A 72,089-nucleotide genomic window follows, 5' to 3' on the forward strand; every position below is an offset into this window, starting at 1 on the left:
ATCTCTGAGCCTCACAATCCCCATCTCTATTATGTTTTAATAGCAGTCCCTACTTCACAAGTAGTCAAAATGAGATTGCACACGTAAACCACAGGTTTGGCACATAGTGGAGAATGTAATAAGCAGTGTTCTGGTGGCAGTGTTGCTCATCACTCATGAGCATGATATCTATAAGGGACTGTAGCAATTTTATAACTAACTCTCCTATCCATTCACAAAATCATTATAAACTACAAAAATTACATTAAATGCGCAGTGTGAGACTTAGCCCAACTTCCTTCCTTCTTTTGGTGGTCAGGTGTACCACATTTCATTTATAAAAACAAAATATAAAAATAAGAAACATAATTTTCCATCATAACTTATCTCTTTCATCTAACAATGCTCTATTGAAATACCCACAACTTTAAAATTTTCACATGGAATTTTTAAAATGACAAATAAAGGATTAGATGATTTAGTTTCGAGTTTGGGGGAAGTAGCACATTATTAATAACTCAAGGATGGACGTGTGATTACACAGCAATGGAAATCTATGCAAATCATCTCGTCCTTCAGATGTGAAGATGTTTCTGTGGGTATCATTATCAATACAACTGGTGCAGCTTAAATAAACAGAATTACTAACAACTTTGCAGACTGAATAGATTTCAGTAGACCAAATTAAATTCAAACTATTTTCAACGCTACCCACAAATATACCAAATCCATAGAATGTCTTGGAGGAAGAAAAAAAGATGCTAAGCATTAAGTGCTCCTTTTTAATCCTTACAAAATTTCGAGCGTTCTCTATTTGTATTTTACTGCATTACTGTTTTGGTAAAGTGGTGAATGCTATTGAAAAATTAACTAATGTACAAAAGAAGATAAAATCATCCAAAAACCTGCCACTCAGAAATAATCTCTGTTAATACTTTGGAAAATATCATGTTAGACCTCTCTCCAAACCTATATACACATATGAATTATGTACATATGGTGTTACATTAATTATATCATGCCAAATGGCATTCCTTAATGTGTTTTTCTCTCGACAATATGCTGTGGTCATCCTTTTTATCTCTGTAAATGTGGATCCATATCATCATTTTCATTGCCATACTGTACTCACTAATACACATCAGCAAATTTTACCTTGTCCATCAATGTGAATGAACACTTACAACATTCTTATGTAATCATTTTGTGGAACATGGTTATCTTCTCCCTTTGGCAATCCTTCTAGCCAACTAAAACACATTTTTAAAGAGATAAAAAAAAATTCTAAAAAATGAGCCATTCATAAGCAATTTAAACATTTAACATATTATATATTAATATGTATCCAAAATGTTTTTATTCCCAAAAACATATAGATAAGGAAATATGTAGGTCCTGTAATGAGAAAACTATAAAACCCAGAATTCCTGAGTGGCTCAGTCAGTTAAGCATCTGACTCTTGATTTTGGCTCAGGTCATGATCTCACGGTTCATGAAATCGAGTGCCTAGTCAAGCTCTGTCCTAGAAGCACAGAGCCTGCTTGGGATTGTCTCTCTCCCTCCCTCTCTCTGCCTCTCTCTCCTGCTCATGCTCACTCATGCTCTCTAACTAAATAAATAAAAACTTAAAAAAAAAGAAAACTATAAAACTACACTAAAGGACAGACAAGACTTGAATAAATAGAAAGATAAACCTTGTCTTGGGTATAAAGATTTAATGTTGTAATAAAGGCAGTTCTCCCTAAATGAGTTCATATATTTAGTGCAATCCCATTTAAGATCCTAGAGGATTTTTTAATGTTTCCAAATGTTTCCTAATTAATAAATATGCAAGGATATTCGGGAGAATTCTAGAAAGAAGGAGGAGGATGCTGGGAGGAGGAGAAGAACAAGAACCAGGAGGAGGAAGATGGTGCATTAAAAGATATTGGAATGTATTATCTAGTTATCGTGATTAGAACAATGTGAACTGGCACAGGAACATGTGATGAGGTCAATGAAACAGAACGCACATTCCAGGAAGTGATGTATCACATGACAAAGGTATCATTTTAAATCAAATCTGAACTATTCATAAATAGCATTAGGGCAAGTTGTCATTGTTTGTAAAAAAAAAAAAAAATTAAAGCTCGATGGTGACCTCAGTCCTTACACTATAACAAATTCCAGATGAATCAAATGTCTGAATTTCTAAAAGAAATCTATTAAACTTAGAGGAAAAAAAAAACTGTGATGAGCTGTAATACAATTTTAAAATAGGAGACATCTTTTAAACATGTCACAACAAATAGAAATCATAAAGGCAATGAAAGTATCTGTTTGACGATGTAAAATTTACATTTTCTGTATGATTTTTTTAAGAAACAACATGCGTAATGTTGAAAGTCAAACCGTAAACTGGTATCATTTTTTACAACATTTTTTTCACTTGAAAGAAGGCTGTTAACTTAATATCATTGCCTAAAACGTGAATAGTGCCTCAGATACTTCCATACAGGACTGATCCTTGACCCCATAACAACCGTATACCTGATATTTTCAAAAGCTGCTGTTTTCTCGGTTCTTCCAAATAAGCATCCACCTGTAGCCTACTGCTAATGATTTTGTTCTAACAATTATATAGCAATGTATACCTATTCAATTACAAGATCTCCACGTATAGTCTTATTTTATCATGCCAGTAAACCTCACATATATAACTATCATCTTAAAAAGGTACTTCCTCAGTCTCTAAAGAAGTGTTGGAAGAGGATTTCTTTTCTCCGACCTGAGATGGGGAACAGGGGTCCGTGTGGCAGTTACCACTAGCCGATGTAAAATTTCAACACAAAGCATTTCTCAAATTGCCTCTACTACAATGGAGGATACACAACAGAATCATCATATTTTAGCCTAAAAAAATTTCTTCGTACATTTGTCCCCCTCTTGATTCCAGAAAGACAATATGGTAATGACCTAGACAGATGAATATCTATTCTTCATCTTTTGAGGATTAAATGGATTATTTAAAACAGTCTTAGCACACTATTTGAGTGTTCAATAAATGTGAGTTTTATCATTATTGTAATATTGTTATTATGATTATTATTTAGTCCAAATAAGACACGAAGACCTAAGAGGCAGAAGACTATTGCCTATGTGTCCTATTAAATAAGCAGTACACATGTATCTATCTGATATTGGAACTGAAGTGAGGAAGCAGATAATGGCTTTGAGCTAGAGGTTCCAGGAGATGATTAATGGTGTCTCACTAGAAATGCCATGGCGCTGTGCAGGGGCATCAGAGGTGGGAGCAGAGAGGGAGTGGTTCACTGGTCTCCTTACCAGAGTATATTTAAATTGTTTCTCTTCCACCAAGCGCACTGCTAGTTGTGAAAGAGGGAGAACACAGCAAAGAGAACAAAGACACTCAAGTTGCAGAGACAGTATAGCAGCATCACTGAGATAGCCCAGGAACTGGTCAGACAGCTAGGACTTTTAGAGCAACTTTTTAAAAGTGTAATTTAAAGTGAACTTCCTGCAAGTGAAACAGGAATTGGTGACCTCGGGCAGATGGCGTGAGGCAAGAGGCACGTTGGGCTCTCTGAAGGGACTCTAGGCTGGACCAGAACGGAGACTGATTCCCTTGCCATGCCAGCTCAGGGTTAAGGGCCATATCTGTTCCTTATAGTAAAAGGACTAGAAATTGATATCAGAACCCACTGTGTTTCCTTTAGTATGTGTTGTATATTCAATAAAACACATGTGGTATTCTTCAGAATATGGTTTCAGCCAGTCTCAACAAATCCTATGATCTTTTTCAAAATTTCCTGAATTAAAAAGACAAATACAGATCCAACTTCTGGTAACCTAAGTGGAAAACAAAATCAAGAATAAGGACATATTTCCAAATGATACATTAACAAACCTACTGCAACCTGAGTATACACATCAGATGAGAATTTCTTAAGAGTGTAAGACACCTAAAAATTGCTGGTGACAACATGGGTTGTTTATTTGGGGTCATATATTTGCTTCAAACTTCCTCTATACCACAGAAAGAGGAAGTTTCCAGCTACACTATTTAATTAGTACCTCATTAAGAGCATAAACACGATAAGCAATGCAGGTTCTGGCCCCAGTGTTTGTACCTGGATATGGGTAAACAGTTTTTAGTGAGTCTTGGCTCTCTGACAGCTCTCAGCTGTCATTGGCACTACAGAGCCCAGGGAAGGTGCTGACATTCCTTGCCAAGTGCACACTAGTAAACATTCAAAGCAGTTGAGAAATCCAATCACACCGACTAAACTACTAAAAAAAAAAATATATATATATATATATATGTGTATATATATATATATATATATATATATATATATATATATATATGGGAGTCTGGATATGGCAACATACATGCATGCATATGCATCATGTCAAGCCTGAATTATTATTCCAGTTGTTTGAAAGGGTACCTCGACTCCTTCCACATTTACCTGAGGTTCTAGCTATTCCAAGGGTATCTTCAGGAATATCATTTACTCAGGGAGAGTCAGTACAACTGCCAAGAGCCAAATATGCATTTGATGCAAGTAAAATCCTTGATGAACAGCAATTACCAGATTGACTTGCCCCTGGGGAGCATCCTGCCTTATGCCAAGCCACTAAGGGAATAATATCACTATATATCCAGAAATACCTGGGATTACTCATCTTTTTTGCCAGTAAGCAACTGTTTTGAAAAGGAAAACTGGGTGACTGGGCTTCTTGTACTTTGATACTCACTAACCAATTTTAGGACCTTAGACTCGCCATTTAACCCTTCTGGTCCTCCTTTTCTTCACCTATAAAATGAGGGGATTAGCCCAAGTGTTTTCTATGAGCTCTTCAGTTCTAAAATGATATGATTTGGTGCTGCGTATTTATATAGCATATTCCTTCTGCAGATTTCAAAATCTCTCAAGAGACTCTCATTAGTATTCTCAATATTGCTGTGAGGCAGGCAGGTGGCAAGGTTTATTATCCCCATTTTTTTAAAAAGGAGACAATGAGACACTTTGCTGACACAGCACTCTTGACCAAGTAAAGATGAGAAGTTAGGTGTCCTAATACTAATCAAGAACTCTGTTAAACCACTTTGCTACTAAACTAAATGGAAGGTCTCTGATGAATAAAATATTCTGTGCTCATGGGGGGAAAAATGTACTTTGATCACTTTGCAGAGATGTAATGGTTTAAAACAATGATTTCCAAATTGTAGCCCATATAATATTCCAGGTGGTTTTTCTCAGTTCTTAACATATGTCTATACGTAGTTTCTCTTTTCTGATAGGAATATCAAAGTATGAATCGGCTAAAGTAAGAGAATATTAAGGAATGTGTATAGAAAAAGTAAGAAGCTAGTCTGAGGTAGAAATAATTAAATTTGCAATGGAAAATTTGCAGAGAATAAACTATATAATCTATTTTAATCTAGAGAAGTTATAGCTAAAATTTAACTATACATTATCAGTGAAATGAGATTATCACCCTAGTAATAATCTAAATAGCTTTCAATAATAGTATGTACTTCTCAAGAACTGTAAAAGGCCTAAGATTTTATCCTATTTGCAAGCTAACAAGTTAGCCTGCCATAATGTCATGAGTGCTGGCAGAAGACACAATACTCCCAGCTCAGAGAAAAAGGATGTTATTACTCTCAGCCATAGCAGTAGCCAGATTATACTTATTTTTGCTTTGGTTTCCCCAGCCCTAGTTCCCACAGGGTGATGCACAGAGGGCCAGGTGACACGTGTGCACACAGTAGGTTGCAGAGAAGAGAAGAACCCTGATCTTGGGAATCCTGAATGGTTAGTTGTAAGGGACAGCAAGCGTGTCTGCTCTTTGCTCCAGGGAGAGGCAGTATATCTAGCTTCCAAGGCTGTTCACTACATATGCATGCCTGGAAAGATAGTTTAGAGCAAAAACAGTACCTCTGAGTACCCCTGCCTGAAAAAAGTGCAAAAATACAGGAGACCCAGAGAAAATCTCCCAACCATATGTTCTGACTTCAACTATCTGTGTATCTGGTGTTCTGAGTATTCTCAAGTGCTCAAAGCAAACAACGTAACAATAGTGATTAAGAATAGGGCATTTTCCCCAGCCTGAACTCTTAGTAGATGTCTCTTAGTTTCTGTCTCTATCCTTGTAGTTTGGTAAATACAAAGCAGAAAAATATTTGGTTCACATTTCCCTGCCTTACCTTCATTCCCTTCCACTTCTTAAAGTGGGTTAATGTCCTCCAGCAAGAAGATGCAGGTAAAAGCACTCTGAAATGTATAAAACCTTACATGAACATATAGCTGGGATTCCAAATTCCTTGTCTTATTTCCAGGTACCCTGCAAAATCCATAATTCTCGTTTCTTATTTCATACTCACTTAAAACTCCCTTTGTTTCTCTTTAGCTCTGAGCCTCAGTCCTAGTTAAAAATCTATTATGGGGCACCTGTGTGGCTCAGTCAGTTAAGCATCTGGCTCTTGTGATTTCAGCTCAGGTCATGATCTCACAGTGGCAGGATTGAGCCCTGCCTTGGGCTCCACACTGAGCATGGAGTGGAGGGATTGGGATTCTCTCTTTTCCTCTCCCTCTCTCCCAAAGTATATAAATAAACATTTTTAAAAATGATTATGGCCACATATTTGGAAAGCAGAGAAAATCACTGGAAGCCCCCAGTCATAGAGCTAGAATCACCATCAAACAGAAAACTGTCAGTGTTCCCACAAAGCTTTTGGCAGCAACCAAGAAGTCACACATGTGAGGGTGAGGATGTATATGCTGGTAGCCATCAAATCCCGAAAGTGCTGCTCCCTAGTTATGGGACCTTGCTTTGGTTATGCAAGCTCTTTGTGTCTCAGTTTTTCAACTGTAAGATGAGGGCGATAACACCTACCTCTTAAGGTTTGGGGAGGACTAAATTAATTCATAATATAAAATATCTAAAATACTGCCTGCTACATAGGTGTTTGATAAAGGTTTGCGGATGAATGAACTTTCCTAGCTAATGTGGGGACCATCATACTGAATTGCCAACGTTAACTGCATTATTGCTAAAATACTGACATTAGGGGTGCCTGGGTGGCTCAGTCAGTTAAGCGGCCGACTTCGGCTCAGGTCATGATCTTGAGGTTCGTGAGTTCAAGCCCCGCGTCGGGCTCTGTGCTGACAGCTCAGAGCCTGGAGCCTGTTTCGGATTCTGTGTCTCCCTCTCTCTGACCCTCCCCTGTTCATGCTCTGTCTCTCACTGTCTCAAAAATAAATAAAACGTTAAAAAATTTAAAAAAATTAAATAAAATACTGACATTAAGGGAAATATGTAGATAACGAATACACATTTTTTTTCAGAACCTACATATTATTTCTAGTTTGTTTTTATAAACTAGGTAGCAGGAGGACAAAGAGATGTTAATCTATTCACACATTAAAAAAGAAAAGTATTGCAGGGGCTCCTGGCTGGCTAAGTCAGAAGAGCATGCGACTCTTGAACTTGGGGTTTTGAGTTCGAGCCCCATGTTTGGGGTAGAGGCTACTTAAAAATAAAATCTTAAAAAAAACCATTTCAGAATAGTTTGATGTATTAGATATATCTCCTTGATTATTAAATGAGCATTCTCTGCTGTGCTCGAGATTTAACATCAAACTGCTAATTTTGCTTCTTAATAACTATGGAATTATGACTGGTGAGCTATGACCTTCCCCTCTGCACACAGAAAATTTGGTTTCATGTAAACACGAGTTGCTATTTTAAGTGAAAATGTGAAGGTCTTAAAAGTGGCACAATTAAGAATTTTCATTCCATACAAACGAATATAGAACAAAAAGAGGTAAATAAATGGCAATGACATTTTTAACATGACATTTTAGAATATTTAAAGGGACCACAAGAACAATCAGTGCATCTTGTGTGCAACTGTCTTTGAAGTTCTAATCTCGGTTCATGCCACTAAATCATCAAGGAAGGTTATTTTTAACTTGTTATGTAAAGGCTTTAGAAAAAAAAAAATCAAGGAGATCTCTCTGAGTACGAAACGTCAAACAGAAAGAGGTTTTTGTACATTCTTAGTGTACTAAGGTGATATATGTATGGATCAGAGAGAATTAATTTATCCCAAAATTTTCCAAAATAGCATGCAAAGATTTACAGAATGGGAATGATGTGCTTTCCTAAACAGCTTCTTTGAGATACTTTGTAAGTGGAATGTTTGCATGTGGCTAAACCACAGTGTGGATTCAACCAATTAACAAACTATGATCCCTGGAAACTAGATGTGAATATGATTACAAAGCCCCACTGGGAAGAAGCCCAGTATCCCTGTAGTTCCAGAGAAGAGCTGTGCCACCGAGGAAGGAATCTTCCATCCCAGGGAAAGCCCAGTCCACTTTCTCCTTATGAAAAACGTCTTGTTCCTCCTTCCCCTCCTTCATCTCCTTACTTTTCTCTTTTTCTTCCTGTCCCCCCTCTTAGGCACACATGCAGATCCCAGTGATCTCACCTTTCTTAATTAATTCAGTCCATATTTTTATCAAAAATTAAAATTTGATGGCGTCTTCTCTCTACCTTAAAAAATAAATGATAATATGTAATATTTCCTCACGTATTGACTCTTGTCAAATCATTGGGCAATATTTTGACCATAAACACCCCCTCACTTTAGGTCAGCATGAGAACCCTGCCTCCGTCTTCCATCTTCCAAGAGAGTGAATTTGCTCTTTTAGTACACTGTCCACCTTCCTTTAATCAGGTCTTGAAATTTTTATTTTGAAAATGGGAAATATAAATGGTGTCATCTCTGCAGTTGGGGCGAAAACGGAAAGGTCCAAATTTCTCTCATACTTTAATGTGGGTGAGCCATGATCTACTTGTTAAAATTCTTGGATTGCTAATAAAAGTCATAATATACCAAATGGTGGTAATTTGGATGAAACAAGCATATCAATCATTGAAGAATGGGCTCATGGCTCTTTATCTGGGCAGAATCATTAAGTAGAATTTATGATATATAATGTATACTATTAAGCAGCTTCCATTAAACTTGCCTGCCAAACTCATTCTATACAGAGGGATGTTTCTGAAAGCAAGATGTGTGCAAGAGCGCCACCTGTAGGAAAACGTCCACATTTACTTTACAATGCTGAAAATTCAGAAAATTACTAGGTTTTGTAGCAGAAAACTTAAAGAAAAGAAAATATGGAGGAAATGAGATGTTTTCATTTACAAGTCCAAACCACCTTAAAAAATAAATTGTGTAACACTTATTCTAATAAAAATACATAAGTATTTCAAGACATAACTTTTTCTCTTGAAAGAAAAAGTACTCTGATTTTGCAGATATTTTAAACCACACAAATAACTTTTCTTCTAATTTAAATAATAATTCAAACAAAACCGCTATACTTTTTGCTATTCTTTATACATTCTTCTACTTTGCTTTTTTACTAACCATACGTTTGGCAATCTGCTTTTTCAAAACCTGAAAACAATAGCCGTTCAAAGTACAAACAAATAAGCTTCTTTGTGATGTTTCATTTTGCAGAAAACAGTGTCCCAAAACCTACCTTCAGCATAGATATAAGATAAATGCAGAATGCTAAGGAAATAGGGACTTGTTCTACCGCCATGAAATGTCCTTTAGGAGTTGATATCCACAGAAATTTAGTCTTAAATACTTGCTACTTTGACCTAAAAGCTAATTATGAGGGAGTCGAGCCAAAAAGTGAGATGAATAAAAAGAAATTTCATTGGTATTACAGAGATAGTTGCCAGAAACAGCTTACAAATCATGAATCTATGCAGAGATGAAAAGTTGAGTCTAAATTATTATTCGACTGGGTCCTTAAATCAATGAAGAGCAAAAAAATGATTACAGTGGACCTTTAATTTTCAACTATAAAAAGTCAACATGGTAGCTTGTTCAACAGCGTTTTACTGCAGGCTGGAAAGAGAGCCTTTTGCTTTTTCATTTCTAAAAAGAGTATGCGGGGGGCGTATTTTGGGTTTGGTTTGGTTTTGTTTTGTTCTTAACATAAGTTACAATCAGTCATTGCTACAGATCACAGAAAAAGCTGCTTGGCTCTCGGACCAAGTGTGGTTTAACAGGCAACAAACCAGGAGAGGATGATGCCCTGAAGGTACCCCCTCATTATCTCACACTTGGGCCCTTTCGCTTTTCATAGACCCATTGTTCATTTGGGTGAGGCTGGATTTTAAGTAGATTCAGTGCTCATCAAGCAAGGTGCCAAAGACAGAGGCCTGCAAACTGATGTCCTCTGTGCGCAGAGCCCGAGTGGCTGGGAGGGCGGCAGCTTTCCCACAATGCACCGTGCCCGCGCTTCATCTCTGCCCTGGGAGGCCCACTTCTCAGGATGAGAGGATAATTCACTCGCGATAGCCCATTCAATCTTCAGCCTCTCGGCTGACGCTGCCAACAGAAGTGCCAATTAATGCCAATTACAATGGTGACTTTTCTGATATGGGCACCTACTCATATAGGCCATCAAACAGCCATCATATATTAATGACTGTCAGTCATTACCAACATGGGCGAAGTTTGAACTAGTGACCTGGAGGAGAACTGCTCTTTATCCTACTTCCAACTCCCTGAACCGTCCAATTCCCCTCCCCCTTTCTTGGCCAATGTTCTTAATTATAGTTTTGTACCTGAATAATGAATGTGCTACATTTTGACAGTGACAATTGCTGAAACGGTGACAGCGGAAGTGCAGCTACTGTCTGCCATTTAGCCATCCCTGTCACAGCCTTCAGGCCAGCGAGGGCCCGCTCAAACCTTCAGGGGGCACCACTATTTCCTTTGTCATTCAATCGAGCCCAGTTTTTTTATTTGTCTTTCCTACTCCTCGGAGGTAAGGAGGGCATTTTTATGCAGATCAGTGTGTCCCGGACTTCTATGCAGATGCCGCCATTAGGCCTTTCTTATCTGCTCATTATTTCCTAGAGCCTTATGAACCGCAAACTCCCTGTACAATGACTATGCTGCAGATTAATCTGGAAATGCACCTCTCAGTCTCAAAAAGGGAAAGCGAGTTAAACACAACAAACATTCTAAATATAGAAGAGGGTCAATTCCTTTTGTAAAACACACATCTTAACCTTTCTTTTCTTGACTATCACTTAACCACAATTTGGGGTTGAATCCCAGCTTGGGGTGCAAATCCTACATGGCCAATTGCTGTCTGCTGTCTGACTGTGGAGTTATGTTTTTAGGGACCCTGAGACTCCCCTCACTTAACTCCCAGAATGCATGTCAGCCTGCAGCAGTCAGGAATATTTCTTTCAAGTGTGAATTATTCCTAGGTTTGGAAAAAACTTTAAGAGGAAGAAATTGTTACTAAGCCCTTCACTCTGCCTTCCAAGAGCTTAAATATAGACCCAGCAATTGGCTACACTCCTCACACATCAGAAGAACAAAAGAATAGCCAAATAGTAGAATGTATCACACTTCCAACTCTTTACTCTTTCTCTGAAAGTGGCACCAAGAGACAATGTGTCAAAAAATAGTCTGGAATTTCACTTAACTTCTCTACATCTGTGATATGTCCCCCCCCCCCAAAAAAAAAATGCTGGTTCCCTTAAAAGGGCTTAATCCCAACATATCAATTTAGAGATCAAGTTTAGATAATCTGTCCTAGTCCCCTAGTGAGGTGGTGGCCAAATTAAGGTTACAACTCAAACCCAAAGTTTTTTCAGTCTTTTGAAGCCATTCATATTTATCATCCCAGCAACCTCCTCTGGGTACCACCCATGCACAATTCCATGCAGGGGCAATCTGGATGGGAAATATGATTAGCACCATTTTGCAGATGAGGGAAGGGAAGCTCGGTGAGGATAAGGCAAAGTGCCCAAGACCACGCAGTCTATAAGTGGCAGGACCAGGATTGGAACCCAGATATCACTGGCTTCAAAGAACCCAATCAGTCACCTCTATCGCATGACCTTAGTCCTGTAGAGATTCATTCAAGAAGTAGGTCAAGGTTCCTAAGGCCAATTCAACTTGCCATGCAAAATCCCCCAGCAGCCTATGAATCTTTGAGACTTCAAGTCACTTTACCATTGAGCAACAAGCAACATCCTATTCCCAATAAAAGTGGGCAGCAAACACTGTGGCTTCCAGTCTTGCTCAGTGGTGCTGATACCATAAAAAGCGACTGTGAGGTAAGATGCAGGACGTGGTTTTCCTTTAACACACCAAGAATGTGAATCCCAAAGGGCGCCATCTAATAAGACTTTAAATAAAACACAATGATTTTATTATTATCACTAGCGATCGTTCACTGAAGTCCACTGAGAGCTCTATGTACATTATATTCTATTTAACCCTCACCATGGGTGTTATTATCCCATTTATTGGATGAATAAAGTGAAGTCCAGCAAAAGTCAGCAAGTTGCCCAAATGCACCAACTTTGCGCTAGACTCTGAACCCAGGAGTTTCAAGCTCCAAAGTCAGAGTTCTTTCTCACTGCTGTTCCTCGATAAGATCTTTGGTCTCATGCTTTGGGCATTTATTTGTTTTGAGGGGAAAAGGGTCCTGGGAGGGTATTTCTAAATAGACTAAGGAAAGTATTTCTAAATAGACTAATCTAAATAGACTAAGACTATTCTTGCCTCAAGGGGATAACAGGTGGAAGAATATGTGGAAAAATATTTTTGAAAATATCAAAATATCTCGGGATGAGCCTTTATTTTCGTACTGTATTTTAAATGACAAAGACCTTTCCAACTTTGAGAGAAGATTAGAAAAAATAGATCAGTGTACACAGCAGACAGACTGTAGAAGTCTAGAAAATAAGTAATAAAAGCAATCTTCAGGGCGCCTGGGTGACTAGTTGGTTAAGTGTCAGACTGTTGGTTTCAGCTCAGGTCATGATGTTCTGGTTCGTGGGACTGAGCTCCGTGTCAGGCTCTGCAGTGACAGTGCAAAGCCTGCTGGGGATTCTCTCTCTCCCTCTCTCCCTGCCCCTTCCCCACTCGTGCTCGCTCCCTCTCACTCTCTCTGAAAATAAATAAACATCTTTTAAAAATAAAAACAATTGTCTTCTATCTTTGCACTGTCTTTCAAAATAGTAACTACACTAGTTTGCCTACAATACAGAAGAAACTCCCTCAAAGACACAATAGTCACTAGTTTTTGAAAAATACATATTGCACTGGCCCTCCCACCATGGTAGACAGGCTCAGACACAGAATTTCCTTTGCAGGAAACATATTAAAACTCAAGAATCCCTCCAAGTATTATATAAATATATATATATATATGAAATATTAGATATAATCCTGGAGATGCATTTTTCCTTAGGACTAAAATTTTAACCGCTGATGTCATGGATCTTGAAAGGGCACAGAACCATGGCAATATGAGACCATTCTGGGCCAAACACAAGGAAATGAGCCTGGATGATAAGCAATTTTAAGGTCACAATGAGAAAACATCTAGGATTCAGGGATAATAAATATTACAGGGGTTGAAATGCAAAGTCATGAAAGATTAAAGGAAATAATAAAATGTTTGTGACTTCAGGAAATCTGACTTTGAGGAAATGTGTCCCACCCTGAGGAATTCACTAATAGAAAATCCACTACTGGAAAGTAGGCACTATTTGTTGGTACAGCTGAAACAAAATAGCTTCTGATCCGTGAGAGACTTCCATCTCACACAATGGCAAGAATTTCTGACAAGCGTTCTGCAGAAACCACTGAGTATATCTTTAAAAAGGGACAAACATTTCAATGTTCTGCTGAATCCTGACAGAAAAATAAATACATGAAACAAGGAGTAACATGAGGACGGGAATTCCTTTTTAAAGGACCGTAATGAAAAGATGGGAACGACAAGAAGGAAGAAAAGAGGAAACAAGGTACTGGACAAACTGATTTCAATCTAGGACAAGATTAAAAGGTAAAGCTTGCACGGCGTGTGTGCGTCCCTGAGTTCTCACTTGCCGGAACCACAGTTCTTCGTCTTTTAACACCTCGAAGCTCTTCCCATACTTCCAGATCTGAGCGTCAGCATTTTTCTTTTTTACCTACTTTCTCTTGTCTAGATTTAACTGTAATTTCCTTTTTCTGACTACATTTGGAATGCCACTATTTCAACTTTCAAACAGTTTGTATGCAAGATGTTGTTTTATGTAAAGAAGAGAAAAGATTGACAAATCAAAACCAAACAGGGAAGAATTATAAATATTTTGCTTCCCTATTGCAGCTTTCTCCATATGCCTCAAATAAAACATTTCCAATCGAGCCCTACTTCTGCATAAAGCCTACCAACAAAATAGGCCCTTAATAGTATGTAACGTGTGTAAATTGTAATCAGCACTTTTTTAAAGAAACAATTGAAATATGGTGTTTATGGAAAGGAACTAGAATCTTTTCTTTTTTTTTTTTTGCAAATGAAATCTGAAACTGCACAAGCTATTGACAGACTGATGGCTGGGTCGGTTGCCAGAAGCTGGTTAGGGAAGTCGGTATGAAGGTCACTAATTTCATTCTGTTTTATTTCAACAAGACCTTGAAACAAAGAACATAGTCTTTAATACGTGGCGAGGAGGTATGGGTGATAAAACTAGAGCTTTACTATCAGTTCTGTGTAATTTTTAAAAATAAGGAGATAGTATTTTACCAGAATACATGTTCTAAATGTTATCATAAAATAAGAACAGGGGTAAAGAGATAATTTTTGTAGCAGTGGCTGATTTTAATTTTTCCAATGTCCCCTGCATTTTCCTTTTTGTATCCTCAAATTATTATAATTGAAGCAAATCAGCTAACGCTTTTTTTTTTTTAAGTGAATGTCTGGATTGTATGGAGAATACTCTTTGGGACGTTTCTGGACTTTTCCCATTTATTTTAATATTCTCTATGCAGAATCCAATACTGACTTGTTTTGTGAACTTTATTTTTCTTATTAACAATGGAATTACACATTAATAATGAAAACAAGGCAACCCATGTTCCTACAATGGTCACTTAGAAATTATTCTTTTAATAAATTTAACTTGTTTAGAGAAGAGAACTTGATGTAAATAACAACAAAAAATATTTGTTTTGTTTTTGTCTATTATTTTTTAAGTGTATTTATTTATTTTGAGAGAGAGGGAGAGAGAGAGAGAGAGAGCATGCGTGCGCGCACAAGTGGGGGAGGGGTAGGTAGAGAGGAAAAAAGAGACAATTAAACCAGGTTCCACACTATCAGCACAGAACCTGTCGCAGGCTCAATCTCACGAACTGTGAGATCATAACCTAAGCTGAAATCAAGAGTAGAATGCTTAACTGACTGAGTCACCCAGGCACCCCATTTTTGTCTATTATTAAAGTAAATAAGTCCAAGTAAACTCATACATGGCCTCAGCTATGTGAAATGCATGAAATTATTATAGGAGAATTATAGTTTGAAGAGGTTTCCTGAAACTCTAAGTACAAAAGCTTAGATAATATAGTCCTAAAAGAATTTTTAATGTATTTGGAAATACATTATTATGCTGCATGTGCACAGGCATGCACACACACACACACACGCACACACACAAGGACTGAAGCAATAAATCTAGTGAATAGCACGAAAGGAAATTAACTGAAAAAAATAAATTACTTAAAAAAAAGCAAAAGAAACCCTAAAACTTTCTAGCAAATAGACACAAATCCAACAGATAACAAATAAACGAGTCATCAACATCAAACATGGCCCCCAAATCCCCATTAGTTTCAAGTTCACATGGGTTTTCTGTTACTTGAGTGAGCACCAGATCTGGGCAGTGTCAGGACCCACCTCCCCCATGGTATGAGGACCAGGGCCAACTTTTCAGACAAAATATGGCCAAGTCAGGCTCTAGAAATATGGTCCATTGTGTTTATCTATCTGCCCCAGGATAGAAAAGACCATGTATATGTTTCCTTTTTTTGGCTACAGAAACTCTTTTCCATTAAACAAATCCTTCCAAAACTGCCAGTCAGAAGACACATTACCTGATGCTATGGACTGAGTGTCTGTATCCCCTCAAAATTCCTATGTTGAAACTCTAATCCCCAGTATGATGGTATTTGGAGGTGGGGACTTTAGGAGGTAATTGGGTCATGAGAGTGGAGCCCTCATGATGGGATTAGTGTCCTTGTAAGAAGAAACAGAGAGAGCTTACTCTCTGTCTCTCTCTATCTCTCTTTCTCTCTCTCTGCTATGTGAGGATGCAGTGAGAAGGCAGCTGCCTACAGGAAGGGAGTCCTCAGCAGAAGTTGACTGTGCTGGCATCCTGATCTCAGAATTCTAGTGTTCAGGCCTGTCAGAAATGAATATCTGTTGTTCAAGTCACTCAGTCTATGGGACTTTTATTGTAGCAGCTTGAGCTAAGACACTTGGTTTGACATACCAATGATGGACTCATTTCTCACATATCCACAGTATCCTCCTCTACCAGTGCTTTTTCTAACACGAGCTGAAACTTTCCTCCTCACAGCTGCCAGACGTGTAGGGCTTCTGGTGTTCATGGGGCTGATGGCTAAGAAGCAGGGTTTGCCTTTCTCCTCACTAGGCTCGACTTGCGGCTTGCTCCAAGTTGCCTCAAGATTACAATCCCACATGGTGGTACCTCGCAGCAATACCTCTGAAACAACACTACCTTCCCGCCTTGTAGGTAGCAGACCTGAAGGTTCCCGGCATAATCCTTGCCACATTACAGTGGAGTGGATACATCTGTATAGTGTTTCCTTTTTACATTGATTCCAGTGAAACCATACACTTTCTCAGCTCCTTCTTTGTCCTTATTCTGATTCACCTCAAGAAGCCAGAATCCTTGTAGCCCTGCCTCCTTGATATCCAGCCAAGGGGGTTCACAGCCTCAATGGCGGTAGTAGGGGAAACAGTTCAGCAGACCTGCATATAAAATTTCACCATCTTACTTCTCCTGGGTCTTAACTTCTTCAGATATGATATTGCCAACCTTCTTTAAATAAGGACAAGCCCTTTCTCATGCTATCTATAGAGTACCAGGTCCCTTAGGTTTTCTCTACCAGAACCCAAAACTTTCCTTGCTCCTAAAAATAAACTTTTGTATGAACTCCAGAGTATCCAGCCACCAACTCCCGTGATTACAGAAGGCAGACGTCATAGCTCTGGAGTACACAAAATGATTTCTCCTCTTGTTTCCTTCCCATACTGATACTTAACTTACTGACTTAGTTATCAGATTGCACCTTTTTATTTAGAAATTTTAATGAATTTATTTTCCAAAATGCCCTAACTTACTCCCCCTGCCCACCTTACAGTGGGGGAGAATTTCATTAAAAACTTAAAGAGTCCCAATTCTCAACTTCTCAACAGTTCATAATCTATTTGAAAACTTATGTATGCGCACACACACGTACACACACACACACACACACACACACACACACACAGAACAGTAACAGGTCCAATGACTGGAATCTATAATCAGCGTTGATAATCTCTTAAACTTTTTATTTGTTGCATATTAACTTCACAAAAGAATATTACAGTGGAACTGCGTCTTCATGAATTTCACATATGAGGCATTAGTTTACATATCTGGCTTTTCAGAATTCCTGATTAAATGTTTTAATTTAAATGGAAAATAATATTTAATGTGATATCTAGCCTAAAGTGTCCCTGAAGCTTCAATTGCAAACAATCATAATAAAGAATGTTCTTGTTTAATCTACAAAATAAGTACATTTGATTTTAATTACTTGGATAATGACTAAGCAAGTACATCAGGCACATCCCTTCCAAGAGATAATGAAAGACACAGAGGAGCAAACAATATTCCTGCGAACAGACCATCACATTCTGACTCTGAGGATGACTCCACTAATGAAAATCTGTCTTTGCAAATGACTCATCTTCTGAAGACTGCTCTGAAGATGTTGGAAATCAGAATGATGCATGTGAAAATGAAATTAATCAATATGAAGATGGGGAACAGCAGTCTATCACAGAGGGGCTGTTTGATAATAATGAAATTGAGGAAACAGTCAGTGGTAAAGAAACAAATGAAAGCACAGGAAATGTCAATGATAATAATGAATAAGTAACTAATTCTTAAAATTCAAACGGAAGAGTTAGAAAACAAAGACAAATTATCATCCAGAAAATGACAAAGACACGAAACTACAATTACTTTGAAGTTCACTCCGATTTTCTAAAAATATGAAAACACGAATATGGTAGTAAATTTAACAGAAAGGAGGGTCCGAAATTTTCAGAACTCACATCAATACTAAAGCTACAAGTTTTACTGCCTAGTTTGGCTGGAGCAATGAAGCATAAGCGCATAGCGGTGGAATATAAAACTAGAAAGTTCTACTGGACTTCCAGAAGGCACTTGGAAATGTCAGAATGAATCTTCTTCAGTTGTCCTTGCCTGTTTTTTAACCACATTGTTCCAAGTCCACAGACTGACCCTAGTCCATTTCGTCTGTCATAACAACGTGACAGTTTTCAGTCTCACAGTTTTCAGTCTCTGTCTTTAATTGCTCTAAGTTCAGTCTTTAATGTGCAGATTTTTGGTCTCAGTTTCATGTTACTTATCAACTCCATTTTCCTCATAAATGCTATTGTTTGTAACATCAATGGTGAATCACAGGTTCATGGGCATCTGGACAACTGCAGTTCCCCTGTGCGTCTAAAAGACAAACGTCTTCTGCTCTGTTTCGAATAGTGTCTGTAAGATTATTTGTTACTGTGCAAACAACCTGTTCTCCATACCATAACCACTCTCTTTTCTCACTACCAAACTCCCCACTCCAAAAGAACCAAGGCTGGGAGCGCCTTGGTGGCTTAGTCAGTTAAGCATCTGACTTCGGCTTGGGTCATGATTTCGCGGTTCATGAGTTCAAGTCCTATGTCAGGCTCTGTGCTGACAGCTCAGAGCCTGGAGCCTGCTTCAGATTCTGTGTGTCCCTCTCTCTCTGCCCCTCCCCCACTCACACTCTTGTGTGTGTGTCTCTCTCTCTCAAAAATAAATAAACATTAAAAAAAAAAAGAACCAAGGCTGAGGTTGGCTATTGCTAGTAATAGCTAAACAGCAAGCTATTATAATAATAAGCTATTATTTAACTCAGCCAAGTTCTCTAATTAGGTACACTTGCAAACAGTTCACATTTGTTCATTTTTTTCTGATTTTGCATAAATTTTAGGTTTCTCTTTGTTCTGTTTTGTTGGGGTTTTTTTTTACAAACTCAACACATTACATTTAGATGTGATTTCCTCTTATGTTGTAACTTGCCAGCAATGTTTCCCTCAGGCTAGACCTTAGCCTTAACCCAGCATTTGATAAGCATCAAATGCTTCGGGGGCCCCCGGGTAGCTCAGTCAGTTAAGTGCCTGACTCTTGATTTCAGCTCAGGTCATGATCTCATGGTTCGTGAGTTTAAGCCCCACATTGCTGTCAGCATGGAGCCTGCTTGGGATTCTCTCTCTCCCTTTCTTTCTACCCCTCCTCCACTCCAGCTAATGTTCTCTATCTCAAAATAAATAAATACACTTAAAAAAAGCATCAAGTGCTTAAAAGTTAAAGAAATGACTTTAAATACCAATCCCAAAACCTATATACAAATTGTACATATGGCTTAGAAAAAAGTTTTGCTCTATCTGTAAAATTCAACAAATCAGCAAATCAAAAAGGATACTGGACTTTTAGAGGGACAAATATTATTGCCCCATCTACAACAGGATGCTTTCCTGGCATGTAGAGGGCACTTGATACATAAAGTGAATAAATTAATGAATGAATCAGTGTGTGATTTGTCCATGTTTACTGTGTCACAGAAAAAACAAGAGAGGAGAGAATTTTAAAGATAAAATAGGAAACACTATCAAATGCCTTGAAGAAGACAGAAATTATGAAAACTAAGAAAAAGTCACTGGATATGGAGGTCAATAGTGATTATCAGTGATCTTTGTAAAAGTGAAGATAGCTTACACTTTTGATTATGCCCCCCTAAATTTTAGAGAGAATTCAAGAATGATGGGTCTGTTGATCTGCAAAATATCAAACCTAATGCTTCGTGTTATAAAGGAGAAAACATCAGCAGAGCAAAGCATCTACATGGAAAATTCACAATTTTTACATCATAGTAGATCCAATATAAACATGAAGTGGATGAGATTGTGTCATGGACAAGTAGTCCTTGGTAAACAGAATCCTGTGCATCTAGAGAGCGGCCATCGCAGTGAAATAATATCAACCAAGAATGTTTCCAGTAAAACATGGCAGATTTAACACATAATTTCAAATTCAAACTCTTTCTAAGTCACTGCAAAAAGGACAGTAGCAGCATTTTTCAGGGTAGAAAAACACAAGGTGGAAGAGAATGGGAAAAGAGGAAACCTGGACAAAGGATGCCTACAAATTTGGGAATAATAGAAATTTAATTGAGACAATGAAATTTTATTTTACACCCATCATTTTGGCAAAAGTTAACAGTAAGGTAAGGATATGAAGAAATGAGAATTCCCATATTCTGCCATCGGGAGTGAAAAATGGTCCAACCACATTGAAGAGCAATCGCTGCTAACGTTGAAGGTGTTCATGCAAAAAAGAAAAATCCTATAAAATGATATATATTTTCTGTAAGAAATCCTCACACACGTGCACAAGGAGACATACATGAAAATGTCCATCGCACACAATGTGACATAGCAAAACGAGAAGTGTGCATGTCAAAAATTGGCAAGTGTAAAGGAAACTAAGAAAATATTAATATATTACAAAGTAGGAGTAGGGAATAACTATTGTGGATGGAACGAGAAGTAAAAGAACATTTCTTAAAGTTACAAAACTAACAAGCAAAGCACGAAAAAATACCATAACCAAAAGTAAAAATATAACTACTTGGAGTGAAATATGAGAAGCATTAGAAAGTAGAGGAGTGAAACACACATATGTCCTAGAGAAATTTAGTTGATTATGTTTCTAAATTAAGGGATAAGAAATAGCAATTTATGTATATTATTCTTAGATACAGAAGTTACCACTAGAAGAAATTGTTGAAAAAGTTGAAGTAAGTCCTCTTTTGGAAAAAGGAATTGAGATGGAAAGGAATAGGGTAGAGAACTATTGTACCATGTACAAATATTCCTTTAATTCAATTTTTAAAATACCTTAAATGGGTCATTTAAAATAAGAACAGAGGGGCACCTGGGTGGCTCAGTTGGTTGGGCATTTGAGTCTTGATTTTTGCTCAGGTCATGATGCCAGGTGTTATGGGATCAAGCCCACATCAGGCTCTGTCTGGACTTGGAGCCTGCTTGAAATTCTCTCCCCTCCTCACTCTCCTTCTGTCCCTCTCCCCCACTCACACTCTATCTCTCTCTCAAAAAACTAAATTGATAAAATAAAATAATAACAGAAATACAATTGGATTTGGGATTTAGATTATTTGTGAAATCTTCTAGATCATATATCAAAGTTTACGAGCATAAACCAGATAACAATATGTTAAAGACTGAATGAGAAATGAGGAAGTAGGGACAGCAGGTGTGGACAATTCTATCAAAACTTCGGGGGCAAGGCAGAAGAGTGCCAGACTGTCTAGAGAATCAAGTGAGGATTTTTGCAGAATAGGCAAGCATTGATTGTATATATGGGCTGATGGGAAGAGGTAAACAGAAATACTGAAGCTACGAGGGAGGGGTGGTCAGTTGATGGAGCACTTCCTCTGCGCCAGTCCCTGGTATGAGTACTGGGTATTTAAGATGAATGAGACCCTCCTTGCCTTTGCGGAGCCCCTGGGATGAGAGTCATGACAGATGATAGTTTCGTACAAAGTGTTACAAGAGCATGGAGGGGGTTAGGACTGTCAAGAAGAATTTCAAATTCTTCCCAAAGGAAGTTTGACAAGTATAAAAAGAGTGAGTGAAAATTCCGGGCAAAGAAAATAGCAAGCCATACACTTAAAAGTGGTTAATATAATAAATTTTATGGTGTGTGCATTTTACTACAATAAAAAAAAAGAAAGAAAGAAAACAGCAAGCAAAGGGCCCAGTGGTGTGAAAATAAAAATTTGAAAATGTATTTAATAGAAAATAATCCATGTCGGTGAATGCTGGAAAATGGACTAAAAAGATAAATTGGGGAAAAATAGTAAAATATCTTATAGGTTTTTCTTATGAGTTCAAAATTGATCATACATTCACTTATTCTTGAAACATTTTGAGAAGGGGTACTTTCACTTTCCATTTTGTTAGCCTTTGTGTTATTTTAATACGTTGATTATGAGTTATTTATGTAATAAAACGGTAAAAAGAAAAGCATGTATTGAACGCTTACCATTTGCTAGGCATTGGGGGGGAAATATAAACAAAATGAAGTCTGTACCTTCCAGAAATAAACAACATGAAAGAAAGAAAGATAGGAAGGACCTAATGATTTGCTTTGGCCAATGAAATTTAAGTGGAAGTGACTTGTGACACGTGTCCACATGGAGACAGTTAATTACTGGTGCTTCATTGGCTAGCCTGCTTATTCCCTGCTATGGAAGCCATGGGAGAATATTTAAATAGGGGAAAGTCACAACATCAAAGCGATCTGGAATGTTAGGCCAACTCTGTAGGACAACACACTGTGTGAGAACGAAACTCTAATGGATTAAACCATGGAGATTTAAGGTTTGTTACTACAGCCTAGCATAATTTGTCCTGAGTGATACAATGGTCAGCATCCATGTGCCCGAGGAATTGCCCAGTGATGTTGACATCAAGGTTGTTAAATGCTTTATGGGTTTTCATGACTCAGGTGGTGCCCTGGGATTTTGGCAAACAAAAATTAGAAACCAGCATTTTTTTATTGCATACGTCCTTAATTCATATAGAAGCTTATATTTTCTCAGACATACAAACTTACAAATTTTGCCACAATGGAGACCATTATAAGGTGATCCAGGGAGCACTCCCCTTAACACCACCACAATCCTTAAACTTCACCCTGACCTTATTCCTCATAACTCTCACCACAAACGCTGTGCTCCAAGCCAAACAAGCAGAATTTCCCACACGCAGTCTCTTAACTGTATTTCATATTATGTGCTATGTCCTTTGCCTAGAATGTCTTTTACCCACCATCTTCTAGAATCCAAATCCCGTAGATCACTTTTTTATAAAGTATTTCATTGTTCCTTTACATACATATACACACACATACACAACCACACACCTATATAATACACACAAAGTAATCCTTCTCACTAGTAAAAGGAAGGCAAAGAAACTAGTCTCTTGAATACCTCCCGTCACTATATGTGTGGCACCGTATGTGGTACTTTGTCCGTGAACTCCCAGAGCATTTGATCTGCTCCTCTCTTCCGATGCATAAAACTCTATACCTTATTGTGTATTATTATTATTATTATTACTATATAATTATATATTTTTGTTGTGTTTGAGGACAAAATCAATATCATTTACAGGCAAAGTCTAGGGTCTAGCAAATAGTAGACTGTCACTAAATTTTTTTAATGAACACTTGCAAATACCTTTTAAATGCTTTCAACATATATTTATACTTAAAATAGTTGTGAAGGGAAAAATATGATTAGAAATCAACATTATCTTTTGTCTCTACTATTATGCCTGACTTCCTGACTTACAGACATTTCAATGCCAGCGTGCAGGATGAATGCAAAACTTTATCCTGTCCCAAAAGAGGCACAGGGAGCTGGGATCTGCTGAAGAGACCTTCCTTGTAAAGACATTCAGAGTTTTTATCTGGTACACATATCTCATAAACATGATTACTTAACTATCATAAAGTAAGACACACTATGACCATTGACCAATCAGAAGACATGGGTAAAATTGTGGGAAGAAACCCAGAGAAACAGTAAAACAGCTTTCGGCTTCACAGGACACTAATTAATCATTTTGGCTAGAAAGCCCCTCTCCCCATGGTGCTTAATGGCTTCCAAGGAAGGTTTGGATGAAACACTTCACCAGATGGATCCAGTACCTACATTAAGAGTCTGCCTCCCACACCCTTATGTATTCATTTATTTCTCCACAAAATATTTGATAGTGTGTTGAGGTAACAGGGTCTGTACTAACAAGGGACTAAAGAAAATATTGTACAACTTACCTTCAATTTTTCATAGCTGAGTGCAAGCGAAAATGAAGATGGATAATTAACATTGTGCCATCAAAAAACTTAACATTTCAATTTTATTCTTTTTGACCAACAAACCAGGATAGCAGGATAACAGTGGTACAGGAATCTTGCAAAAAAAAAAAAACAAAAAAATCAGAGCCTATTTTGCACTGAGTTACTCACATTTAGAGAAATAAAATGTCTGGTTGACCTCAAAACCACATGGCAAAAAAAAAAAAAATTATAGTACATTTTCTCTTTAGCTATTGTATTTAAATGGTAAGTGACAAGTGTTGCCATTTTTTGAGCACCTACAAGACAGATGTTATTATCCCATTGGACAGATGAGGAAAATGAGCTTAGGTTAAGTTACCCAAAGTTGTTTGACTTGTAATGGGCAGAGCCAGTATTCAGACTCAGATCTTCTATATCCAAAACCTCAGTTCCTTCCAGAATCCTACTATGTTATATGGCACAGCACTTTATCAGAGCTTTTATTACAAAGTCATATATATATATATATATATATATATATATATATATATATATATAAAAGACACAGCAGGCTGGACTTGTAAAGTCACACATAGGAAAAAGGGATTTCAAGAACTTAACCTTTTGCTAAGAACAGACCGTGAAAACAATAACTCAGACACAAAGAGTTAGTTTTGTTTTTACCTAAAAATTAATAATGATTGTCTTTAGGTGCAAGGCTTTATAGCAAAGGTTAAAATCAATGTTGATAAATTAAGATTATTAACACAGACTGGTAATAGTCTACATAGCAATTTAGTGACATTGCCATCTTACACGTTAATGAAATGAAAATTTGAATTGATTATATAAGGAAAGAATCTCTTGTTTATTCTAATCTTAATATTATGGTTGATAATTTCACCAGAAGCCCTGATGAAAATACACCTTATATAACAACGCCACAGGAAACTAATGATCATAATGAATCTACTTGTCACTAAAGTACAAAGATAGAGACTCATAAATCTTTTAAAAATTACTAAGAGCAAACAAGTGATCAGGGCAAACAAATGCTTATTTTATCATTGTTTATATGTTCTCTACTTCATAGTTATTGTCTTATTTCCTGGGGAAAATGGTCAAAATGCCTTTTAAACATTTGCATTTTCCTAACTTTCCTACCTTTACTCCACAGAAGCTCCTGAAGATTGGATTCAGGAGCCTTTATTTAATTATCATTATGAGACAGCTATTTAATCTTTTCCTTTCTTCTTCATCAAAAGATAATCAGTAGTCAACTGATAAATAACATTAGTATTCACCTCTTAATACAATGTTATATTTATTTTATAATTTATATTCTTTTATAATTATTTTATAAATTATTATTTATTAATAATTATTTTAAGTTGATTGTAAATAATTATTCCAACTCAAAGTGTGCATAGAAGGCCATGATTTTAAAAATCTTTTGTTCCAAAATTGTGTCTTAAAGTCACATGTATTTTATTACTTATTTTATTATCTTAAGTTAGCATTCCATAAATAAAATTAGAAGTTCGATGAATTACCCAGAAAATTCCCTTGTTCCCATCACCCCTGAAGAAAGATAACTAATCAAAACCAAAGCTTTACTCAAGGATAGTTGCATTCATTTAGCTAACTGCCTCCACGGGAAACGTTCCACTTTTATTAATGGATAGTCCAAATATGACCAATTTGTCTTGAATAGAAGCTAAATCCATGTATGTTGAGTTCAGATGAATAAAAGAAAGTCATCAGTCTACCTTTAAATGAATCTCAGGATATTTTTTATTGTTTGAGTACACTATTTGCTCTTGTTTTTATAGAATTCAGCATTTTTGAAATCTCAGACACTGTCATGTTTATGAGCATTACCTACACAGTAGAAAGCATTGTTGGTCTGACCCTGATATAGAAGGACCTAGATTCCTTAGGTCGAGTTGTAGAACAATATGACATCAGCCATAAACACTGATTTGGATTGGGGGATATATACTCTCATCAACATAAAATAGCAGTTTAAAGTTTGAGTTATGGTGTCAATTCAACTTAGGTTTAAATTCCAGCCATGCCAGTTATTAGCTATGTGACACCGATTAAATCACTTAATCTGTCTATGTCTCAGCTTCCTGGCCTGTACAATGAGAATACCAGAAGATGGAGTGCCTGGGTGGCTCAGTTGGTTAAGTGTCCAATTTCAGCTCAGGTCATGATCTCACGGTTCGTGGATTTAAGCCCCACGTGGGGCTCTGTGCTGACAGCTCAGAGCCTGGAGCCTGCTTTGGATTCTGTATCTCTCTCTCTCTCTCTCTCTCTCTCTCTCTCTCTCTCTCTCAGAAATAAACATTTAAAAAAAATTTTTTTAATAAAAAAAAATTAAAGAGAATACCAGAAGTACCAGCCTCGGAGTGTGTCATAAAGATGAAAGGGGTTATGGTGTGTAAGTGGTTAGTGCAGAGTCTGGTACATATGAAGCACCCAGGACATATTAATGTCGTTGTTCTTGTTGCTACACACATACACTGAGGGTTCCAAACAAATTAAAGCCTGTGTGCATTTACCTAATCTTAGTCATCCCCATTTTAGCCTATCAGTTGAATGATTTTAGTGTACTTCTAACTGGATCTCCAGACTCTAGTATTGTTCAGCTCTGGTCCATTCCTCATTGCCCCTTAAGAGTTCATGGTCTAGCGAGGAGCCTGGGTGGCTCAGTTGGTTAAGCATCCAACTTCAGCTCAGGTCATGATCTCACAGTTTGTGGGTTCAAGCTCCATGTTAGGCTGTGTGTTAACAGCTCAGAGCCAGGAGCCTGCTTCAGATTCTGTGTCTCCCTCTCTCGCTGCCCCTCCCCTGCTGATTCTCTCTCTCTCTTTCTCTCTCTCTCTCTCTCTCTCTCTCTCTCTCTCTCTCTCAATCTCTCTCTCTCTCTCTCAAAAATAAATAAAAACATTAAAAAAAAAAGTTCATGATCTAGGGACTCAGTTTCCTCCTCTCAAAAATGGATTCTAAATCAAGTCATTTACAAGACTATTGAAAAGACAGAATGAGTTGAGTTGATTATGAAAGAATCTTTAAAATACAGAACTCAATAAATAATACTTATTGCTAGAAAAAATTCTGATCTTAGCCAGGAATGACTTATGTATTCAACAAAAATGTATCAATGCTTATTAGGTATGTGTAAAATAGCATGCAAAGTGCTAGTGACAAAAATATCAATGAAACATGGTCTCTGGACTTAAAAGAACACAAAATCAATGTAGTGAAAACCCTTCCAAGTGTCTGTCCAGCCCAGGCTCTGGCTTTCCCTGCCCTGAGGACTGTTCTCATTCACAAAGTGGGCCTGTACAGATAGACACAGATTATGTGGCTCCATTCCCCCTGGACACAGGGTATTGGACAGGGACAGACACTGGAAATAAGATCGAACCACCAGATGTGCTTCTGCAGAGAATCTGAAACACATTCAGTTTCAGCCAATTAGTCTCTAGGTGGTTAGAATTGCACCCATGTAAATTCTGAGTTGCCACGTGTCTCACTGGGAACAGGGAAGCAGAGAGATACTGCTCTATAGGATAAGAGGAATGAATTCTGACAAGAAAAAAAGATGACTGGATTTCCGATGACTTTTTATGACTTTTTCCAAGTGTCTACCTGAGTTGGGTTTATTTCCAACTCTTGAGATCCTCGATTCCCTTCTCTTCCCACCTCAGAAGACTTAAAATCATACCTTTTCTCCTAACATTCCCCAATGTGGTTTTTGTTATCTCCAACCACAAGAACACTTTAAAAGTACGATATTCCTATATTTAATATCAGCATAAGACAATGACCACTATAACAAAGGCATATAGAACAAGCTTTAGAAGACCAGAGGTGGCTACAAATGATGGACTTTGAGACTTTTCAGAGGAGATGACATCCTGGTTTGTACCTATTGCTGTATCTTCTATATTACCTGGTCTTCCCAGCAAAAGAGTTTCCTTTAGCACCTATGTTCTGCCTGTGTCTCATTCAAGCAAAAAGGATTCATTCCAAGCCCAGACCTAGTGTGCCTGTCACACTCTACTTAACAGGACCATACCAGCTTGAACTCCAACATGCAACCCTGTTTTTTAAGCAGAGGAACTAGGTCACCAGTTTCGTGGTTCAATTATTTGCCCAAGATCCTACAGTCTTTAAGAGGTTTTGAACACAAGTAGTCTCATTTCAACTACTATGTTTTTCCCATAGTGTTGGGACAGTGCAGAGCTCCTATAAGGAAGTCAGGTGGCTGTGGGAACACAGAGCGAGAAATTCTGCAAAGATTTGTTGTCTACAGACTCCAGCCCAATATCATTAGCCCAGCATTCTAAGCCCTCCACAACCTGGTTCCAATCAGTCATTCCTATCTCCCCTTGTATCACCACATCAGACTTTGAACAACCTCCAAACACATCACCCCTTTTCATGCTTCTCTTCATATTACTCTCAGATGAGCATGCCTTCAACCCATTGCTGTCATCCATCAAGGCTTCTTCATCTATCCACAGACAGCTTTCATCACCCCCTATTCTGTCCAACTTAGCACTTCAGTGGCCCTTCTAACGTAGTAGCCAACCAGTTCTCATTTCTCATTGCTTGGTCAGCATTTGCCAAATTAGCGCTTTTGCAGAATCACAGCAAGACACATCTACCCATAACAAGTAAGAGCAGAAACAGGCTAAAAGAGAAAGAAAGTGGATATAATATAAGTGTGGCTAGAGACCATGCCGGCAGAAAAGCATTCTTCTCATCCAAGTACTGCAGTGCCTGAATAGTGCCTCATCCCATTAGGGATTTATTTCTTTGCATCTGGCATTACTTGGTCTTCTATTAGGATGAAAATTTTTAAGTAACCCAAGTGTATATTAATTCGGGGTTCATTTCCTCTGTGACAAGAGGAGTTAAGCCATGAAAGAAGCAGGTGCATAAGAATGAAGTATAGAAAAGAAATGAAAGGTCAGAGGAAGGGGACATCCAGATAGCAAAATATAAACTTGGCAGGCCTTAAGAATCATGCATTTAATTGATTAGAAAAGCAGCAACTGACATCACTATCACTGATATACCAGGATTTCGTTTCATTTGCTGCAACTGAAGGTTGAAATGTTATTTCAATTGATTTTTAAACATGACAACTTACATTTCCTTTTGCCATCTTGCTGCTGCAATTGAGAAGGCACTGGCTGAAGCATTAATAGGTGAAAAAGTCCAATAGACCCATTTTGTAAAAATGATTTGATAATGTAGTAGAAGTCAATTCAGGTTTTGGTCAGTGGGCACAAGAAATGCTAAAAACCCATCACTTAGTTCCCATTGGTACAAACTGCCTAGTGTTCTTTTTTTTTTTTTTTTTTTTTTTTTTATGGCAGCAACATGAAAAGTAGCAAAGCTTGTGAGATCACCGGTGAAAAGTAGCTCAACTCTGTTTTTGTTTTTCCCCTAAGTCTGGAATGTAATATCAATCACATCGTGTAACCTGCATGTTGGTTTTTTCATCTGTAAAATTAGGATAATAATGCTACTCCTCTTCAAAGGGCAGAAAATGAGAACTATTTCATTGCATTAAACATGGAAATTGACCCATTTTATCATAAGCAAGGTGCATAAAATATGTCCTTAGTCAAACATGGCCTCCCAATGAAAATTATTTTATAAACAAATACGTATACTCATCCTTAATTTCTTATACATTTAAGAAGGCATATCAAAAACAGATTTAAAAGCAAACACACTTCATGACCTCAGATATAAAATACAGGTTTCCTTTCATTTTACCCTTTTTCAAAATGTTATTGTTTTTTATTTTAATTCCAGGACAGTTAACATACAGTGTTATATTAGTTTCAGGTGTATAATATAGTGATTCAACACTTCCATACATCACCCTGTGTTTATCACAAGTGCACTCCTTAGTCCCCATCACATATTTCACCCATAGCCCCACCTACCTCCCCTCTGGTAGCCATCAGTTTGTTCTCTATAGTTGAGTCTTTTTCTTGGTTTGTGTTTCTCTCTTTTTTGTCCTTTGCTCATTTGTTTTGTTTCTTAAATCTTCCATATGAGTGAAATCATAGGGTATTTGTCTTTCTCTGACTGACTTGTTTCACTTAGCATTATACTCTCGAGCTCCATCCATATTGTTGCAAATGGCAAGATTTCATTCTTTGCAGGGCTGAATAATTTTCTCTTTTATAGATAGATAGATAGATAGATAGATAGATAGATAGATAGATGATAGATACCATCTCTTTCTCTTTTTTATCCATTCGTCTATAGATGCACACTTGAGCTGCTTCCATAATTTGCCTATTGTAAATAATGCTGCAATAAACATAGGGGTGCATATATCCTTTCAAATTAGTGTTTGTGTATTCTTTGAGTAAGTACACAGCAGCATGATTACTGAATTGTAGGGTAGTTCTATTTTTAATTTTTTGAGGAGCTTCCATACTGTTTTTCACAGTACCTGCACCAGTTTGCACTCCCACCAATGGTACATGAGGGTTACTTTTATCCCACATCTTTGCCAACACTTGTTGTTTCGTGTGTTTTTGATTTTAGCCATTCTGACTGGTGTGAGGTGATAACGGATTTTGATTTGTATTTCCCTGATGATGAGTGATGTTGAACATCTTTTCATGTGTTGGCCATCTGTATGTCTTCTTTGGGAAAATGTCTTTTCATGTCTTCTGGCATTTTTAATTGGATTGTTTGTTTTGGGGTGTGGAATTATATCAATTCTTTATATATTTTGGATACTAACCCTTTATCAGATATGCCATTTGCAAATATCTTCTCCTATTCAAAACTTTTAGTTTTGTTGATTGCTTCCTTTGCTATGCAGAAGCTTTTTATTTTGATGTAGTCCCAATAGTTTATTTTTGTTTTTGTTTTCCTTCATTTTACCCTTTTGTGTGGAATGCATGATATGATTTAACAGTTGCAGTTAATCGTCTGCCAGTAGTAATTTTCTTCTATGAATGTAAGATCTGGTCCCATTATAACAACAACAACAATAGTAATAACATCAGGAAATAAAACAAACACTTTCCTTGCATGATCTCATGTAATTCACACAGTTAATTTTATAGGTGAGGAAACTGGGAGTTAGAGAATTTAAATCACTTGGTTACAGTCACATCGCCAGTGGAACGGCAAAACTAAAAGCCTCCATATGTTCATCTTTGCCACGATATTTCTGGCATTGTTGGGCTTTCATTTTGTCCTAAGATTGTTAGGAAACATACATCCTGCAATGGCCTGAATGTTTGTGTTCCCCCAAATTCATTTATTGAAATCCTAACTCCCAATGTGATAATATTAGTAGGTGGGGCCTTTGCCACCTAAGCAGGTGCTTAAGCCATGAGAGTGGAGGTTCATCAAGAGGATTAGTGCCTTGTAAAAAATGGCTCCAGAGAGGTCCCTAGATCCCTCCCCCATGTGAGGGTACAGTGAGAAAGCACTGGTTGTGAGCCTTCACAAGAAAGTGACCATTCTGGTGTCTTAATCCTAGACTTCTACGCCTTAGAACTGCGAGAAATAAATTTCTGTTGTTTATAGGACACCCAAGCTGTATGTTCTGTTATCACAGCCCCAGCAGACTAAGACACATCCCAACTAGACTTCTTGGAGCACGTTCTAAGGAACAGACCACTGGGTTTCAGTACAACAATAGTAATGACACAACCTGCATCAGCCTGCATTGTACACCCATGTTTTATTGTGTTCAATTCCTCGACTGGCCATTGACTCATATTATGAGCATTTATAGTTCTTAGTTTCAGTCACTATTCTTTTGGTATCTACCTCAGGCCTTTATACCAGAATACTGACTGCTGACGGTGTGGCTTATGGGACTTAGCCATGATTACAGGTACGAATGTCAAACAGGATTCCATGTGAAATACCCTTTAAAGGAGAAATAGGCACATGGTAAACATCTGTACAGAATTACAGCCTTCTTCTCTTGTTCTAGGTTGGCTGTTGTAATTGACCGCCTGTATTGCCACAGCATTTAAATACTGTAACATGCTAAGAACAACCTCCTTTGCCTCTTAGGTCCTTCTTATTTTTTGTTTCTGCCAGCACACTCCATGTCGGTTAACAACTATACTCTTTACATAATTCTAAAATATTGAGCTGTATGCTAAATAAGTAAAATATTTTAAGATAATGTCCTGAGAGAATAGTGTGTCGTATTATAACTCAATATGCCCTAAGGTAATTATTCAGATATCAATATGCAAAAGAGCAGTATGTTGTAGTACCCTATATTTCTTTTTATTTTGCTTCTTTGTAGCAAGCAATAAATTTCAAGATGCAAAGGGAAAAAATATTAAAGGAAAAGTTTGCCGTTGATTTTCTTCACAAGATTGTTTGCCTGGGGAGAGGGAAGTTTCACTTGGTTCTTTCCTAATTATTCATGTAAATTAAATTCTACAAGTGAAGAAAAATTCATGAAAGTCATACTTACTCATCTGAGAGGGAGATATGGCATATGAATGGGGCCCATAACCTCGGAAGGTGAAATGTAGAAAATATCACAAGCAACTCCCACATTAAGTTAAGTGAACCAAAAAAAAAGGGAGATTCTGGTGTGAAGGAGACTTCAAGGATACCCTCCCTAATCGCCTCTTAATAGTCTCAAATCTCTGACACAGGAAACAAATCAAGAATTCCGAGAACATGGAATTATTAATCACTTATATTTGATACCAAATGTAAGCACTCCTAGACACATTTTAAATTTTAAAAACCTTTTAAATATAACATTTAAAAAGCACAGAGTGTAATTTACATTTTTAAGACATTAGTATGTGGCACATCCCAGGAAAAGTTAATTGTACCTTCTTTGTATTTTTCTGAAACTCACAATTTTTTCCTCCGAAGCCTAGTATGTGTTAACATGAAATTTAACCATAAATTACTACAGACGTGTATGCTGACTAACGTTCAAGAGTCAAAGGGAAGTCAAATCATTCAGCAAATATTTATGGAATGCCCCCTGTGTGTGGCATTGTGCTGAACAACACAATAGCATTCCTCATTTCAGGTATAAACAGTTTAATCAATCCTTTCACAAAAGAATTACCAAGTAAATAGAAAGTGTGTCCACCAATCATGGGAATGTTTTAGCTTGCATCTCCTCGGGATAAAGTTGAAAACTATGAAGAAAGGATAAACCAGAGCTGATAACGAGTTGAATCCGGAGAAGGAAGACAGAGGAAACAAAGACCAAGCCAAAGATAAAGCAAAGGTAAAAATCAAGACAGTGATGGAAACTGGGAGAGAGTTGGTGAGACCAGGATAACAAGATAAGTAGCACAGATTTGAGCTGGAAGTAACAGTCATATGCCCAAGGACAGATGTACTAGAGACAGCTGAAGGTATTTGTCCAGAACTTGAGAGTTCTAAAAGATTGTCTTCAAATATACAATGAGGAAGAAAGTACCAGGAGTAGAACAATATGACCCTGAGTTTTGGTCACTCACATCTATCTAGTGAAGGTAATAAAAGACACAGGCAAAAGAGGACAAAAAGTAATTGTTGAGGAGGGCATGGTAACCTGTTTGGTCAAAGCACTGAGATGCCACTGAGTTCAGAAAAAAGCACTGATGCACAAGTAAATAGCAACATATATCAAGAAGGCCAGCAGCTAAGAGATAACCACCAAATCTGACTAGGACAGTGCCAGTGGCTATCACAACAGATCATCCAAGAAGACATACAAATGGCCAATAAGCACATGAAAAGATCCTCAACATGAGTAATCTTTAGAAAGTGAAAATTAAAACCACGAACAGATACCACTTCACACCTACTAGAAAGGCTATTATCAAAGAAGAAGGAAGAGGAGGAGATAGACAGGAGGAGAAGGGGAGGAGGAGGAGGGGAGGGGGGGAGGGGAAGGAGAGGAGGAGAGGGGGAGGAAGAGGAGGAGAATGAGAAAAAGGAAGGAGCTGGGGCACATACCTGGGTGGCTCAATCGTTGAATGTCTGGCTTCAGTTCAGGTCATGATCTTGCAATCTGTGAGTTCAGGCCCCTTGTCGGGCTCTGTGCTGACAGCTCAGAGCCTGGAGCCTACTTTGGATTCTGTGTCTCCCTCTCTCCCTGCACCTGCCCTGCTCACACTCTCTCTGTCTGTCTGTCTCTCTCTCTCTCTCAAAAATAAACAAACATTTAAAAAAACAGTAAGGAAAAGGGAGGGAGGAAGGGAGGGAGGGAGGAAGGGTGGAAGAAGGAAGGAAGGAAGGAAGGAAGGAAAGAGAAAAGAAAAGAACAAATACTGGAGAGAATGTGGAGAAATTAGAACCCTTATGCATTGTGGCAGGAATGTAAAACACACGATTACCATATGATCCTGCAATTCCACTGCCAAGTATATACCCAAGAGAATTGAAAGCAGGGATTTGAACAAGTATTTGTGCACCAATTTCATAGCAACATTATTCATAATAGCACCAAGTGGCAACAACACAAATGTCCATCAAAAGATGAACTGATAAATAAAATGTAGCCTACACATACAATGGAAATTATTTAGCCTTAGAAAGGAATGAAATTCTGACACATGCTACACAACATGGATGAACAATGAGGACATTATGTTAACTGAAAGAGGCCAGATACATTTGTCTTTTTGGACAAATGTTGTATTATTTCTCTTACACGAGGTATCTAGAATGGGAAAATTCATAGAGACAGAAATAGACTAGAGGCTGCAGGACTGGAGATAGGAGGAGAATAGGGAATATTTAATGGGTCTAGAGTTCTGTTTGGGATGATTAAAAGTTCTAGAGGGAAATGGTGTTGGTGGTTGCACAACAGAGTGAACGTACTTAATGCCATTAAGTGCCTTGAATTATATACTTTCAAAAGTTTTAAAATAGTAAATTTTATGTTATATGCATTTTACATTTTAAAAAGTGGGGGAGAAAACAGATCAACAGAGCTGTGAGAGAAGAAACCAGATGACAGAGATCCTGGGTGAAGGGTCTGTGGAAGAAACGGAGTTTACACGTGACCCTCCCTCAAGAACATGGTATACCCACTGAGCACAGTGGCAAAAGCACAAGCTTCTCCTCAAACCGAGCGCACTATGAAGAATATTCTTTGCGAACAGGAAATGAGACATTTCCTACCAGCTGAGTCACTCCATTTCAACCCTTGTGGAGCATGGACTGTGCCAGGACATGGAGATACAAACTTAATAATTTGTGGCCTCTGCATTTAAAGGTTCACTATCTGTTGGAGAATCCTGAACCTGGGGCCAATTTTATTTATTCACCAAGTCAATTAGCATTTATTGAACACCTACTATACATCGAGCCCAAAACCAGCCAGTAGAGTCACTGGAGGTTACATAGAAAGCAGGCAGCTATCAACAAGGCAAGACTTCAGGGGGTACTAAACGGATGTTTCAGTGTCCCTAGAAGACAATGTGAAGTAACCAAGAATGACTTGCCTCATTTCTTTCTTGAATAAGACCTATTAGTAGGTCAGTAAAATCCATTGGCATGGTATGTTTGAACTTCAGCAAGTCTTTCGTAGTGTTCATGCACACAATATGAAGATAAATAAGCTGGAATAAGTGCAGAATAAGAACTTCAAGAAAAAGGGACTATAGACATTTGGGAGAAAGAGTAGACCCCATGATAAAGGGGTGCCAGGAAAATCACTTTGGATGGGAAGAGGTTACTCAATTAGGGTAAGAAATTTAGTGCAGTCTAATTTTAATCTAATAATCATAATCTAATCTAATAATCATAATCATCTAATTTTAATCTAATAATCTAAATTTATCGAAATAAGCTTAATAATAGTAATGATTTACTTAGCACTTACTACCTGCCAAGTATGGTGCTAAGCACTTTCCATAAATTAATCTTTTTAGTCTTCATCACAAATCTTTGCAGGTAGATATTATTTTCACCTTTACAAACAAGGAACCTGAGGGTCAGAGAGGTTAAGAGACCTGGCCAAAGTAATACAGCCAGCAGGTGAAAGAATGGGGATTAGAAGCTGGTCCGAGTGTAAGGGTTGTGCTCTTAAATACTACCTAAGCTATACTGAGGTAATACTGGGCATTAATTTAAAATAAGACAGGAGGTCCTGGAGGCACCTGGGTGGCTCAGTCAGTTGAGCCTCTGACCTCAGCTAAGGTCATGATCTGGTGGTTCAAGTGTTCAGGCCCACTTTGGGCTCACTACTATTGGTGTGGAACCTGCTTCGATCCTCTGTTCCCTTCTCTCTGCCCCTCCCCCACTTGCACTCTCTTTCTCCCCAAAATAAATAAATTAAAAAAAAAACAAAGACAAGGGGTCTTGGGTGGCTCAAGCCGCGGAGTAGCTGACTTAGTTTTGGCTCAGGTCATGATCTCACGTCGTGAGTTCAAGCCATGCATCAGGCTCCGAGCTGAATGCATGCAGAACCTACTTGGGATTCTCTCTCTCTCTCTCTCTCTCTCCTCTCTCTCTCTCTCTCTCTCTCTCTCTCTCTCTCTCTCTCTCTATCCTTCTGTCTGCCCTTCCCTCACTTGTGCTCGCTTGTTCCTAAAATAAATAAATTTTTAAAAAATAATAAAATAAAATAAAACTGCATCCCCAGGCTGTGTCGAGAAACCAGTGCTGTCCTGGGGAGCCTAGAGACAAAGGCAGCCATGGAGAGCCACTTGTGAGTTAGGCAGGTGGATGGTGGGAGGAATGGAAGAGGCAAGAGACTGGGAGACCAGCTGGAGGGACTTGGTTGTGAAATGGAGAGAGAACAGGGCGATTCGAATGGCGGTTAATGAGGCAAACTAGATGACAAGTGTGACTTAATTTTCTTCTAATAAGGACCTTAGAAACCGCAACTCTGTGCACTGCCGTGCTCTGTCCAGTTGGTGCCTTCAGTATTGCTGGTGGGAAATATACAAACTGGTTGATATAATAGCTATTTCTGGGCTTCTCTCCTTTAAGCACCCATAATAACTTTATTATTCTTAATAACATCCTAATTAAAATATTTGGTCTTCCTCACAAATCTCAAATTCCTTTCGTGGACTAAACAAGGCAAAACATCATACAAAGTTTAGTATGTTTTTACATGGATACACCATTAACCTTATTTCTTTCATCTATCTCAATACCATATTTAAATAATGGCAGTTTATTTGTATGAACTTTTCTTTAATGTAATCTATTGTCAAGTTGGCTAACATACAGTGCATACAGTGTGCTCTTGGTTTTGGGGGTAGATTCCTGTGATTCATCGTTTACATACAACACCCAGTGCTTATCCCAGCATGTGCCCTCCTCGATGCCCATCACCCATTTTCCCCTCTCCCTCACCCCCCCCCATCAACTTTTAAACAGTAAAAGGTACTGCTATAATGTTGTCAAACATGACAGCGAACTAAGCCTAGTAACTGTTCCAAGGTAAAGCACAACAACATCTGTTGTTTAAATAACAACAGATATTAATATCAGGGTAGCAATTACAGTTTATTCTCAAAAACCAATAGAACTTTTTAGGTTCCTGTGGTCAATCTACACAGATATTAACATAGCCAAATAATCCAAAGGTAGCACTATAAATGGGGAGCCAATATTATAATGCTCACATACCTTTCAATTATGTGCACTTTATAAATTTTGAGTTCAAACAGTGCAAAGAAAATACTGTTTTTATCTAAACTTATGAAAACAGTTGGTCACCTGCTGAGTCCAAGGAGAATCTAAAGTTTTCTATCATTTATAAGCAGTCTCCTGCCTTAAATATAAAATCATTGGCTTACACAGTGAATCATTATAAATCTCTCACAAGCTTTTAAACCAATCAGTCAAGCTTAGAATGCAGTGATTTGGAGAATCATAGCTCTGAGGCTTTGGGGCCTCACTGTGCATGGGTAATAAATGTAAATGATTTTGTAACTTGTAGAAACATAGGTTAGTTCGCTCTTCACCTCCCAAGGAGCAACTGGGTTTGACTAAGGAGGTTTACTGTGGTCCTAGGGAAAAAAAATCTATTATGTCATTTTCCTTCCTGAATCCTGGGAGAAAGAATAACATTAAAAGCAGTTAATCTGTTAAGCATACAAACTCTACTATATAGAAAACCGCCACTCAGAAAATCTAAATTCCTTCTGTAATCTGTAGCATATCCAGTGAGAAAAAAAAAAGCCTTTCTGAAGCAAATTTCTCTCTGTGGTACCATTTACCCAGTTTACCCCACTGTGGGCAAGAGAATCTTAATTATAACAATCAAAAAATATTCGTTGAGTATCATTGCCATTCTCAAAAAAATAAAAAGAAAAATCCCTTTTGCATTATTCATGAAATAAAGTCAAAAATTTGAAAATAAATACTACGCAGAGTTCAAATGATTTTTTTTTTTTTCAATTCAGGACAATTTCACGAAGACAGAAAAAGAATGCTAAGAATGGTAACATTTTTAAATGAGAATTGTATATACGTTATCATACAGTTAATTAAAGGTTAATTATAGACACAAAACTGTAAGTAATGTAAAGTGAGGTTCTTTTCTTTTAAATGTTTTTGTTTTTGTTTTTTTTTTTTTGAGAGAGAGAGAGAGAGAGACTGAGTGTGAGCAGGGGAGGGACAGAGAGAGAGGGAGACACAGAATCCGAAGCAGGCTCCAGGCTCTGAGCTGTCAGCACAGAGCCCCACACGGGGCTCGAACTCACAGACCTTGAGATCATGACCTGAGCTAAAGTCTGACACTTAACCGACTGAGCCACCCAGGCGCCCCAAAGTGAGGTTCTAATTGTAATTATAATTTCTCCCCACTAGAGACCTGGTAAAATCTCTCAACCCAAAATGGAGAATCGAATAACCCTGCTTTAGGTCTGATGTGGATTTGTCATCTTGTGTTATTTTAGTTCCACTGATGGCCTTTGTGTCCAGGCTGTTTCTGTCCCCTACATGTCGCCTGCAAAGGGATGTCATCACAGTGTCAGAACATTTACTCTTTAGTCTTTGTTTCCTTTCTCAGTGTTCAGGACTTAAATGAACAAATTCCTCAAAGAGGCTTTGCCAAATTCCTTCTACTCATCACCTCTGCTTTCTAGAGCCTATCTGAGCCCTGGTGTCCCCATCCATATTTTCTGCATTCTTCACCTTAATGCCTTCTGATGCAGGGAAGGCAGTTTCAATATCCTTTTAGCAGGAATTCTAATTAAAGTCCCAACTGAAAATTAAAAAAAAAAAAAGTCTGGATACCCCACAACAGGGAAAAATGCAAACAGCATGAAACATTCTCATATAAAATACCTCCCCACCACCTCACACTCTTCCCAGCCCCTGCTCTAGTCGTTTGAAGGACGCTTCTATTCAACTATTTTGAACCCAGTAGTATGTAAGCAAAACTTACAAATACTCAAGGCTAAAAATCATATGTTGCTTTATTTAAGCAATGACTTCTACTTTAACAATAGTTTTTTAGAGGTTAATGTTCCCTTTTTTTATTTCCCCACTTAAATGTGTTTTATTAGGTAGACCAAACTCATTGCAATTTCTTAGATAATGAAGGTAGTATATATTTTTACTAAATGGTTAAAAAGACATGTGGTAACCATCCAAATGAGTTCTAGATTCCATGTAACTTTTTTTTTCACGCTTTCACTATGCTTTTCCCCAAATTACCGCCTTTCAGCATTCCCATAAATGCAGCTGGCACGTTTTCAAACCCTTCAGTGATGTATTCATGGTACTGGATTTTACCCTATAAGACCCATTTCAGCAAGTCTTTCAAAGCCTTCTGGTAGACTTCTCCTTGCCAGTGGGTGACAATGAACCCTACCGTGTGGAGTTGCTGATGGAGAATATTCTCTGGGGGTGGGCCTATTACATACAGAGATGGCCCCACCTATAGCAATTCTTCCAAATTTCTTCACCTGAGGATAACAGTGTTTGAAAACTCTCTACTTACATTATCAAAATAACAATCATAACCATCAGGAGAGGCTTTTTTCAAAGTTTCTTCCAAAGACTCTACTGTTTTGTGGTTAAAATGTCTGGCCACTCTGCAGGCAGTTTTTCCAGATCTTTCCCATCAGAAATGGAGTGAGTTGTCCAGCCTGAAGAAGCCACTACCATAGTTCCTGGGAAGGCTGAGTTTTTACTTTCCACAGTTCTGACCACTTGCTGCTGCATCATCGCATCACCCTCCTTCAGTCGTTTGGCTGCCACTCCCAGGTAAGGATCCCCAGCGAGGAGCAAAGCTTGCAGCAGGACCTCTCCGTTGTTGAAGGGTGGGAGTTCAACTGTCTTCAACTCCAAGTTACCATGAGGGGGGCTGCCTTCGAAGTGCTTCTTCAGGGTCCGGCTCTTAGCATAAACCATCCTGAAGTTCAAGAGTCCACGGGTCCCACCACCTAGCTAGAGAACGTGTTCGGGGTTGTAATGTTCCCTTTTGATAAACACGTTCTCTCATAATTTTAGATTATGATATTAGGCAGTCTTAGTGTCATTCATGCACATCTATGAAACAAAGATAATTTTTATCTTCTAGTTATTGAAGACTCTTCCTCACCCTTGCTTTTACCTTATTAAGTGCCTTGTCTATATTGCACTTTTCACTCCTTGCTGTACCTTTTCAAATCTTTGAATATCTGGCTAACATCATTTCCTTCATGTAAGCATTCATAATTATTTCAGTTTTTATTTATACCTCTCTTCTCTCCTATTCAAAAATGCTATAGTAAACCACACAATTAACCCATAGAAAAGTATTGCTTATTTCTTGATTTTGTACATATGTTAGTATTACCATCCCAGTTAGACTGTAAGTATGTCTCTTATGTTTGTGTATTCACCCCAATGTTGTGGTATCTATGAGAGAGACCAATAATAAAGACGGGTTGGTTGGTTGATTGATGGGTTAAAAAACATCAAAAATGGATTGAACATTAAGAAGAGAAATGCATTATGAAATGCTGATAAAAATGGAAATATTTTATTAATTTTATTTATTTATTTATTTATTTATTTATTTATTTATTTATAGAGAGAATGAGAGAGAGAGGCAGTAGGGGAGAGAGAGAGACAGACAGAGAAAAAGAGAGAGAGAGAATCTTAAGCAGGCTCCACACTCAGCTTGGAACCTGACTCAGGGCTCGAGCCCATGACCCTGGGATCATGACCTGAGCCGAAATCAAGAGTCAGACATTCAACAAATAGAGCCACCCAGGCACCCCCAAAATAGCAATATTTTACATAGATACATACAAGTGGAATTATGATCCAAATTTATTTCAAAACTAACTTTTTCTGGAATGTTAAGGTGAAAAACTCAAAACTCAGAGAGGTGCATTTCCTACGAGCAGAAGTCAATCCCCTTCCCAGCAAGCACTGAACTGTGAAATCGTATACCAAGAGGGGAAAGCAAAATGAAAACAGAGGAGCCTCCTGAGAGGTTTAGATCATTTAATTCATACAAGAACCATCAATAGCTAACATTTTGCAATTCTGATCACATGTCAGACACTGAGTCAAGCAAACTATTATCTCATTTGATCTAGTATCATCCCTATTTTATAGATGACAAAACTGACACACAAAAGAGGCTAAGGGTCTTCTCAAAGGTAGCCCAAAATGTACTGACTTATTTTCACAGAAGCCCTAGACTGCCGGTACAAAAAAATATAACACTTTGAGCAGTGTGACATGAGAAGTGACCTGAGAGCACCCAGGAAACAGATCCCATCCAGACCAAAGGCAACTTCCAAGGGTAGCTGGTATCTTCTAAGGTTGAGAGTGTGTCAAACAGGTGAAGCAAGAAAAGAGTGTTCTAGGAGAAGAACAGCATGAATAAAGGCAAGATGGCCCAAGAAGGCATAACCCAGTCGATAACTGCAAGTAATTGGAGACTAAGACACCAAATAGTATGAAATAGAGCACACAGGGTCCCATAATGACCTGCGCAGACAACGTGTGTACAAAGGAATATCCCATCATGATGTCAAGGTATTTGAAAATTTTTTGTTCAGCAATGTTTATACTGACTGGAAGCGTACATAAATGAAACACCCAGAGAACAAAAAAATGACATATAATCATAATCTCTCAAATTATTGCCAGGAAAAATTTAAGGGAGCTTAAAGAGTGGGATATGACCAGTCTGGGAGGAGAATTTTTGGAGAAGGTAGGTCCTGAATCAGCTAAAGGAAGCCATGCGGGGTTGCCTGGATGGCTCAGTTGGTTAAGTGTCTGACTCTTAATTTCAGCTCAGGTCATGATCTCACAGTTGTGAGATCAAGCCCCACGTGGGGTTCTGTGATGAATGTGGAGACTGCTTGGGATTCTCTTTCTCCCTCTCCCTCTTCCCCTCCCTGTCTCTCTCTCATTCTCTCTCCCTTCTCTCTCTCTCTCAAAGAAAAAGCCATCTAGGAATGTTTGAATGAAATTTAAAGATAGATATGTATGGTATATTGCTGGGGTATTTGAATATACACTCCTTTCTCCAATTAATAATTTTTTCCTGATTTGTTTTGAAGACTATAACAAAACTTCACACGTTCAAGGCACAGAACTCAGCATGTCACACAGTAAATCTTCATTTCTATAGCATAATCAATACCATCTATATCAAAACAGATTTTTTCTTGAAAAATTTGTTAAAATGATAGCTTAAAGTTATTGCTAATAGGGGTGCCTGGGTGGTTCAGTCTATTAAGTGTCTGACTCTTGATTTCAGCTCAGGTCATGATTGCATGTGTGGGGCTCTGTACTAACAGCACAGAGAGGAGCCTGCTTGGGATTCTCTCTTTCCCTCTGTCTCTGCCCCTCCACCACTTGCATGCTTTCTCTCTCAAAATAAATAAATAAACATTTAAAAACTTATTATAATAGAATATAATTAACTAAAATAACCAGAAATCAATTGAAAATTGGTTCAAAAACAAATTAGTAAAATCATGGAAATTTAAGAATAAGGCAGAACATTTTGAACAGTTTTACTAGTTTGACCTCATCTCCCTTTTCCTCCAACATAAAATAACAACAACAAAAAATCTTTATATATTGGTAAAAAGTATTTTATTGGCATGTGAATAGTTGCGAATTTAATTGTTTATTGGAACCTTTAAACTTTGAGAGATGTTTTCTTAAACTATATAAATGTATAAAACATAGTGATAATAGTAAAATTAATAATATCAAGTACAGAGACATCTATCAGCTGTGTCTTCCCAAATCTATATCAAGAGAAAATGGGCTCAAGTAAAATCTTATGAAAAATTCTTATTGAATAGAAGCAAAAACATGTTAACACCATGTAAAAATAATGGGATGAGCTTGTAAGAGGTTACGAAATGCCTTTTTCTGGAAACTTACTCCCAATTTTTTTTTCATTAAATACTTATTTTTCTGAAAGTAAAAGGTCTGGGCAAATGATTGTTCTAAGATTTCTCAGAAATGAATCTATTATCTTCTTTTTTGTTTTTATTTGTGTGTGCATATGTGTGTATGTGTACATGGACTGAATGAATCCCAGTATTTTTCAATATTTATATTGTTCTGAAAAGTTATATATGTACTAAATATCTTACTAAAGGTTTATTTCTATGAATTGAGTTTTAAATCTCTTGGTCGACTTTCCAACCATGATTATGCACAATGATCCAATTACATAGTTTATGAGTTAATTTATTAACATTAATTATTGTTCATGTAAAGCTAGAAAATGGGATCTTGAAAACACTAGTTTAAATATAATATCACAGACCCAATATTTCAACAGTAACATGAATCAGGTAATAAATAGCTCCCTTTGATCATTGTTTTTAAAGTCTCTTGAACCATGCTTTGATTAGTTCTATTTAATATTTAACATCTGGTTAGTCAATTTCAATCTGCAGGAAACACTGCTGGAAAAATTCTATGCTGACTAAATACATTTATAATACTACAAAGCTGACATGTAATTGATTTTAGTTCCCATAAAAGGATTATGTTAACTTTCCTTAATCTATATATTTGTATTTTGTGCAGTCTAGTGAATTCACACCAGAGATGCTAAATTTTTATTTCTTATCAATATTTTATGTAAAGTTGATAGGATTATATTTTAGTCTAAGTACCACTTTCCAATTTTTCCCCTGAAAAGAAAATAACATACTAAAAACTATGACTGCACAACTGTAGTGCTAATACTCCAGGCTGACTGGCTGGGCACAGTACTTCTAGTTATCAAAAGGCATATGGTAGTGAAACATTTTCTCTAGGCTATCTGACCGCAGAGAGATTTTTAGATTAAAAAAAAAAAAAGATGTAAAAGTTTTTACTTCCCATAGCTTTGGGTTTGTTTGTTTGTTTGTTTTAAGTATTATTTAATTTAGGAAATTAAGAATTTTCTCATCATTAAATAAAGGGTAGTGATGTTTGCAAAGATTTGTTAAAGCCAGTATTTTGATTTTTGGTCATATATTATTTTACATTATTGCATATTAAAATATAGAAGCATGCCAAATTTATAAATAATATCCATTTCCAAGGAGGCTATAGATTTTATAAGCCAGAAATTTTGATTATCTTTTTAACACTAACTTAAATGACAGAGAAGTTAATTTTTTTAGATATAAAAAAATACACGTTTTCTACTTGGTTTCAAATACTCAATCTGTTGAAATTGGCAAGCTTTCTTTTCTCTAATGTTTATATATTTACTTTGAGACAGAGTAGTATTGTGAAGGCAGACTATTGGAAGATGAATAGGCAGGAGAGGGGCAGAGAGAGAAGGAGAGAGAGAATCCCACACAGGCTTCGCACTGTCAGCGTAGAACCCGACTTGGGGCTCAAACTCACGAGCCATGAGATCATGATCTGAGCCAAAATTAAGAGTCGGACACTTAACCAACTAAGCCACCCAGGTGCCCCTTGCCAGGCTTTCTTTTCATTTCAGAATTCAGGTTCTCCTCTGTATATCGGGTGAGGAAAAATCACAAAGTGATATAAGAATTATGAAGACAGGCTCTGGGCTGATGGCTCAGAGCCTGGAGCCTGTTTCCAATTCTGTGTCTCCCTCTCTCTCTGCCCCTCCCCGTTCATGCTCTGTCTCTCTCTGTCCCAAAAATAAATAAAAACGTTGAAAAAAAAATTTTTTAAAAAAAGAATTATGAAGACAATGTTCAAATTTCAAGTCTTTCTCTAACATTGTCTACATAATATCTACTATTATAATTGTAACAAGTTCAAAAGGTACTACAGTATGGGAAAGAGAAATATTTAAAACTATACCAAAAGAAAAATAAATCTTTTCTTTCTAAAGAAAAAGTCAATAAAGATGGCAATCTCTGGTAATAAATACACTAAAATAAATAAATAAATAAAGATCTTCCTGCAATTATGATGGTTGGTTGTCTCAATTCTACCCAAGTTTCCATAGATTTGCAATAAACCATGTCTTTCACAGCCTCTTGGCTATTCACAGCGCTTGGACCAGTACTGAGCCAATGCTTGAATAATAAGAACTAATAAATAAATATTGTGCTTGATAAATACTAATAGAGTACAGTGAAAGCTCATATATAGCAAGTGATTCTTTTTAAAATGCACATAGTAAGAGCTAACTTAAAGAGGGTTAACAAGTATGTGTTGTCCAGATTCAGCATTTGCTTTCCTCTAATATAATTAAACTATGTTGCTAAAATAAAATCGGTTTTTGTTGTAAGGACTTTGGCTTTTACTCTGAGTGAAACGGGAAGCCTTGGAGAGTTTGAGCCAAGAAATGACATCATGTGGTAAATGTTTTTCGCTGTGGCTGCTGCACTGAGAACAGACTGAAGGATGCACATGTGAAAGGGGAGAGATCAGTTGGGAAGCTAACACAATCTTGGCAAACGATGATGGGGACTTGGACCAGAGAAGGAGTGAAGGAATTGAAAAGAGGCTGGATTCTGCACACACATTTTGAAGGTAGGGCCAAAGTATTTGCTCACAAGAGAAGATGTGGTCCAAAAGAGACAAAGGGGTTGAGAATGAGTTCGAGGACTTTGACCCGAGCACATAGGAAGATGGAGTCTGAGGTGCTTGTTAGACACCAAGTAGAGGCTGAAAAGGCATTTAGACATATGGGCATGGAGCGGAGGGAGCCAACAGCGAACATGAAGATTATTGGACACTAAGCTCTGTGGCATTTCACTCTTCTTGAAATATTACTGTCATGCCTCAGGCAAAGGTTATTCCTTATGACCAGAAAGCTTACAATTGCTCAAAACTCGGAGACTTGGAAGGACACTACATTCGTCTTAAACCATAATGATTGTCAATTCAAGTCCTAGTGCAACTGTCACCTAATGTATTGGTGCTCAGGAACCCCAAAACAGAATAGGTGTTTTTATGTAGTTACATTCTTTCTGACATCTTGTGGGATTTTCTGGAAGTGTATAAAACAGCAAATACATTTGTTGTAATTCCATTCCATTTTAACAATATTTATTGAGCATTTGTGATGGGATGGTTGCCAAGGGACTTACAAATTAAATAGAAATCCCATAAATTTTGTAAAAATATAAAATATTATGGCTCTCGAGATACCTATAGTCTAAAGGGGAAATATACACAAAATAGGAGATATGCTTCAAAGGCAGTGGTTCTTAAACTTTAATATGCATAACAATCCTTGCACTCAACCCTGGGGATTTTTTTTTTGCTAAGTCTGGCCAGGGGCCTAGTATTTTAACAAAATTCCACGTTATTCTATTGAAGATAGTCTGTGGCTCTAAGTAATGATACTTTTAAATGTACTAAATGAAAATTATCCTTATTTATTTGTAATGTTTTATGTCTAACCTAGATATAAAGTGGGGTCGGCCTATCCCTTGAGACACAGATAAATTGACTCAATTTCCGAAACTGGCCCTATTGACATCTGAAAATACCGTAAAGCTTTCTGCATATTCTGGGGAAGCAAATTTTTAGTCTTATGCTCAATTCTGCCTCTCAGATACCTGCTTCTATAGATACTGTTTCCTTTCTGCACAGTTTTTACAATGATGAGAACCTCCCCCCCCCACCCCCACCATCCTGTTCTGTACACACACACAGCCTTCATAAACAGAATAGATTTTACTAAAGTTGCCCGGGGAAGAGTTGAGACAAAGAAGAGCAGACATTGTAAAATAGAATTAACTTCAAATTCAGCATTAGAAATCATGTACCCCACTCTCATGCATGAGTCAGAAACTTTACAGACTCTAAGTTTTGCTATAATTATACGACACAATATATTTAAAGAGGCAATGAGTGATATTTAAAAGTACTGTGTTGGGGTGCCTAGGTGGCTCAGTCGGTTGGGCGTCCGACTTCGGCTCAGGTCATGATCTCGTGGTCCGTGAGTTCGAGCCCCGCATCGGGCTCTGTGCTGACAGCTCGGAGCCTGGAGCCTGCTTCTGATTTTGTGTCTCCCTCTCTCTGGCCCTCCCCTGATCACACTCTGTCTCACTCTCTCTCTCAAAAATAAATAATAAAACATTAAAGTAAATAAATAAGTAAATAAATAAAAATGAAAGTACTGTGTTGTGGAGACAATGAAATATCACATCATTCTCCAGAATTCTCCCTTATTAAGTTAATAGAAACAGGGGCTACTGCGATTTCCTGGTCTTGAAAACTAGATGACATTTTAGGACCTTTCTATCCCTCAGCTTCTTTGATTCTATGGTTAGTTATTACTGTTTGCTTAGAACTTTTCTCTAAGGCTCCCTAAAACAATGTATTTACATATGATATCCACTCAGCTTGAAGTCTGCAGTAGTAAGCAGTTCATTTAAAATTTTGGGACCTAAGAGACTAAACGGGAAGTCAGAGGGGCTGTCTGTTATGGAATTGCTAAATCAACATAGGATAATTTCAGAAGCTTGTCAGAGAACTCTATACATAGAATACCCACTGCAGCCTAATTTACAGGACCCATGGCAAGGGAGAAAATGTCTCCAGACTCCTCTCTTTGGTATGGATAATGCCTCACCCTGATTCAAAAAGCAATATAAAGTTATACTGTACATAAAAATATAAACACTCCAGCTACATAATCAAATTCAGTTATACATTAGTGATCTCCACAATGTGCTGATGTTTTATTACTCTTGAAGTGATGAGACAGAGCAGAAAAAAAAGAGGAATCATGGGAACAGGCTCCACAGAGAGGCAGAGATTTAAAGCAGGGAAATGATGGGTACATTTTAAAAAAATTATTTTAATTCATTATTTTTGACAGGAGTGAGCAGGGAAGGAGCAGAGAGAGAGGGAGAGAGAGAGGATCCAAAGCAGGCTTTGTGCTGACAGCAGAGAGCCCAATGCAGGGCTTGAACTCACAAACTCTAAGATCATGACCTGGGCCAAAACCAGACATTTAAGTGACTGAGCCTCTCAGGTGTCCCTGGGTACATATTTTTAAAGACAAATGGAGGCATTAAGCATGAAAGCTGATGGTATATTGGTGAAGAATGACAAGGATATTTACCTGATTGAAGAGCGTGCCCACCTGCATGTTATTGACAATGAGGGTAGATAGTTTGGATGGATGCAATGGCGCATGAGGAACGTTAGAGGTTTAATTTTAAGCTCATGATTAGGAATTTGAAGATGATCATTGGAGGCTTTGGGAGGGGGGGATTCAAAATTAAAAACGGAATTACTTGACTTAAAAAAGAAAGTTGAATAGTATTATAAAGGCAGACGACTGGAAGATGTAAGTGCCTCAGTAAGTAAGTCAGATGGGTAATAAATGAATACAAGATTATTGCAGTTGTCCATATGACAAAAATAACCAAAGCTTACTGAGAGCTTACCATGTGCCAAGCATAATTATAAGTAGCTTAACATGTATTAACTTACTTATTTCTCCCTACAGCCTGTTTAGCTAGATATCACTAATATACCCATTTTAAAGATGAAGAACTTGAGGCACAGGGTGGCTAAATAACACGGCCAAGTTTGCAATTTATCTATAATGAAACTCACATCTGAACCCAAGCACCTTGGCTACTGAATCCAGTCTCTCAGTCACTCAGCAGGGGTGCCTAGGGATATGAAGAAAAAGAAAAAGAAAAGAAAGGTGATTAAAAAACACCAAGAAAGAGCTGCAAGAATTTAGGGGGCAAAGAGAGAAAGGAAGCAAAGGTGAATCCCAAGTTTCTAGCATAAGGAGCAGGAAGGATTGATAGTGTGTTTGATAACTATTTAAGTTTTAAAAGTGTATTAGTGACACAATAATAGAGAGAGGTGATGATGTATTTGCCAATCAATACATGAACATCATTTCTTTTAATGTAAGGAATTTTCCACATTGAGAAAAAAATAGATTAGGAGTTGATTGTACCTCTTAGTAGCTATATTTAAAGCATCACAGCTATTTTTCATGTGAGATAATACTCTGTATTTATGTAGCACCTTTCTTCTAAGGAGCTCAAAGCATTTTACCACAATGCATTACCTTATTCATCCTCATAACATCCCCTTTTAAGAAAGGAAGTGTCAAGTATAATGACCACAATTTTACAGATGGGAACACTGAGACAAATGGAGCTAGTGACTTGCCAAGATCATAGAAACCCCTGTAGCAAAATTAGGTGTAGAACTTGGGCTTTCTTTAGTTCAAAATCCTTTCCAATCTCTTCTTAATAATACGTCTCAAATTTGTCTGAAATGTTGGCGAATTTATCTATAAATTAGCATATTTAGAATCGTGTTATAATCTAGTATCACCTGAGAGGTGTGCATCGTGAATTTGGTATTTTGTAATTGAGTAAATCCATAAAATGGTAAAAATCAATGCTTCATTCTTAAAAAAAAAAAAAAGTCAAAACTCTTCTCTTCAATTAGGCATTTCCTCTGGTTGGCTTTAACCCTAAAGTTTTGCTAAGATGTAAATCTTGTAAATCCTCAGAAAGTGCTGCCTTACACTTGAAGAAGTTTTAGTATATAAAAGCCCCAAATTATCAGTAAATGATTTTTAAAAGGACAACACACACATTCACGCATATGCACACACACACACACACACACACACGCACACACACACATACACACATATGCACACACACTCAGAGGTGATGGTAACATAGCAAAAAAAAAAAAAAATCAAGAAATCTCTTTAAAGAAAATTAAGTACTTTCTTTCTCCTGATACTAAAGGGACAAACAACACCTTTAATTCTTGGGAAATATTTTAAAACTCAAAATAGGTTACTGCTGACTTCTACATATTAACTATAAGTTCTATCTCATTTTTTTAATTTCACTTCCTTACAAATGCAGTGCAAAATTAGTTTATAATCATATCCTTAGTTGTTCGGGTGTTAAAGAGAGAGAAGGCAAACAAAGTGTTGACTTAATTTTTTTAAAAAAGAGTTAATAGAATATATTCATTGTCAGATCCTTTAACAAAATCCTTATGTGCGCTGGTGGGTGGAACACAGTATTGGATACAAGCAGGGCTATATTCAGCAAAGCAATCTAAGATCAAAGGCTCAATCACCAGCTTACACAATTTAAGGCAGGTATGCATTTTACTTTTCCTCCTTAAGTTGCACATGCTCGGCTCTTAAAATGTGTAAAGCCCTTTAGAAATTCTACCCCAGCTGGTCAGGGTATTCCAGTTGAAAAAAGGAACTAGAACCACTTTCTCAATGACAATCCATGAAAAGAACAAAAATGATGAAAAACAAATGATGTACAACAACGTGCCAGAAATTATATCACATCAGATTCATCATTATCCTCAAAGTTGAAGAATTATTTGGGGAGCTAAGTTGTATTTCACGTTTATACCATTGTCCATAACAAGTAGAAGGCCTTAGAAGATGTTTTTATGTTTTATGATTTTTTGTGCTGCAAGATTGCCATTAACAACGGCCATTAACATTCATAAACAATGGTCAACGATTTCCTAAATAAAAGTTTAAATTCTGAATAATCAACGTGAACTCTCTTTATTTTTTTTTAATCTTTATTTATTTTTGAGAGAGAGAGAGAGAGACAGAGTGTGGGTATTTATTTTTGAGAGAGAGAAAGAGACACAGAGGGTGGGCGGGGGAGGAACAGAGAGGGAGGGAGACACAGAATCCAAAGCTGGCTCCGGGCTCCAAGCTGTCAGCACAGAGCCCATCACAGAGCTCGAACCCATGAACCGTGAGATCATGACCTGAGCCGAAGTCAGACGCTTAACTGACTGAGCCACCCCGGTGCCCCTCAATGTGAATTTTCCGAATGACTTCAATTACTATTATTATGCTTGGTGTTTTATAAAATGCCAAATCTGGTAGTCTCAAAATTGACACTAACAAAAAAGTAGTTCTTTTATTAACACAATGTAAGTTTACACATTTATTCAACAAACATTTATTGAACACTTGTTATGGATCAAGCACTGTTGAGAGCAATGGGGTAAAACAATGAACAAAAAAACAAGGCACTGCGTTCACAGTGGTCACACTTCAGAGTGAGAAGACAGAAAATAATTCTTAACCAATTAAATAATTACAACATATAATATACCTAGTGGTGGTAATGGCTGAAAAGAAAAGCCAGCTGCTGAGGAGTCAGAGTGTAGCGGAGGATGAAATGTGTAGCAGAACATTATATCTTTGTGTTTCTTGAATTAAGCCAAATGTGGAAACTACCTAAGAAAACCCAAAAAGAAAAAATTATGTATTATCCCTTGCTCTATTAGAGTACCCAGGAAAGATCCAATATAGTTGGAAAAACACATCTGTTTTGCTATGTTGGCAGTTTCTGGGATTTATTCCACATGAAGATGATGAGCATTCTGTCTTCTCATTCATTCCATAAAAATCTACTGAGGACCTACCAGATACAAAGCCGTATGTTCAGGAGTGTAGGTGGTGAGTAAGATCCAGATTTTGTCCTCAAAGAAATGTTCTGTCATGGTAAAAGGAATGAATTTGAGCTTTATGGGTGACATAAATGCTACCAAAACTACAGAAAGTTGAATTAATCTCACATAAAGCATTAAGAGAAGCTGCATAAAGAAAGTGACATCTGAGCACAACTACAGAGAATGGGAAGGATGTAGGCAGAAAGAGCAAGATGAGCAGAAGTGTGCAGGAGAAAAGCTGTGTCATCTCTGTGGGATCTGAAGCACAGGAAGTGGCTGGAGAGGGGGCTGAAAAAGTAAATTGAGGACAGATCCGGGAAGGACGTGAAGTTAAAATGTGCAAGTTTTAAACTTTATCCTATAGGTAATTGTGATCCACTGAATATTTTCGAGTTTTGAGCCAACAAAATAAACTATCAGATTCGGGTTAGAAAGATGTCTTAGGGGGCGCCTGGGTGGCTCAGTCTGTTAAACATCTGACTTCAACTCAGGTCATGATCTCCAGGTTCGTGGGTTTGAGCCCCACATCAGGCTCTGTCCTGACAGCTCAGAACCTGGAGTCTGCTTTGGATTCTGTTGTTTCCCTCTGTCTCTACCTCTCCCCCACTCATGCTTGCTCTCTCTCTCTCTCTCTCAAAAATAAATAAACATTTAAAAAATTTGTGAAAAAAAAAAGAAAGATGTTTCATGCAGCAAGGTAAAGGAAGAATAGAAAATGGAAAACAATGAAGTTAGAATGAGGGTTAGCTCTTGCAACAGTCTCCTGGGAAATGAAAAGGGTCCAAATGAAAACAGGAGAAATAGGAGCTGAGAAGTCTGGATGGCTAAATTAGACCTTTTTTTTTTTAACGTTTAATTTTTGAGACAAAGCATGAATGGGGGAGGGTCGGAGAGAGAGGGGGACACAGAATCTGAAACAGGCTCCAGGCTCTGAGCTGTCAGCATAGAGCCCGACACGGGGCTCGAACTCATGGACCATAACATCATGACCTGAACTGAAGTCGGACGCTTAACCGACTGAGCCACCCATACGCCCTTAAGATAGACCTTTTTATCTGGCAAACATTTTTACCTTGGCAACCAAGCTTTGGAGCATGGAGTGGTGGAGAAGTCTACTTATACACGTGAACAAGCCTTCCAAATCAGAAGTGGAATAAGTAAGCACCTCAATTTTTTTTTTCTGGGATCAATTCAAACATAAACACACTGTTTGCAAAGTAAATACAGCTTTCTCCTTAATAAATTATGTGTTGAGGTCATAATGGGTGTCCAATACTGTCAGGCTCTGTTTGGGATGAAAATATGAAGCCCTGAGACAATTATTACCCCCCAAAATAAAAGATAATAAACTGCTGAAGTCAGCACATAATACAGAGTTTAATTACATCATACAATCTACAAATGTAATTGAGGCACTAGCGACTAACATGAACTCTTGAGTAATTGGTAGACACTACAGTAACCAATCTTAGATTGAATACCTTTGACTTTTTTGTTCATAGAAAAAGACGGAGGGTCAAATGACTTGATCAGTTTTTCCACTTGCCAGAAAACAACTACTCACCCTCAAGAATCATTTCCTGTCTGGTTTCAAATCTTCAAAAAGAATAGATTACTCTTCCTATTGGAAGAGTTTTCCAAAAACTAATGATTTTCAATGTCAAAGAGTTCTTTTTACTAAATTACTCCTGGTAACGTACTCTTTTATATCATTTTAAATAATTCTACTCCCACCTTTTTAACTTTCAAATATTTGTAGAATCTTATAATATACCCTGTAGTCATTACTCGCCTAGCTATATCTTTGTCTACTTAAATCTTTTCTTATAAATTAATCCCTTCCTTCTCTTAATCATTGCAATTGCTTTCTCCTGGCCCAGCTCCAATTTTTCTTCAAATTATTGGTTCTGAGGTACCTAAATTCTAACACTGTATTCTAGGCTTAAATCATATCTGGGTATTTCCTTTTTATTTATTTATCATTCTGCCTGTGCCTATGTGATTTACCATCACCCCATAAACACTTAGCCAGGCACAATACTCTGGTTCTGTTCAGATCGCATAAATCTTTCACCTTCTATTTAGCCAGGTACAAATACGCTTCGTACTTGGAAGATAATCATAATTCTCTTAAACCTGATAAAGAAAACTTGTCCATTTTCATGTATCACTTGGCTGCTATTATAATAAATCTATAGTAATCCAGATCAGCATTAGTAAAGTAAGCGAGTTGAATTTGTTTTTGCTTTTACTTCAACTTTCATTTCAGTCTCATGTTTCTTGCACGTTCTTTTTGAAAATGGATTATATTGGAATTTTTTGCTTCCCAAAGTAGGTATCACTAGTGGAAATGTATATATTGTCAAAAATTTTTGCATGTTTTTCCTTTTATATTAAACTCTATCTAAATTAATATATGGATTAAGGAAATTTAGTTAGAAGAAATGATTATCTTAGTTTCAACAACAAAAAGGAACTGTGAAATTTTATTTTAAAATTTGCCTTCTATGTCTATTAAATTGTTTGTTTTGATTTTTAAAATAATATTTATCCAATTTTTTTAAAAAAAAAATCTGAATCTGTTGATTCAAATAAGCACATAATTCCCAATAATAAATAGAGAAATAGAAAGTGAGCTAATACATGATTTCTGGATTTATAGCCTTCAAAAATATGTGTTCCTTCTGCCAGGGAAACAGATGATCCTTCACCCATCATGTCAACAACACAACTCATGAAGTTACCTTCTCTTCTGCATCTAAAATCATGCAATGGAGAGATTTCTCTCTGCCTTTTCTTTTCTCCCTTTCATGGTCTCCTGAATCTCAATTATTTATCCATATTGAAAACAGTATCTTCCTAATTAGATTCTGAGTTCCTTTCAGGCAAAAACCATATTTTAGTTTCCCTAACACTTAGCAGAGTATCTGGCCTAGAGTAGTTATTCAATAAACATTCACTGAATTCCTGAAGTACGAATTAGTGAATAAATCATGATCATTTCTCCATTGCTGGCAACCTATGCAAAGATGGAGACAGTAATTTTAGAAGGAATGTTTGGGGGGGGAAAAGTGAGCTTTTATTCAGAGTAGAACTACTATACTTGTTTTCTTCATTATGTTTCCTTTCCATTTTCTCTGACTCCTAAGAATCAAATGTGTTCCAATGTACATTTTTAAATTGTCGGCCATTGGATAGTAGTAAATCTCAGACATTAAAAAGCAATTGGTGAAATTTGAATAAGTCTTGTAGATGGGATAATAGTACTGTATTACCTGTTAATCTCCTTTTTGTGTACTGTGATTATGTAAGATAATGTTCTTGATTTTAGGAAATACATGCTGAAGCGTTTAGGGGGAAAGAGGCATTATGCCTATAACTTATTCTCAAATGGTTGAGAAAAGTATCCAGAGAGAGAGACAGAGAGAGAGAAACCGAGATAGAGAAGAGAATGATTAAGCAAATGTAGTAAAATGTTAACATTTAGGGAATCAGAGTGAAAGGTACATGAGAATTCTTTGTACTAATTGATGCAACTTTTATGCAATCTGAAGTTATCATTATGTCAAAATAAAGAAAATTTTAAATGGTAGTATTAAAAAGCGATTAAAGAAAATCTAGATGATACAAACAAACTTTATCTACCATTTCATGAAGCAGACAGTCCCCATTCAAGGAACCGCAAAGTGGGATGGAAGACAGCAAGCTTTTACAGGGTAAAGAATAAAGAACACTGACGAGAAAAATAGAAACTATCTGATTGGCTGAAGCTCCATATAGTCAATCTTGTCTGTGGGGAGAAGGAACAAGGACATAAGTATAGAGTCCAGAATTGGCTTGGCATGGCAGATTGCTTGACTAGAGATACTGCACTAAATTTCCATTTGCTGACGTGGCATTCCAGGCAGGGGCGACTCCATCTTGGGCCTAGAAACTTATTTCAATAGTAGTCTTTATTTGATTAGTAATTAATGATGTATAAAATTACCAAATTGTGTCACTGAATTGTTCTCACAGCTTTTGGGGTTTTTTTTTCTTTTTTTTCTAAAAAAGGAAACTGAGAAAGTGTCTACATTATTAAGGCGTCAGAACGGGGAGTCAATGGCTTCCAACTTGATGCACAGAGTTATTTGTCCCACAGACCATTCTGCTTCTCTATAATTAAAAAATTACACATTGCTTTGTGGCATGTTAAGAGTTTTGTGTTATTAAGGAAGATTTTTGTAAATAATTGTTCTAATAAATGAACTTAGCCTGGTTTCTCCACACCCAAAAGTGTCAGATCCATCAAAAGCCTCTCTCTTGGGGCACCCATTTGTTAAGTGTCCAATTTCCTCTCAGGTCATGATCTCATGGTTGGTGAGTTTGAGCCCCATATAGGGCTCTCTGCTGTCAGCGTTGAGCCCACTTCAGATCCTCTGTCTCCCACCTCTCTCTGCCCCTCTCCCACTCATGCTATTTCTCTCTCTCTCAAAAATAAATAAACATTTAAAAAAAAAAGTCTTTCTCTTCTACCAGTGCTTTATTGGGCCCATCTGAGCTCCTTCAGATCTTTCCTCACACTCAGCCCCCTCCTGATCACTGTATCAAGGCCTGAAATCACAAATATGTGATGATTGCAAAGATACTCAGATCCTCCATGCAATCTGATCAGAAAGGAATGTGTAGGGGGAAAGAGTGAAATATATTAAATTGGGGGTGTAAAACACTTCTGCTTTCCTACTGGCCCTGAATACATCTGATGGCATCCAAGTGCCTGGGAAGAATTGGGGTTGTCTCAAAGGTGATCTGTTTCAGGCCACTCTAACACCCTTTAATTAACTATGAACTTTAAGTGGCCTGAAAAATTAACCACAACCCCACACATGTCTCCCTGGAATTCATTTACACACTGGAAGAGTACATATGAATGGGTCCTTTACTCAGACTTCTTGATTTCCATATGCCATGCTTTAGTTTCAAAAATTATTTTCATCTCTTTGATTCAAGACTCTTTCTTGAACACTTTAACCACTTCCCAATCATCCCAAATAATTTTGTTTTTTACAATACACACTGATTTCAATGATCTTAGCTATTTCAGGATTGTAGACACTTTGAAAGCAGAATAAATAAGTGGTCCAAATGGAGTAAATCTTATTATGAAAAAAAACTATTTTTACTCCATTTTGAAACTAGTCACCAGCTAAGTACTTAAAGCTCTTTCCTTTTCTTCCTGTAAAGATTGACCCTGAACTGACAACAAAACCCTAGGTGGGATATTTAAATCTTAAGTGAGTGGTCAGTTAAGTGCCTGTGGAGGTAAAAGGACAGATAGCATATTTGGTATGCTAATGGAACCTATTTACTTCAAGGAAAGTGACAAAAACATCAATCAAATCAGAAGAGGCTATTAAGGATTGTTAACTCCCTTTCAGATGAGCAATGATTTCCATTGGGATTTAAATAAATATTCATGAAAAGGACCAATGACAGAAATTTCACCAAAAATCACCCCATGGTAAGGTTTCTATACAGCTTAAGACAAAACTTACTTGGCTCCAATTTCACAGGAGTTTTGACTATTTGGGGCACACTCTCCCTTTTAAAACATCAACAAAGATTGGCATTCTCTTTCCATTTTAAACCCAAAATACATTTATTTAAAATTATGCCCTTGAGGTATCTCTAATTCTCAAAAGATTATGATATCTTTCCCAACCATAACAATTACACAATTGCTAATGCATTCATATGATTTAGAATGTACTTCACTGGAAAAAAAAAAGCTAGAAAGGTTAAAAAAACATTTAAGGAAGCAATATAAAATCATAATTTAAGATTACATACAAATTAAGTAAAGAGCTTTTTTTTTAATTGAACACGTCAGGCATTAGGCAGTTTTTCCATGTTTACCGCCACCTGGTGACAGCTCTATGTAAATTTACTATGAACACCCCAAAATAAAACCCCATTAGTAAAGTCTAGTTCAATTCAATTTAATTCAATAAATATCTATTGAGCTAGTACTATATTTTTAGGACTGGTTTAAATCATGTTAAGAACACAAAAGTGTAGCTCAAGGATGGATCTGAAGGATGTTTACAATTGAGATGGGAAAGCAAACAAGTAAAAGAAGCAATTCTTATGGCTATTACTAAAAAGACAAAGAACAAGTGTTGATGAGGGTACAAAGGATGAGAAAATGTGGAGAAAGGTACAAAGGATGTACCTTTGTACACTGTTGGTGGTAATGTAAATTTGCACAACCATTATGGAAAACAGTATTGAGATGCCTCAAAAAATTAAAAATAGAACTACCTTATAGTCTAGGAATCCCACTTTTAGGTATACATTCAAAAGAAATGGATTCAGTATCCTAAAGAGATATCTGCACTCCTGTGTTTATTGAAGAATTATTCTCAATGGCCAAGAGGTGGAAACAACCTGAATGTCTGCCAACAGATGGATAGAAAAGATGTGGTATATATATATACAATATATACAATATTCCATTGTCTCTCTATATATATATTATATATATATAGAGAGAGACAATGGAATATTATTCGGCCTTGAAAAAACAAAAAGGAAATCCTGCCATTGGTGACAACATGGATGAACTTAGAGGACATTTTGCTAAGTGAAATAAGCCAGACCCAGAAAGACAGATACTGTATAATCTCACATATATGTGAAATCCAAAATAGTCTAACTCATAGAAGTAGAGAGTAGAATGGTGGTTGCCAAGGGTGGGGAGATAAGGAAATGGGGAGATTTTGGTCAAAAGGCACAAACTTTCCATTATGCATGATGAATAAATTCTGTAGATTAATGTGCCAATGGTTAACAATACTGTGTTTTATACCTGAAATTTACTAAGAGAATAGATCATAAGTGTTCAAACATCAAATTGTTTACTTTAACTACATACAATTTTTTTTTGTCAATTATACTGTAATAAAGCTTGGGGGAGCAATTCTTATTTTTAAAATGTTTATTTTTTGAGAGAGAAAGCAAGTAAGGGGCACAGAGAGAGGGAGAGAGAGAATCTCAAGAGGCCCCTCACTGTCAGCACAGAGCCTGACAAGGGCCTCGAACTCATGAAGTGTGCAATCATGACCTGAGCTGAAATCAAGAGTCAGACACTTAGCTGACTGAGCCACCCAGGCGCTCCTTGGGGGAAGCAATTCTTGAATAATATGTTAACAGTGCTACATACACACTAAACATAAAAGAAAAAGAAAACAAAGGAATCAAATGTAGGCTTGGATTTTCAAGCCTCCAGATGAAGTGAGACTTGAGATAGTGTTTAGAAAAATTAGGAAAGGCTACATTATAAAGGTAATTGAAAATCCAGAGGATGTTAGACTTGGTACATGAGGTATTGGGAAGCCTGGACATTTCTTAATTATAGAATTAATATAACAAAGGTGTGATTTTAGGGAAGCTTGTCCAAGAAAGGTCTTCAATGTGGACAAGATCAAGGAGACGAAGACCATTTCAGAGATAGTAATCTACCTATGAGTTGATATAAACCTAGGTGGATCAATATTAGTAGAAATGGACAAGAAAGAAGACAAAATATAATATTTAAGAGAAAACTTTGAAATAATTTGGTGACTGGTATTTGAAAGGAAGAGAGGAGTCATGACTTTGAGCCTGGTTGACCCACTAGCAAAAGGGAAGGGTTAAGAGAAAAAAATGTATATATAGGGAAGGAATAGAAGCAACAATTTGGAGATGCTAATTTTGAGATGACAGTGGGGTATACAGATAGAAATGCCAAGTTGAAATCTTGGGGTTCACTTTTAGTTCACATTAGTTATTAACTAATGATAGCATTAAGTGGTATTTCTCCATTTTTAGTGCTCTCCCATAAAGTTTTACCTCAAAGAAATCCTCATGAAAATTAGTCTTGATAAGATTCAAATTCAACTAATTGAGTCCCTTCTAACTGCCAGTCACTGTGGTAGGCACTTTCACATACATTATCACATTTAATTCTCACAGCAACTGCGTGAAGTTGTTTATCTAGAAATTCTAATTAATTATATTGTAATGAAAATGCAACTGCCAAATATTAATCAAGTATTCATTGAATTAATTAGACATATATTGTTTGATTTCTAATCCTATACTGCTCCACTGCCCAGATTCCAATTTTCCTTTTAATAGACATTAATATCGCAAAGTAACAAAAAGAGTAGTTCAATGTCAAATAATGCACATTGAATAAAATGCCTTAGTGAAAACAGAAACATACTGGGAGATGAAAGACCCAAGTTACAATCTAAGCTCAAACAAGGCAAATCACTAAATTTTCTCGAGGCTTAGTTACTCATCTGTTACATGAAATTAATGATTTTTATTCAGTCTATGTTTTTAGGTTGTTATATAGGTCAAATGAGGTATTGGTGAAAAACCTCTTTACTAAACAGATCAGAGGGTTCGGGGTGGAGAGAACAGGATTCTTTTCTCTGGGTTCCTCTTCTTCTATTTTGAAAGGCTTCTTTCTTGACAAGACTTTGTGGATAAAGAGGTGGCAAGAAAAGGGACTCTCAGTTTCCATCACCTCTATTCCTTATCCATTTTCAGCTTCCATTCCTTTTCCTCCGGGGTGCCTAAGTCTATGCCCCAATACACCCTTGCAACTAGGACTGCCAACTTGTTGTTAATGATTGTTTATGTGGTTTCACTCAATCATTGTTAGAACTCTTGACTTTAGCCTCTGATCACTGACATTAATCAATGAATTGAGAAGTCCTTTGAAGAGACAGAGGAGTGTAGATTGAGCATACACCTAGATATTAACTGCAAATGTGGGTTGACGTTCTCTGCAGAGTACGCTTTTTTCAAAACAGAACCTTGAGGAAAAAAAGCTATAAAGTCATTCAGAACAAAAACCTGCAAAGAGCTTACCTAACAGCCAATTATAAATGTATATATAATTATAAGCTAACTCAAGCATCACTGCAGTGTGGGTTTGATGTTAATGACCAACCCTTCCATCTTGGTGAGCTAGTGAAGCACCTCTGCTTTGGGATCAGGTGCTCTTTTTCCCAAATACCTCCCTCCCTTCTTTATCTGGCACAATCCCCTTCTTCATATCATGATGGCCAACTCCTTCCCAAGTGGATGTTGACATGCTAACATTGACGAGGTCTCAGTCTTCTGTCTGCAAATATTCAAACTGCAAGCACAATTTTTTCTCTCTGAACCACACAGAATTACTAATTGTATTTTATTCATCACTTCTGTGTTAATTCAACCCAATGAATCTGTGCAGTGCAAGAACTATAAAAGTTTCACACACACACACACACACACACACACACACACACACACACGTGACTCCTTCAGTGTAAATGCATATAAATAATCTCTAAAATACCTTTGACTCTGATATTGCTGGGTGAGAAAGTTTGGGGGAACTCTGTAACACTAGGTATGATGAGGAATATCTCATCAGAGGTCCTCATCTACCCTCAAGGTTTTCTTCCAAGACTGAACGTATCTTCTCTCTTTACCAAGTTCCCCCTGTCCCCTCCAACTTTCTAAGACCTCCATGCCACTGAATATTGCCTCGGTCTAGCCTAGGGCCAGGGTGAACTGTCCTATTTAACTTGATTTGAACTATATAGAGGCTTGTGTATTGCAACTGCCAGGTAGACATCTTATTTCCTTAAATTGTATGTAACCCCAACCACTATCACTATAACAAGTACTATTTATGGGACCACTACCTATGGTACTGTGATTAGACCTTACAAACATTGAGCTACATGAAGCTACCATTTAAATTTATAGGTCAAATACAGGCAATTTCCTACGATCAATCTAATATTTTTCATTCAACACCCTCAACAACCATGAAAAGTAGGCATAATCATCACTATTTTATAGCTGAAAGAACTAAGACTCAGAGTGATAGTAATTAGGTGACAATGAGACACCTGGGGAAGGGGTAGAGCCCACTCTTAAAATAATCACCAAAGTGTCACAGTCATACCTATGCACACAAAGATAGCTTTTGAGGACAGATGATGGAATAGAAGAATTCATGAGAGTAACTATGGGTAAAGAATACAGACTAAGATTCAACTTGAAGATGATAATATAGAGACAACAAATAATGACAAACTTTAAGTCTCTTCCATGAATAACAATGATACACTCTTCTTCCTCTATAGCAAAGGGAGAACAGAAAGAAAAAGGCATACCCTACATCGCAAAAGTAGTTTGAATATATATGTGTATATATATATATATATATATATATATATATATATATACATATATATATGTATATATATGTATACATATGTATATATATGTATGTGTGTGTATATATATATATATATATAATCACAATTTAGTCTTTAAATATTTGAATGGCTTACTCATAAAATCAGTTGACTTATCCTCTTTTTTTCTTTAAAATAGGTAATATCATTTACCCTAAATAAAAATAAATAGCCAAATGATCAAAGAATAATAGGCAAGACTTCAAGTATAACTCTTTAGTTAGTATGACAGAATGGAAAAGTATAAAGATCCCAACAACCCGGTGGCATTGCTGGGGTACCATTTTGATCCTGAGGTGCCTATCCCCAACTGCCTCTAATACAGGACTCACACTGAGTTATGCAACCTTGAAGCAAGGGTAGAGGGAACCGATTGGATAATTTAATTCAATGCTATGGGAGAAAACAGAAACCAAAGTGAGGGATATCAAGGTTAGAAAATGTGAAGGATTAATATCTAGTAAGATTGAATAAAAGTGTATTATCTTGGTAATGTATAAAATCAGTGAAATGCAGGGCCAGTCCTCAGTAAAAGAGAAAGTAGAACATTTGACCCAGGCACTACAGCATGAAGGACACAGGAATCTTTCTCAAAAATACTACTAACATGCTGAAGGCAGTTACCATGATGTCAGGAAGAACCGCACACATGCACACACACACACACACACACACACACACACACACACACACAAATTCCTATCTAACGAGGTCAACTTTCATTCATTCACTGAACTTTCTCTTTTCTTTAACGGAAAGCCATGTAAACAAATTAAAGATATTTTTAAAGGAAAAAGCATCCATAAACATTCTAATCTAAGCAAAAATAACTATTTTCACCTTAAACTTCCCTTCCAGACTTTATCTAACTGTGACCTCTGTGAACATAAGATTTGTATTCTATATTTTCCTACCTATCATTATACCAGAAGCATGTTTCCATGTTTATAATTATCATTTTAAATACTAGCATCTGCAAGGCATTCAACCTAGAAACTAGGATTTATGCTGAATATTCAACTAAACGATTGAGAGCATTTTTTCTTTTTTGTAAAGCTCCAAATTCCAGTTAAGAGATCTGTGATGAGCATCTGTTCTTTTTGCCTGTCCAGCATTCATTCCCCCTTCTTCAGAGGACAGTGGCAATAAAAGAGTCCTCTTTCCTTTTGGAATACCAGCCTGTCCCTACTTTTGCCCATTTGGTTCAGATAGGGATAACCCCAAGCCAGGTTGGGCCAGTGACTAAACAATCAATATATTCCATCCCCTTGGATAAACTGATAGAGTAGGGGAAAGTCATATGACCCTAGACAGGAATATGAGGCACAACTGTGAACGAAAAGTTCCATATCTGCCAGATTTGAAGCTGGTTAAGTGAAGGACTGGAATTACCTAGGCCATGACGAGGCATGAGTTTGTCTGAGACTTTAATCAACAGACAAGAGACAAGTTTGGACAAGGGGTGTGGCAAAGAACAAGAGAAAAAGACCAAGCCCTAATTGACTTTTTTTGAGTCCCTGGATACAGCTAGGCCTGACTTTTCAAATATCTGACCTAATAAATCCTCTGAGACTTCAGCCAGTTTGAGACAGACTTCTATTATTCAGAACCAAAATAGTCTTTTTTTTTTATTTTTTTTTTTAATGTTTATTTATTTTTGAGACAGAGAGAGAGACAGAGCATGAACAGGGGAGGGTCAGAGAGAGAGGGAGACACAGAATTGGAAGCAGGCTCCAGGCTCCGAGCTGTCAGCACAGAGCCCGACACAGGGCTCAAACTCACAGACCGTGAGATCATGACCTGAGCCGAAGTTGGACGCTTAACCGACTGAGCCACCCTGGCGCCCCAGAACCAAAATAGTCTTGAATGATTCTAAATCTAAGACACGAGTCATTACAAGAGCAAAGAAACTAATACTACATAATGAGTAGATATATTTCATCCAGAAACAAACTAAGTATGAAAATGGGGTCTAAAAACTCGAAATTTGCAAAATGCAGGGTCACATTTTGCAAGATGAACCAAGCGACTGGAATGAGCCTGCAAAGCCAGGGGTGTTCCCAGATTTGGCTGCATGAATGCAACCCAACCTGTGTCAGCTGCTGCCTTCTGCTCTGCAAGGAGGGGTCCATTTTGTCTTACACACTGACTCTATGTACTCTGGCTGGTTGGCACTCCTAGGACAAGCAGCAGTGATTCTAGGACTCTGCTGCTTAGTAGGAAGCTGTTTTGTTGGTCTGATCCTGGGCGACTGGGCTAGACAGATACTGGGGAACCAGGGGCCACCCTATCAGGGAACTTCTGACAACTCTTTTCCCCATCCAGCCCCACTGTCCCCTCCCCGCACTCTCTCCCATAGAAAAGAAGAATCTGAGTTGAGAACAGGGGCTAGACAGAGAAATATATCCAGTTAGCTCCATTGCAAGGTTTGCTACAACTGAGTTAGTGAGCTCTTACTCTTGGACAGACACCATGTGAAATATATACATAAAATCTGATTTAATCCTAAGTCTGCGTAAGGTAGATACTATTAGTATGGCCATTTCATAGGTGAAGAAATTATCCACTCTCCAACAGAAATGACCCTGGATGTTCCATTTAGAGTCCCTCATTGTACATGTGAGGACCATGAGGCATAAGTGGTCTGGCCCAAGGGCATCAAGCAAATCAATGAGGTCAGAGCTTAAACCCAGCCTTCCTGACTCTGTTCTCCTTTCTCTCCATTGGGCTCACTTTGCCCTTTGGCTTTCTGTCCCACAGCACCTAAGAACAGACATAGAAATTGGGCAAGACTAATTTTTGACAATCACAAACAGAGACAGAATGCCAAGCTTAAAAACCAGAGAAGGGAATTGATAAAGTTTGGGGAATAAGCCACTTTGGTATCTGGTAAAGCATATGAGAGAGAAGACACAGACCCTGCCTCCTCAGAGGAGAAAAAGAAGCGAGTAGAAGGCACAACTCACATCCTTATGTTCAACTGTCATATTTACAATCTCCCCCTTTTAAGTATGAAAATAACCTTGATAAGGGAAATATCCATGGGAAAAAAAATTCAGGAATTGTTAAGAACATGGAATAATGAGATTAAGTGTCGAAAGGGTTAGTCTTTTTCCTGTTTATCAAACAACATCCAGTAAGACAGTCAAGAATATGTAACTGCAAGCAGTGGTTAAGTGAGTGGGTAGAAATCAGGCATTGTGAGATAAGGGTGATTCAGAAAAATCAAAATAATAGAGACAGTGGGTATTTTACTCACCTACTTAAGGCCAGTTTAAAAGCTCAAGTCAGGGAAGTTGGTACTTGAGAGGATGTCTATGGGTGAGTGAACCGGGGTCACTCCGTGTGTGCTCCCATTCCATACCATCCTAAAGAAAAGCATTAAAAGGAAGAAATGGCCAGTTTCTCACCTTTCTTAATGTATCACAAGGATCAGATCCAAGCACAAATCTCTCTTAAAGAGCTTGGATAAGCACCACAGGGTGCCGAGTAAAACAGACACAAAGAACCCCAACGTGGCTTATTTAACTAGCTAATTGTTAACTGGTAGGAGGTGGGTGAGGGCAAGCAGAGGGAATGGGCCCGCCTTCTGCGTGAATGAATTCAGCACATGGAATCCATGTTCATATTGACATTTATAACTTACAGAATTTCTATGTCATTGACCCCAAGCTGATAAACAAAATTACAAAGTTCATTTTAATTTCACAGACTTGGCCGATCTCATCAGTCTCTCCATTAGGCTTTCATATTAAAAGAAAGAGAAAAAGAAATGAGAAAGCATATGTTTATAGCCAAGAATAAATATAACAATCATAAAGGAAATAAAAAAGGAAAACTGACCTTGGCACAGTTGCTTAAATTTTTCCACCTTTCCCATATGGACAGTTTCCAAGTTCTACCATTTCAAAGAAAACACCTCATCGAAGAACACGTAATTGCATGTTGTTTCCATTCTTTAAATGTGGGAAATGAAGCCTTTTCACATTCACATCATCAGCTGTGCCCCAGGAAACCTTCCATTCTTTCCAAATTAGTTTTTGTATCATTAAACCAATCAGCATTAGGTGCTTAGGATTATTTTCTGGAATAAACCCTGAATCATTACCTACATCATGTATGTAATAAAGTCAAATAATGACATCATTATATAGCACATGAGCACTGACCCTAAATGACCAGGACCTAAAAGAAATCAGGGCAGTCCTAATAAGAATCAGGCAGGATGCCTAATGAAAATCAAACAGCAGGCCTAATAAGAAACAATGTATTTTGCCTCTCCTTCAAATTCACTTTTGATTTGCTTTTCATGAGAATCCCTGTTTGAAGTAGAGCTCCCGCAGGCTAGAATTCTCAGAGCTAACTCTGAGATGAGTAACTCCCAGGTGGTTCTCTGGGCCATTTGATCTGGGACAAGAACCACTCACTCATGCAGTAAGTATTTGTAGGGCATTTACCATAACATAGCCTTCAACTTGGCTGGTTTTTTATTCTACAAATATTATTGAGTGCCCGTGTAAGCATGGATGGTGCTAGACTCCGAAATCTAATCAATAAATAAGAATTGTCATAGATATCACTTAAAGTGTATTTATTACATGCCAGGCACAAATACATATGCATGATTTATTAATAATTTCATATTCCCAGCAGCACCATGAGGAAATGTATGTTTTGCCCTATGTTTCATGCAAAGTAAGGCTAATCAAGATTATAAGACTTGTCCAAGGTCATACAGCTGGAGAGGGGTAGAGATGGTGGGAAAAATTCAGCCTGTGTCCAGCTCAAGCAGTGCATTATATTCCATGAGAACTATTTGAAATTGCTGACATTGAACCATTATTTGACATACAAAAATGACAAATGGAATTTTCCTGAGGAGAGCTGAGGGTATGATAGTGAAGATAGGATATAAGTATAAACCACAAGAGGTAATTTGCAGTATGATGATTTCCCACATCACCAGGTGAGTGTGCCCAGCCTGCTCCCAACCTTCCCGGTCACCATCCCGCAGCCTTATCTGTGAGCCCAACTCTCTTCACTTCCAGCACAGCTATCATGTGCTCTTCTGCGTCCTCCTGTCCCTCATTCTGACCAAGACCCCAACCACTCTCATCATAACTCTTCTAGTCTTAGGGTTGAAAAGCAAAAAAAAAAAAAAAAAAAAAAGATTGGCCAAAATTGGCCCTGCCACAGAATGTAAACTGGTTCAGCCACTCTGGAAAACAGTATGGAGGTTCCTCAAAAAATTAAAAATAGAACTACCCTACGACCCAGCAATTGCACTACGAGGCATTTATCCAAGGGATACAGGAGTGCAGGGTCGAAGGGACATGCACCCCAATGTTTATAGCGGCATTATCAGCAGTAGCCAAAGTATGAAAAGAGTCCAAATGTCCATCGATGGATGAATGGATAAAGAAGATGTGGTGTATATATTATATATTATATGTATATATTATATATTATATATATACATATATATATTATATGTATATATTATATATATATACACACACACACATACATACATACATACAGTGGAGTATTACTCAGCAATCAGAATGAAATCTTGCCATTTGCAACTACATGGATGGGACTAGAGGGTAGTATGCTAAGCGAAGTTAGTCATTCAGAGAAAGACAAATATCATATGAGTTCACTCATATGGGAACTTTAAGACACAGAACAGATGAACACAAGGAAAGGGAAGCAAAAATAATATAAAAACAGGGAGGGGGACAAAACAGAAGAGACTCTTAAATATGGAGAACAAACTGAGGGTTACCAGAGGGGTTGTGGGAGGGGGGACAGGCTAAATGGGTAAGGGGCATTAAGGAATCTACTCCTGAAATCACTGTTGCACTATATGCTAACTAACTTGGATGTAAGTTTTTAAAATAAAGTGAAAAAAATGACAAAAATGGAAATAAAATATATACATACTAAAAAAATTTTTTGCCCTGCCACAGAAGTAGCAGCAAATGGCCTGGACAGAGAGGACCTGGTGTGTGTCAAAGGAGAACAAGGCCAAGCAGAGGTAGGATGTCAATCACAGGTAGGATGTCAACCAGATTTTTGCAACATTCTTTCATGCAGATTATTTATGAACTTGATTGTGGGACTTAGGTTTGGTAATGCACCTTGCAAATCTCAAATAATGGATATAACACGGGCATCCATGTGCTTTGACAATACATAAGTTATTTTTTTTAAAGATGGAAAATTTCTCTCTTCTGTGAACAGTGGATGAGCTCCAAATGATCCAAGCCTCTCACCTCCACTCTTCCTACTCCATGTATTCCACTAGTAACTCAAGATGCATGAGCCTCGAGGAAGATTAGACTTACTTATCTCCATCCAAAACATTGATGAAACTGTTAATTAAAATAATGGTTACATAGAATTCTACCTTTTGCTTCTGAGACTCTCGGCCTTTTGAAAGCAAGGACCACACCTTGAATGCTAACTTTTTCGCACATTAAATAACACACCACAAAAATGTTGCTTGGTTGCTTTGTTTAAGTCTCTGGTAGTATTTGTAACTACTTGAGAGAGAAACCAAGTAAGAAATTGTGTTTGTAGCCTTGGTGTTTGTAATCAGAAAAGGGCTGAGTTGCAGGAAACAATGTTTTATCAGTCAACCATTAAAAATATTCCACATAGGATTAGGCCTATGCAGAGCCCAAACTGACCAACATGAAATACTTCATCTCCTTGGACAACACATCCCGTAAATTATGAAAAGAAAATGGTATTTTATGAGAGCCAGGCAACCTCATTTTCTAGGCAGCACATTTCATTCATATTGCGGTTATTAATAGGTCACTTACAGGATTCATGACTGGTGCCACTGCGTGAAGGTACCCATACATGGACAATCACCGTGGCGAAAAGTAGTATATCTCAGTTCTTTCCAGAGCGGTAACTTTATCAAAACTATCACAGGTGTCCTTTGAACTCTACTCAAACATTTTCTAATTGGATTTTAGGTTGTATTCACCAGCGTCCCTATAAGCGCTTTTTTTTTTTTTTAACTACAAGATTTTCCAAATCTCCTTTTCACTAATGAATTTTACCTGCTTAAGTTAACATTTCCTCCGTGGATTACTGCATGTAAAAGTGCCTGGTTGTCCTTTTATAATTCTCGAATCAGCTAGTCTTTGCATGAGCAAACATATTCAATATTTTTAAAATTAGAAGTTGAAGAACACACAGGATGAGATGTCACTATGAACGGAGCTAGGACAGATAATTAAGGATTAAAATCTAAACTATTACCTTTCACACGAGGTAGAGCAAGAAGCAGGGATGGCTTCCATCACCTTAGAGAAATACAGATACAATGTACCAGACAAGGCATTCTGTAGTTTTCATTATAAAGTTAATATTTATCTTATAGCATTGAGTTTATCTTACCAACAGATCTCATTCAGAAAAGGAAGAATTTCTTGATTTACCACATTAAAGTAAATATTGCTACGAGATACATGTTAAATTTTTAATAAAATCACCCTATCTGTGTTGGATCAGAGAGCTGCTTGAGCCGAGATACAAACAAAACCAAATAAAAATACATAATTCCAAATACTGAGCATCGCTGCACATGTTGACCAGCCCGCCCATGACGATTGCAGTTTTATGTGACCGGGCATTGCAGAGCTTCAGCTAAGTTTATTATAAGCCATAATCTTAGAACTAAAATGGGCAATTACTTGTAATGCTGACCCACAGGATAGCGTTTCAGGACTGCACACTCCCCGTGCTTGAACTGTGCCCCCCCCCCAAAGGCACCAAAGTGAAATTCAATTCAATTAGATTTACAAACATCATCCTTTGCCCTGTGCAGATATATTTTTAGTATGGAAGATTTATTAGCATGGGGTGTTTATCTTCGCACAGGATAGAGTTCGATGTAAAACTCAGTTTGTTTCCACTCGTCCTATATTCTTGAAGTTAGCAATAAAAATCCTATTACTGAAGAGAAAAAAACAACCTGATGGAGTGATCCGGATTCCCTCCCTCATATAAAGGAGAATGAGAACTGAGCAAGCCCAGGAAGGCTTCACATCTTTATGAAGTAATTCTCCATCAGCCTGCTGTTAACACTCATGGAACTTCTTTCCATCCTGGAATAAGCTGCATAGAGACCACAAGAAAAAATGGACATAGAAGAGAGCTCTGCTTCAAACCTTCAGGTTCAGAAGCAAACAATAAAGTTAAATCCTCAAAACATAGTATATAAGTTAAATATCTATATTCAAGACTACATATCACCTCGGCTTGGCCTCCTTTACATGATTCCCTATGATAGAACACACCACTGGTCTTAAGGCCACAGACTCTACGGCCAGATTGCCATGCATTTGAATCCCAGCTCTGCCACTTACTAGCTGTGTGACCTTGGGGAAGTTACATAACCTCTCTGGCTCTGGATAGCCTTGTCTATAAAATGAAGATCATAATTATATCTGCCTCCTAGAGTTGATATGCGCTTTAAATGACTTAACATCTGTTAGGCTCCTGGAAAGAGTCTGGCACATGGTAAACGGCACTGTAAAAGTATTTGTTACGTAAGGTAAAATGTTGGTTCTACCAGCTTCCTTGGTTTATATGGTCAGAGAACTGGAGATAAATTCAAACACTACCTCTTGCTCCAATTCCATGCATTTTTCCCTCCCTCTGCCCAACTCATTAGTCTTTTAATCACAATCAGAGGTACTTTTTCGTTTAATAACAAGAAAAGCTAAAGTTTAGTAAACACTCAGTATGTGCTAGGTTGATTATCTCATTCAGTCCTCACAAAAACCAGTGAAATTAGTGTTATTATTATCCCCATTTAACACTGAATAAATCATTATCCCCACTTAACAAAAAACGGTTACGTAAATTATCCAAGATAATACAGTATGGAGCAGAACTAGGATTAGAACCCAGACATATATATGAAGATATATTTTCTTCATAGAAAGAAAATATTTTCTTTGAAGAAAGAAAATATGAAGAAAATATATCTTACCATAAGCTATTCCCTAATGAAATGACCTCTTACAAAACTAATCCTCATTTAAAACTCCCTCCTATCCTACTCAAACTCACTCTATAACAGCTAATATCCAGAAAACATGCAAATCCATAAGAATGAATGATTGTTGTTTTAAGCCACTAAGTTTTGGGATGCTTCTTTTATAGGATATTAATAGCCAAAGCTCACTGATACAAGCTCTTTGTATGCTTTTGACAAATGGAAACAACCTCAAATTTGAAACTGCTTTTAAACTACAAAACACACACTCACTGATTTTAGGCTGATTGTTGTTGTTGTTTTTTTAATGTTTATTTATTTTTGAGACAGAGAGAGACAGAGCATGAATGGGGGAGGGTCAGAGAGAGAAGGAGACACAGAATCCAAAACAGGCTCCAGGGTCTGAGCCATCAGCACAGAGCCCGACGCGGGGCTCGAACTCACGGACCGGACCACGAGATCATGACCTGAGCCGAAGTCTGACGCTTAACCGACTGAGCCACCCAGGCGCCCCTTTAGGCTGATTGTTTAAATGCAACATGAATAAAGTTTCTCCTAGAATAACAACCCTTTCCCCTTAACACTACATCTCCCCATATTTCAAGTTAATGTGCTTTTATAAACAATGGCAAAATGAAATTGCAAATTTTACAAAAGATCCAGGATTCCATGAAGTCAAAGAAAGTGCTATCATAAAACTCTTCATAGGATAGGCAAAGCCAACAACCAAAATAATCAGAAAGGGTTCAGCCAGTCAACAAAGAAGAGAAATGTCAGCAAGTGTGATGATGCAATAAGTGTTTTCAGAGACATCAATACAAGGA

The 72,089-nt window shown here is 37.4% G+C and overlaps 1 protein-coding gene across 1 annotated transcript; it reads right to left on the reverse strand.

The window, feature by feature from the left end:
- Nucleotides 1-39,503: 39,503 nt before the first annotated feature.
- LOC123585364 (prostaglandin reductase 1-like) lies at nt 39,504-40,718 on the reverse strand. The gene has a single exon (XM_045453797.1). It carries the CDS (start codon nt 40,459-40,461, stop codon nt 40,111-40,113), a length of 351 nt encoding a protein of 116 aa, XP_045309753.1. The 5' UTR covers nt 40,462-40,718; the 3' UTR covers nt 39,504-40,110.
- Between the last annotated feature and the right edge of the window lie 31,371 nt (nt 40,719-72,089).

Source organism: Leopardus geoffroyi, chromosome A1 (genome assembly GCF_018350155.1).
Source record: "Leopardus geoffroyi isolate Oge1 chromosome A1, O.geoffroyi_Oge1_pat1.0, whole genome shotgun sequence".
In the NCBI taxonomy this organism is placed as follows: Eukaryota; Metazoa; Chordata; class Mammalia; order Carnivora; family Felidae; genus Leopardus; species Leopardus geoffroyi.

Excerpts from the sequence above, each read along its gene's own strand:
- LOC123585364 (XM_045453797.1), bottom strand. The coding sequence starts at position 40,461 with ATGGTTTATGCTAAGAGCCGGACCCTGAAGAAGCACTTCGAAGGCAGC.